Below are 71,839 nucleotides of genomic sequence, written 5' to 3'. Positions count from 1 at the left end.
ATGCACATTGTCGAGCAAATTAATGCTCGGCTTGACGAAGGTGAGAAACTTAGTTTATTAGATGTTCGATCTCACTTCACCCTCAGGAGGTGCCTTGTGTAGAAGGGCTCATTTTACCCAACAAAGAGGAGAGGGACAACCCCCTATTCATTTTGTCCAACTTGGATAAGGACTGGTTCCTATTTTCGATTAAAATGGTCAAAAAATGGGAGCGTGCAACTAGGGACGAAGTTCCCCTTTCTTGTCCAACACTTTCAACCAAACTGGTAAGTGTTCCGACCTTTGTATTCTATTTTATCACTTTGTGTCTTTTGTTAATTTGTTTTCTTCACTTTTAGATATGATTGAGGACAAGAACGTCCCCGAACTTGGTTATCATCGCCAACCTTCTTGCCAAATGTGCCCTCTATAATAGAGTTACTGATTGTTTTTTTGCTGAAGTTGACGAGGATGACGAGGTGGTAAAAAGAAGCTTTTCGGGTCATCTCCAACGACTCCGCGAAAAAGAAGAATTCTTCAATGACATGGCCTTTATTAAATCTCATGCTCTTACTAACGATTTTGACATCGAGTCGGATGTCCAAGAGGCGTGCTCGACCCCTTCCCCTTACTAATGTCGCTGCTACCGAGAAGACGTCTTCATGACCCTTTAAGCAGATAAGGAAGGTTCAACCCCATTTGTCCCTACGGAGGCTGCTTCTCCTAAAGAGAAGGAAGGGACTTTAACTCATCCTTCTTCTTCTACTGTTTTCCTATCTTCCATGAAGGGTCAGGCTCAAGGGGTTCTGACCTCTCTAGAACCCCTTGGTCAATAATCTTGAGGGTCGGTGACCTCCAAGTCACCAACCAACATTCCGCTTTCAACAACTCTTGGGTGGAAAAGGCGGTAATGGAGGCTACTTGCCTTTTGAGGGATCTTGCCATCACGAAACAGAGTTACTCTGATAACCCTTTGAGGTTTATCAATGATGTTTTTTGAGCTCTAGTAGTGGTAAGCTCTTCTTCCTTTCTCATTATTTGTCTATTTTTATTTCTTCGAGTACTTACTAATTTCTTCTTTATTTTCTTTTTGTAGCTTCAACATGGGCTCACCAAGCTCAAGCAATCCTAAGACAAAGTTGTCTCGATGAAGGCAAAGGCTGAGGCAGCAGGCCTGAAGTTGCTAAAGGAAAGAGATAGCCTTTGGGCTTAGTTGAAACAATAAAAAACTGACCTCAAGACTTCCAAGTCTGATACATTAAGCCAATAACTTCAGGCCGATAATGCTGTCAAGGAAGCCTATATTCTGAAGTAAAAAAGGGACTTGGCACAATCCAGGCTGGCGGGAATTGTTGTTAAGAAGGAAAAGAAGAAATAAAAATCTTTGGACGATCATATTGATGCCATCCACAAGGAGGTTGATGCTTCGGATGCTTGGTGGGAAAAAACTTTGAACAAAATCAAAGCTTGGCCTGTCAAAGTCGAGAAATCCCTTGTTGATAAGGCCTATCTCCCTCCCATCCAAGCTACAGCTCATGAAACCCCTTCTGTGGTGGTTTAAGACGTAGTCGATGCTGAGGGCGATCTTTCTATCGATCCTATTACTCTGAGGAATGACGAGGCGTCAATAGACGTGCCAATTCAGGATAACAATGTTTCCCGACCCATATAGCCTAAGTTTCTTTTGCTTTTTGGCTTTTCTGCTTATTGTACTTCATTGTAATTATTAGTCCTTTATGAAATGAATATTTTGATTTTCAAGTATTGTCTATATTTTCAATTGAGTTTTACCATTGAAACCAATTTATGTTACCAGTTGAACTTGGCTTCCTTTACAAGCCAAGATTTAGTTTTCTGAACCCTTATGGCCAGGCCTAGCTCCATTTGTGAGCCAGGACTTCCATAGTCTGACCCCCTTATGGTCGGACATGTCTTCCTTTGTGAGACAGGGCTTCTGTAGTCTGACCCCCTTATCATCGAATCTGGCTTCCTTTGCGTAATCTGGCCCTTTATGGTCAGTTTCTTTTGTGAGTCAAGGCTTCTGTAATCCGAACCCCTTATGGTCGGAACCCTTTGCAATTCAGGGCTTCCATAATTCCTTTATGGTTGGGCTTGGCTCCTTTTATGAGCCAGGGCTTACGTAATCCAACCCCTTTATGGTCGGGCCTGGCTCCCTTTATGGTAGTCTGACTTCCTTATGGCCAAGCTTGGTTGGAAAGCAAAGAAAATTATAATGATAATAGTAGGATCAATCTTTATTGATGATATTTTTTCAAATTAAATACATTCTAAGGTGAAGAGATCATCTCTCCAAACACTGTTTGTAAGTAGTATGTTCTTATTTTTTTCAAGCTTATGCACTATGCAAGGTTCTTCCTAGTTTGCTCCGAGTTTCCCACTGTTGATTTCTCGCATGTTCTGAAATACTTTTTTTAGTACCATATCTCCTGGTTTAAAAGTCATTCCTCCCTATACTTTCTGATCATATGCTCTGTTCAACTGTTGTTGATATCGCTACAACCGTTCAAAATCTCACTCTCTCGTTTCATCTAGCAAATCGAGGTTCTGAGATAATAACTCCTCATTGGTTATTATTTGGGCAATTTATATTTTTGTCGTTGGTATTTGTGTTTCGGTTGGGATAATTTCTTCCAATGATATGCTAATATAAATTATGCGAATCATGTTCATCTCTTAGGGGTTGTTTTATAAGCCCACAAAACACTGTAGAGCTCGTTTACTCATTTTCCTTTGTGTTTTGCCAATCATTTCTTTAGATTCTATACTATAGTTCGATTTGATTCCTTGGCTTGTTCATTTCTTTGGGGGTATCTCAATGATGACTATAAAGATCTAATATCATATTCTTCACAGTAGGTCTGTACCCGTTTCCTTTTAAATTGCATGTCATTATCCAAGATGAGTGCGTACGGGATACCAAACTAAGTGATGATATCTCCCATATAAATTTGATGACCTCTTATTCATTTACCTTAGCTAATGGTACCGCTTCAATCCACTTTGTAAAATACTTCATAGCTGCTAGAATAAACACATTTCCTCATGATCTTTGTGGCATAAGGCCTATCACATCTATTCCTCACATTGTAAATGGTCATGGCATCATCATTGGATGGAGCTCTTCTATTGGTTGCTAGATCATCCAAACGTGTTTTTAACATTGATTACACGTTCTTACGTATCTCTTATAGTCTTCTTGTATCCTCAACCAATAATACCCCTGTACGATTACTTTGTAAGCTAATGATCGTCCTCCAAAGTGATTCCTGCAAATTCCTTCATGTATTTCTACCATGACGAGCTCGACTTCTTCTATATCGAGGCATTTTAAGAACAGCCCTTCATAAGATATTATGTACAACTCCTCTCCAACCATAGTGTACCTCAGTGCTCTGTAAAGGAGGATTTTTTACTTGTTTTTTATCTTCTAGCAATTCCCTTCCTTCAAGTACTCAGTAATCTCTTCCATCCATGAATGTATTGTGTCCACCTGCATGCATTCTATCTTTCCATTATCAATGCTTGGCCTTTGTTGATATTCCACTTGCACTTTCCTTGCCTCCAATTCTCTAATCATAAAAGCTACGTATGCTAATGAATCGACATGTCGATTTTCATTTCTTGATATTCTCTTAATGCGTACATTGTTGAAACTTTCAAGTTTGACTCTTAATAGGTCGAGGTATTGAGCCATCCGTTCATCCTTTGCTTGGTACCCCCTACTGTATTGGTTAGCTACTAGCTACAAGTTGGTAAACAACGTTAACTTCCTTATGCTGAGCTCCTATGCCATTCTCAGCCCATTTACAATGGACTCATATTCAATTTCGGTGTTTGTAGTTCTAAATCCCAATTTCACCATTTTCTCCAATCTATCATTGCATTGAGTTACGAAGACTATGTATATCCCTACATCATTGTGATTGGATGACCCATCTACGAACAACCTCCACCCTTCTTCTGTCCTCCAGGAGTCTTCTTGATCGTTGATTACCTCTAGGTTGCCTTCATCTTCTTCCCAAGTTAAATCGTCTATAAGTAAGTCTACAAAAAAGTCAGCCAGAACTTGCCCATTTATTATCTTTTGTACTTTGAACAATAGATCGTATTCTCCAAGCATAACTGCCCACTTTCCTATTCTCCTCAATTTTTCCACTCTCTATAATATTTTCTTGAGTGGATAATCTATGATTACCCAGACATGGTGTGAGTAGAAATAGGGTTTCAACTTCTATACTGAATATACTAATGCGAGTCCAACTTTTTCGTTTGAATATACCTCACCTCTACCCCCCAAAGTTTTGCTTAGGAAATAGATTAGATATTCTAATTTCAAATAAATTTTGAAGAGTACCGAGCTTAGTGAGAGTGAAGTGACGGCTAGGTAGATTCCTAGTTCTTCCCTGTCTTTTAGTGTATTGAGAACTTGTGGCTCCCCAAGTACTTCTTCAAATTCTAGAAAACTTGCTCGCATTCCTCTATCCATTCAAACTTCTTCCCTTTTTTAGCAATCTAAACAACAATTTGCATTTGTTTGAGACTTAAGAGATGATTCTGTTTAATGCGACAAATCTTCCCGTCAAAATTTACACTTGCTTGACTATCTTTGGGCTTGATATATCTATTAAGGCTCTGATCTATTTTGGATTCACCTCTATCCCCCTTCTTGTGACCACGTATCTGAAGAATTTCCCTGATAAGACCTCGAAGGTACATTTTTTTGGATTTTACCTCATTCCATATTCTCAGAGCTTCGCGAATGTACTTCCGAGGTCACCTAGATGATTTCCCGTGCTTTTATTTTTGACAAACATATCATCAATATAAACTTCTATTATTTTTTCGATCATATCTCCAAACATTTTTGTGATTAATCTCTGGTAATCTCTAGTACGTGGCTCCGACATTCTTTAACCCAAAGGGCATAACTCAGTAGCAAAATAGACCCTGCTCTTTAACAAAAGAAGTTCTCCTGCTCCTTTACAAAAGAAGTTCCCTTACTCGTTCACAAAAGAAGTTTTCTCCTGATCTTCAATGGCTAGTGCTATATGATTGGATCTCGAGTATCCATCCATGAAGGACAGTCTCTCGTGTCCCAACGTCGCGTCTACTAGCCTATCGGCCCATGGCAATGGGAAGTTATCTTTCGAGCAGGATTTTTTGAGATTTGTAAACTCGATGCATACTTTGATTCTTCTGTCTTTCTTTGGAACTGCTACTATGTTTACGATCCATTTCGGATATTCCACCTCCTTGATGAATCTGGCCTTCGACAACTTATTGATCTCTTCGTTTACCCCCTCTTTAAGATGGGGGGATAATCTTCTCAATTTTTGTTTATATGGTTTGGACATTGGATCAACGTTTAATCTATGGTAGGCAACATTCAGATCTATCACAGGCATTTTCTCTAACGACCGTGCAAATATGTCTTTATTAGCTCTTAAGAATCGAACTAATTCTTCCCGTTCCTCCTCTATCAGGTCTACCTCTACTCTTCCCCAAGATTGACCTCTTCTACATCCTCTATCACCGTCACCTGCGAAAGGAGGTAGTTTTTCCTATAATTGCTATTGGTTGGTTTCAAGCATCGGGTACTCTTTCCTCTTCTTCTCACCATCTTCCCTCGTCTTCCTCCTTGCTTTTATTGCTGTGGTGAAGCATATCTAGGCCATCTTCTAATCTCTCCAAATTTTTATTGGACCTTACTCGAAAACCTTAGTACTTGGTGATAAGTTGATGGTATCACCTTCATTGAATGTATCCACCTTCTTCCGAGAATTGCATTATAAGCCAATTTGGAATCTATTACGATGAATTTCGTCATTACTACCTCTGGGCCAACCGAAAAAGGCAGGATAATTTCTACTAGAGAGGTTGGCATTTCATTGAATCCGAAGACGGTGGTCTATGGCGATTTAAGGCTTGATGATACTTCCATTTTCTCACCTTCCACGAGGAATAGGATGCTCGCTGCACCTTCCCCGTCAATTAGAATATTTGTCAAATCTATATTTTTTACTGAGAGTGTTACAACTAAAGCATCATAATGAGGTGTGGCCACTCCTCAAAGATCTTCCTATGTAAATATTGTGGCCTTGTTCCCAAGATCGACTTTAAAACCTTTGCAATATTCACTTCCATTGAGACCTAATATATTCTGACCTCTTGTCTAATTTTCTTTACTTTCGTCTCAGTATCATTCCATGTTTGTTTCTTCGCACTATGTTCTTCGTAGATTGTGTGCACTACCTTACGTCCCTCTTCTCCTTATTGTCGATCTTCTTAGAATGGAAGGGGATGTACCTATTCATCTTGTCATCTTCATCGCTCCCTTCCTTCAGTAATAGTTGTCGCGTATCTCTTAAGCTTCTCGTCCTCAATCATATCTTGGATGATGTTTTTAAGTCTGTAACAATCATCCATTGGGTTATCTCCTTGGCCTTATGATATCACAATAAGGCTTTCTTGGTTTTCCTTGATGGTGGGATAAAAGTTAGATTATCTCGAATGTATTTCAGTATTTCTGAAATTTTTGTGTTTAATGTGGTGTAATTTCGTCTCGTCTTTTGTGCTGATTTTCCTCTTTCATCTTGGCTCCCTTTCCTTCTGACCTTTGGTTCCATAGGTTTTTTAGTTTCTTTAACCAGCTTTACTAAATTCACCATTTTTACTATCGAGGTATGTCCCCTACTTTTCATCGTCTCTTCTACTATGATGTATTTTTCCATCTTCAGGTACAAGTCTTCTAGCCGTTAGGGCCAGCTTTGATCAATGATTCATGTAATTGAGTGCCTAGTGTAACTATTGTTGTATAAGTTGCGCAAATGGTTGCTTCGTCTGGGTTATCTACTATTAGTAGCTTGGTTCTAAACTTGAAATTAAAGCTCGGATTGTCTCACTTGTATCTCGTCGTAAGTAAAACAAGGCAGTTACCTCAACCTTCCTTTTCTGATTATGGATGAACTACATCACAAAGGTTTGTTCAAGCATGGAAAAGTTGTTGATCAACCTCGGAGATAAACCATAGAACCAAGCGACAGCCCCCTGTTGCCTAAGCATTGATGGAAAAAAATTTGCACAGTAGCGCATCATCTCCTTGATAAATAATCATCTAGTTTTGATAATCTATAATGTGATCCAAGGGGTTTTTTGTCCCATCAAATTCCTCAAACTTTGGAAGACGGGAGTTTTTCAGTGGTTCGGATGCTAAATTTGTCGAAGAAAATAGTGTTCCTCGAGTCTCCCTAATAATACCCCGTGTTAACCGATTTGCATCCTTCTCCCGATTATTTTCGTTATCCCTCCTTCAGAGTAACTCCTCGAATTCTTCCCTTGTGATTGAATTCCGAGCTTCTGAACTCCCCTCGAGTACGTATGCTTTGATCAAGTTCGTAGTTAGCTTGGGCTCTGTACGCTTGACTTTATCATTTTGAGGTTCACTTTGTTGTTCTTCCCTACTTTCTGGCTTCTCCCTCATTTCAAATCTTTCTGACAATATCTATCTCAACTACTCATTCTCCCTTCTAATAACTTGAATCTCATTTGTTTTTGTTGAAGCCCTTGTTGTATCTCCATTCTCATCTCAGTCAACATGCGCTAGACAACCAATATTGGGTCTTGTGATCCCAATGGTAGGGTTACTGGCTGAGGTTCTACTGGTGGGAGATTTATTGGTGGAAGGTTTGTTGGTAGGAGATTGACCGATTCCCCAGTCCCTTCTCGCCTTGGCCTTCCCATGCTAGTCGTTTATTTTTGTATCGTATCCCATAGACGACTCCAAATTGTTGATGCAATTTCTCATACCACCTCGAGATTTGCAACTCCTACATTGATTTTGATCTTCCTGAGCTTTGGGGTGTACCTACAACACAACCTCTCCGACGATCTAGTTAGAAATAAGTGTAAAAATGTGCAGAGTTTCCCCTATGTCCTAAAAAAAATATCTTTTGTGTTATTCCTCTCTTAGTTATAAAGGTTTTTCATGATCTTTTTGGATTTTTTAAAATATTATCTTTCCTAAAATTCGGTGTATTAGTTGGAAAGTATTTCCTCTTTTTTTAGGTCTAGATTCACGGAAATATATTTAGTAGCGACTTCCTTAAATCTAGGAAAATCCCTAGTTTTTCGCCCCATTGATCTTGTATATTTTGGGATTCGATTATATGTTCCACTTTTCTAATTCCATATTCCGACCCAGGACTCGTCTCTTTATATCTCTCGGACTCGTCAAATTATATTTCTCGGACTCAAATACTCGTGACATCTTTTTGTGTTCTTAGGACTCAATTCGTATTCATGCCTCATGTTGTGATCCTGAGTTATTACTAAAATGATAACCCACAACGCTTCACTTGTACTAAACCCAACCAATATTGGGATAAATGGTTAACATGGGCCAAGTAGTGGTATAACAACATAGATCATGAGGTTACAAAAATGACACCATTTGAAGCAATTTATGGAAAGCCACCACCTACTGTTATGACTTATGACAGAGGATCCTTAGTCATCAATTCAAGGTCCAATTGCAAAGTCATGGTGCCATGTAAAACCCCGAGCTTTTTATTCATATCTCAAAGAAAAATAAATAGTTGAATTTTACAAAAAAAATCCTAAAAGTGGGACTTAAGGTAAAATTTTAAGATTTTATTCTGGCCATTTTTAATGAAATTTGACCTTCCCATTAGATTCAAAATAGTTGGAAAACATACTTTAGCCTATAAGCATGCTCAAATGCGAGTCCGAACAGAAAAATTGCAAAATCCTCGATTATCGAGTCAGACCAGGCTAAAATAATGACTTTTTGCTAGAGCAAGAATTTTAAAAATTAAGTCACACCATTAGATTCATAACGAAAAATTATAAAAAATGGACTATTTACATGTCAATTTTGGAGATCGAGTTATCGTTAAAATCGAAAACGACGTCAATTTTAGGGTCCCATTAGGCTTAAAATGTAATTTTTTGTTAAAAATATAATTTATATAAATTAACCACACCATTAGATTCAAAATAAAAAATTATACAAAATAGAATATTTACTCGTTACTTTTGCAGCCCGGACGGTCAAGTTATCGTCGAACGAAATAATAGGCAAAATATTGAAATTGTCCCAAAATTTTATATAAATAAATTTTTAAATTTTTTTTGCTAATCATCTTCATTTTAAACAACCCAAAACCAGCCAATGGATTCCAAAAAAATATTTTTTTTCTTTAAAATTTCAAACTCAGATCCGTCGCGAAAGGACTGTCATTGACTTCCGCCGTAGAAAGAAAAAAGGTTCGCAGCCTCAACATCTACAAAACCCATCAAACTTCTTTTCGTTTTATCTTCTCTTTCACCTCATATCATAAAAAATTAGTTATATATATATGGGGGTTTCATAACTTCGACCTCAGATTTTACCTATTTTGGGGTCAAATCGTCCTTCGTCGTAAAAGGGAGAAATGACGACTGCATCAAGATCTTTGAAACTACCGAGTCAAATTCAAAAATCAACCATCTCGATGTCTGATCTACTTCGATTTCTGTACCTATCATTTTTACGCACACGCTTCGATCCTATCGCACAGAGATTGTAAGGAACTCTCAATTTCTATTAGTAATCGTAAATTATGAAAATTGTATTTAGGATTTTATTAAAAAGTTGTGATGTGTTTCCAAAAATATAGAATTCAATTGATTATTTCAAATTCACTCCAGAACTTGCATATTTGATTGTATTTTATAACAAATTATACGTGGGTAAAATATTTCATCGGATTATTTCTGTTAGTTGGGTCATGTGCACCGTTGGACCCCATTTTGATCTAAGTTTTGTATTTTTTCAATGTTATTAAAAAAATGAATTTCATAGTTGAAAAAATAATTTAATATTTAGTGAACTAATATTGAGTTGATGAATATTAGAAAGTGAATATTTTTTCGAAAGATTGAGAACTACGAAAATTAGAAAAAGGGGAAAAGGGGATGAAATGGTAAATTATCATAATCACACCCGAGGGGTGATGTCTACATTTTGCATCCAAAAATATGGGATGTCACACCCCATGCACGTGCCAAACTGGGCCCGTGATCAGTTGGGACAGTGGTGTGGTAGTAGTGCTACACATGACAGGTTCCATGAGCTGACACGTGACTGCGGATAGGAAATACAGCTAAGGAGTGATATTAGAATTTTACATTATGTGTTGTGTGTAAGTTGGTGAAGGGATATCCAGGGATAATGATTGATTGCATGTTTATTTAAATTATGTTGGCGCAGAGGCTCCAAGTTCTGTTATTTATTTTAGGTTGGGTGGCCACAGTTGCAAGGTAAAAAACTGGATATCCATTATCAACTTTGTATTGTTAATTTCTCTTTTGTTTTCAAATGAAAATAATATATATATATATATATATGTTGCTATTTTGTGAGTTGTTAAAGAGTTTGTAAATGTTTGAAGGGATAGTGCGTCATATCATCCGGAATAATGTACTATCCTGGGATGTACGGTAGGGACAACCAAACTCATAAGCGGTATGGGACGCGTATAAGAGTGGAGTCACAACTGAAATCCGGGTTCATTCCTCTCTATCTTTACCAGTGAACTTGTAATGTAAAGGGTGGTCGTATACGAATGGTTTATATATTTGAGAATCACATGCACGCCTGATAGACATAGATGAAGATGATTAGTTAGTGATCACTAACAATCTATAATAGTCAAACGTTCTGACACATCGAAAAAGAGACCAATTGCTTACGGTCACGTCAAACGGCCAGCCTAAGCCGGATAAATGGTCAACCAAGTGTGGTAAGTGCAGCGGCCAGCTACAAAATCAGAAACTAAAAGTCAGTAAGGAATTGTAACATCATATCCCGACTGGGAGCGATCCAGTTGTGAATGCCAACTCTCTAATTCCACTACTCTACCATTGTGTATTATGTATCTGTTGCTTTTTTTTATATATAAAATGAAATGCATGTTTAATGTTTTTATTTGGTCAATTAGATTTGTATAAAAAGAAAATGCTATAGTGAGTATTGTTGATTGATGTAATATGAGTTTTAAAATGTTTAGTTGCTCATCCCTGATTGTATGTACCCGTTTATCGTAGTTTCTTCTATAAAATTTTACATATTTTAAAATGATTCAGTATGTTTATTCGTTCATGTTAGGAGCGGTTATTAGCAGAAATTGTTTGCTTCCCTACTAGATAACCATTTTTACTTACCATTTTCTTATCCATTTTTTTAATTTCAGATCCGGAGCTTGGCGAGACAAGTATAGGAAACGAGTAAGGACTATCTGGTAGGTCAGATAGACGACTAGAGTTCGTTACCTGGTGAGTACTAGGGCTATACCCCCCTATTAGTGTTAGTTCATTTATGTAATATTATGCGTCTTATATTGAGCGTTAGGACTTTTGTTAGAGTGAGGAATGTTTGTATAATCCTGTATTTTATTTATCCTTCCGTACCTTGATCTGTCATACGTTATTAGATATATATATAAGCTTCCGCTATTATTATATTTGGTATGTATATACATGATATTATGAATATTGTTTATCAGGTGGAACATGTTGAACGCCTTGGAATGCTAATATAAACATAGGAGACCATGTCGAAATTTCAAAGTACCACCTAGTGCCTCGAGATCTGACATGGGATTTTGTGTTAACGTTTGGCAGGTCGCCTTATGCCATTTAGGATTTCTCGAGGAAAATCTACAAGGAGTACATGAGTGCATGAAGAGCCAAGCTAATAAAAAATGTATAAAATGGATCTTCTAAATTGAAAATACTGAGCTTCGTACCATGTCTAGTCCTAGCAAGGAGGGGGGGTTGAATAGGATAATTAAAATGTCTTTCAATTTATCCAATTTTAACTTAGATTGATTTTGTGACTATTTATTCTAAGTCATTCACCTATCATTGATTTTTGCACTTATGTCTCTAAAATGCATTTAATGAAAATACACTTGGAATTTAAACATTTATTTCATCATGTCATTCAATAGTCCATTCATATAAGAGTTACCTATTTGGCCTTCATGGCATCTTATAACATTCAAAGTATTCAAGTATAAGTTGCGGATTGATAAAACATGTACGAGACATAAGACTTATAATGATTCAGCAATGTGCCTACATCCATTCTCACGACAAGTCTCTAGTTTGCAACGCAATAGTTGTTCACTTAGAATCTAAATATTTATGACATATCATACATAGCGTAATATTCATTTATAACATGCATTCATCTAAGTGTAAATTAATAAAGGTATTTTCACAAACACGATACAAATATTTTATAGTAGTTCGGCAACGTGCCTGAATCCACTTCTAAAGTTCCTATCTAGGAACTGGGTGTTTACTATCAAAGAGGTTTATGGTTCACCTAGAACCTTTTACATATAATTTTTATACGTAGGTTAAATTCTAAAACTTTAAGATCGAGAGAAACACATCCTTTCGAAATTGTGAATTTTGTTTATAAAAAATTCACGAACTTTTCTTGTCAAGAGTCCTAGACTCTAACAAGAGCTTGATTTTTTATAAACTGAACCAAGTAACCTCATACATAGATTTAGAAATGAAAAACTAAAATAACAAAGACCTCAACTCTTAATATTTTCTAATGGAGATCTTGAGTTTTTTAAGTCCTTGAGCTCACAAGTGCATCTCGAAGGTTGGATCTTCTAATCAAACTTTCGAGTTCAGCTCCATGTGATTACTCCTTCCATTTTCTCTCTTTGCTCTTTGCTCCATGAATGTACCAATGTATATGCAAGGTGAGGTTTGATGGTTAGAATGGGATTAAATGAGAGGTCTAAAAAGATTGAAGGGATTCACCTAAGTTAGACTCTCATGAGAGTAGATAACACTCTCTAAATGTGGAAAGAGGAAAGCTAAACGTCTCTAGGGTTTGATCCAATCCACAAATGAACTCAAAAGATAAGTTTAAAGGCATTTGAGAAAAAAAAAACTTACCTACCGATGGCATTGAGTGACAAACCAGTGTCCCTAATGGAAAATTCTACTTGCTACCAAGGCCCCTGGTGAACAACCTAGTGGCGTCGGGTAAATGATCAAAATGCCCTTTTTGGGTCATTTTGATCATATCTTGCTCACGGAAGCTTCGAAGAGTAAACCGTTCAGAAATTTTGTAGATCTTACTAACTAGAAGATCCCCAAACTCTCACCAAGGTTTGATCTATGGTTTAAGTGGGTAAAATTATCAAAATACCCTTTTAGTCATTTTAGGTCAAATTGAGCTCTCGAAAAGTTTGATAATTAAACGATTCAGAGATTTAGTATATCATTCCTATATGAGATCCCCAAACACTTACCAAGAGTGGGTGATGGTCAAAGGATGGTCAAATTATCAAATTATCCTATATGACCATTCAGAACTCTTAAAAGCTCCGATAAATGAATGAGTCAAGGTATTTACCAATATGAGTCAACTTAATAATCATCTAGGTGTTGGAGAATGGTCTAGGTAATCTCATTACCTTTTATATTTTATACACACACATTATGAATGTTTTATCAATGTGCTTGAGATTGAAAGGCTTTATTGGGGTCTTCACATGTCTTCAATTGTAAATATGACCGACACACAATTTAAGTCTCGAGATTAACGAAATGTGGAACTACATAAATAAGTGATTGAATATTTTTTATGATTACAACCTTATCAAAAAACATTAGTAGCTCTTTATCATTCTACGAAACTTCCTTCACGATTTTCCAGACCTTATAAAATTTTCGAGTGTATTAGTCAGTCGCCCATAAACTTGCATTGACTAAAAGATCCTGAATTCATCCAGCCTTTCACATCTTTGTGGCTTAATGCACAATGGTATATAGAACCAATAGACATCCTAGATCAAATAATGAATTTTGAAATGAAGAAATCAGGTATTATTGATCCATTGGATAGGCAGCGCCATTTCAAGAGCGGGAGAATGGTATTTGACATAGCATTAAATACATCAAATTAACAACACATTCAAATTCCTTTTGTAAAATTCATAGTTTATATTTCATATATTGTTGAGAATAAGCTTTGAACTCAAGACCTCTTGAGTATTTCTTGTAAAAAATAGTTTTTTTTTTTTTAGTGAAATATAAAAGAGTTTTTTCCTTTTTCCTTTTTTGTATTAGTTGAAAGTCCAAGATTCCTTTTACTTTTTTGGTTATGAGATTTGTAAAGACAACTCTTCATTTTTTAGTCCCACATTGGGTAAATACAAGTGAAGTTCTCAACTTATATATGATTCCTCTCTCTTTATTGCTTGAGTGTGAGAGAGATAGAGATTGGGCCTCGCGCGCACATGGGGGCCCAAGGCACAGTGGGACTGCAGCCCATTGTGTTTGGGGCCAACCCGTTAGAAAACCTTAGTATGTGTGTGCGCATACAATGCGCGTGTAGGGAGAGTGCAAATCTCGAAATTTAAGCCTTACGTGGGTGCGCATGATAGGTCCGTTTTTGCTAAATTTGTATTCAATCTTGAGGCCCAAATGACGTGTCCTTATTACAATTGTGAATCGTTGGGCTTGTTGTGAACCGATGGCTTACTGTTTATAAAATAAGTTTGTTCCCTTTTGTTCAAAAATAGAAAACATATAGAAGAACACATCAAAATTTCTAATCTCTCTTCTTCTTTCATGTTCTCTCTGATACAAAATTTTGCTACTTATGCAAAGTTCGATCTAATTGAGTTCACCATAGATCTGCTATTTTCAAGTGCACAGTTAACAGATAGTGACAGTTGAATCTTGGAAACTGGATGCCTGAAATCGACTACACTAAGGATTCAATCCAAAGGGGAGGAAATTGGTTTTAAGGACAGCGGCTTCTCCGTGTCTTAGTCATCAATAAGTTCTACCAATTTCTTCGAGTTGTTTACATTATACTATTACTTATAATTCATTGTTTCAACAAGACCAGAATCAGAATTTCCAACAATCTTAAAACCAATTTTTTACCTATATCCTATTTCTGTTTCTAAACTTTAAAACATGGATTTCAAACCCAAACATGTGAATCCTAACTTGTTGAAACAAGAACCCTTTAATGGGAAATTTTATCAAAGATGGAGCCAAAAGATGCATTTCTTCCTTGAAGCCCTTAATGTACTGTTCGTACTCAAAATAGAAAAACCTACAGAAATATAACTTAATCTGTAGAATTGGATCAAAACAGATAAAATTTGTAGGAATTATATTTTATCCAGTCTTATAAACACTTTGTATGATATTCATTATGTGTATGGAACTTCTATAAAATTGTAGGGGGCATTAGAGAAGAAATATGTAATAAAAAATGTAGGTGTCAAAAAATATGTAGTTAAAACATTCCTAAAATTTTTAATTGTCGATGGGAAGTCGATTATAGATCAAGTGAATGAATTTCAAAATATTATTTATGAGTTGACGTATGAAGGCATTAAATTGCCAAAAAAGTTTGTAGTGTCATCTCTAATTGAGAAACTTCCCCAAAGTTGAAATGAATACAATACTAATTTAAAGTAGAAAAAGAAAGATAAATCTCTTGGAAACCTCATTATCCACATTAACATAGAAGAAACTAATAGACAAAGAGAAAAAAATGAAAAGGTTAAACAATTTATTACCAAAGCCAATCTCATAGAAGGAGATTCTCAACCATCTAGGTTCAAACCTAAGAAATTATTTAAAAAAGAGGGACCAAGGAAAAAAAATACTATTGGCTTCAAGAAGCCAAAAAGTAGTTGTTTCGTTGTGGTAAACCTAGTCATCATGCAATTGAGTCTAGATTCAAGAAAACTAAAGAAAAATTGAAAGAGAATCATGTGAATCTAACTCAAATTAATGACACTATTATTACAGTTATCTCTGAATTCAGCATTGTGGAAAATCCTAAGGAGTGGGCAGTTGACACTGGTGTTACGAGGCATGTATGTGGAAATAAGGAGATATTTATTTCTTACAATTTTGTGGAGACGATGTAAAATCCCAAATTTTTTCTTTGTATCTCGAGGAAAAATAAATAGTTGAATTTTGAAAAAATCCTGAAAGTGGGACTTAGGGTACAATTGTAGGATTTTATTCTAATATGTTTAATGAAATATGACCTTACCATTGGATTCAAAATGGTCAGAAAACATAATTTAGCTTATAAACACGTTCAAATGCGAGTCCGAATAAAAAAATTGTAAAATCCTTGATTTTCGAATCGGACTAGACTAAAATAATGACTTATTCAAAAAAAATTTAAAATTTGATCACACCATTGGATTCATAATAAAAAATTATAAAAAATGGACTATTTACTTGTCATTTTTGGAGCTCAAAAAATCAAATTATCGTAAGAAAAACGAAAATGACATCAATTTTAGGGTCTCATCGGACCAAAAAAGTAAATTTTTATTAGGGATAGAATTTGTAGAATTTGACAATACCTTTAGATCTGGAATGAAAAATTAGACAAAATAGAGTATTCATTCATCAATTTTGGAGTCCGGACGGTCAAGTTATTGTTGAACGAAACAATAGGTAAAATATCGATTTCGACCCGCACTTATATAATAATTTTTTTAAATCAAAACACTATTCATCATCATTTAAATCGTCTAAAAACTAGTTGCAACATTTTTTTTTAAAATTTATTTTTTTTCGACTTTCAAACTTAGATTCGTCGCGAACGATCCGTCTTCAACTTCCGATGCAAAAGGGAAAAATGTCCACAATGTCATTCTCTACAAACTCACCCAATATATTTTTGTTTCTTCTTCTCTTTTGTCCCATATCATCAAAAATCAGTCGTACATGATATGAGATTTTCGATTTTTAAACCTCGAATTTCATCAGTTTCGAGGTCAAATCGTCCTCCGTTGCAGAAGGGAGAAAAGACGATGATATCGAGATCTTTGAAATCACCAGGTCAAATTAAAAAATTAGCTGTCTCAAAGTTTGATCCATCTCGATTTTCGTGTAGATCGTCTCGATTTTCGTGGACACGCTTCAATTCTTTCGCATAGAGATTGTAAAGACTTTCAATTTCTATTAATAATCGTAGATTGTGAAAATTGCATTTAGGATTTTTATTAAAAATTTGTATTAGGTTTAAAAACTGTTGAATTCTTTTAGTTATTTTAAATTCACACCAGAATTTGTATATTTGATATGTTTAATTGTATTTTATAACAAATTATACATGGATAAGATATTTTACCGGGTTATTTCTGTTAGGTGGGTTCTGTGCACTACTTGGACCCTGTTTTGATATAAGTTTTGTAAAATTTCAATTTAAATGATAAAAAATAAATTTCAAAGTGTAAAAAAGAATTTGATATCGAAAAATGAATATTTGAGTTAATGAATCCAAAAAATGAATGATGTGTTTGAAAACGTAAAAAAAAAATGCAAGAATCGAAAAAAAAAGAAAAGGGAATGAAACAGTAAAATATAATAGTCACACCCGAAGGGTGATGTCTGCATTTTACATTGTAATGTTGTGTGTAGGTTGATGAAGGAATATCTAGGGATAATGATTGGTTGCATGTTTATTTAAATTCTGTTGGTGTAGAGGCTCCAAGTTTTGTTATTTATTTTTGACCGGGTGGTTATAGTTGTATGGTAGGAAATTGGATATCCATTCTCCACTCTTTAATGTTAATTTCTTATTTATTTTCAAAGAAAAAAAATGATATGTATATGTAGCTATTTTGTAAATTGTTAAAGAGCTTGTGAATACTTGAAGGGATAGTCTGTCATATCATCTAGAGTAATATACTATCCTGGGATGTACGGAGGGACAACCAAACTTATACGTAGTATGTAACGCGTATGAGAGTGGAGTCACAACTGGAATCCGGGTTTATTCATCTCTATCTTTACTAGTGAACTTATAATGTAAAGGTGGTTGTATACGAATGAATTATATATTTGAGAATCACATACACGCCTGATAGGCATAAACGAATATGATTAGTCAGTGATCACTGACAATCTATAATAGTCGAACGTTTTGACACATCGAAAGGAGACTCATAACTTACGATCATGTTAAACAGCTAGCCTGAGTCGGATAAATGGTCTTGCAAGTGTGGTAAACAATGACCAGCCACAAAATCAGAAATTAATACTTTGTATGAAACGTCATGTCCCGACTAGGAGCGATTCATTCGTGAATCCCAACTCTCTAATTCTACTACTCCACCATTGTGTATTATGTATCTGTTGTCTTATTTTGATATATAAAATGAAATGCATGTTTAATGTTTCGATTTGGTCAATTAGATTTATATAAAAAGAAAATGCTATAGTGGGTATTGTTCATTGATGTAATGTGAGTTTTAAAATGCTTAGTTGCTCATTCCTGGTTATATGTACCAGTTAATCGTAGTTTCTTTTATAAAACTTTGCATATTTTAAAATGATTTAGTATATTTATTTAGTAATGTTAGGAGAGGTTATTGACAGAAATTATTTGCTTCCCTACTAAATAACCATTGTTACTCATAATTTTCTTCTCCATTTTTTAGTTTTAGATTCGGAATTTGACGAGATAGGTGTAGAAAACCAGTGAAGACTATTTGGTAAGTCAGATAGACGACTAAAATCCGTTATCTGGTGAGTACTAGGGCTATACCCCCTAATGGTGTCGATTTGTCCAGGAATATTATAGATGTTGTATTGAGCGTTAGGACTTTTGTTAGAGTGAGAAATGTTTGTATGATCCTATATTTTGGTTATCTTTCCGTACTCTGATCTATCGTACGTTATTAAATGTATATAGGCTTCCGCTATTATTATATTTGATATGTATATACAGGATATTATAGATGTTGTTTATCAGATGGAACATGTTGAACACCTTGAAATGATAACATAAACAGAGGAGACCATGCCAAAATTTTGAGGCGGCACCTAGTGTTTCGAGATCTGACATAGGGTTTTGTGTTAGTGTTTGGTGTGGCGCCACAGACGAAGTGGTTATTTATGAGACTCAAGAACATCTCAGGTTGCTGGAAAAGGTAAAGTGATCTTTAAGCTGACTTTTGGGAAGACGCTAGTACTCATAGATATTCTTCATGTTCCTGCCATTAGAAGAAATCTTGTATCTGGGTCTCTTTTGAACAAAGCTGGAATTAAACTTGTATTTGAGTTGAATAAACTAGTATTGACTAAAAACGGGGTATTTTTAGGAAAATGATATTGTAATAGGGGTTTGTTTGTACTTAATATTATGAATGAAATTGCATCATTTTTGCATATCTTGTTGAGCCAATTTCTTTATAGTATGTTAGATTAGATTACACCAATTTAGGAAAATTAAAGAAATTGAAGAACTTAAGTATTTTACTTAGATTAAAATTAAGGAGTTAGATAAATGCGAGATTTGTGTAGAATCAAAATTTACATATAACTTACACTATAACATATCAAAAACATCTTCAGAATTTCTTAGTCTTATTCATACTAATCTTGGAGATTTTAGAAATCTTGAGTCTAGAGGAGGTAAAAGATATTACATTACTTTTATAGATGATTTTCTAAATTTCGAAGAATATATCTTTTTAGAAATAAAAATGAAGCAGAAGATATGTTTCTAAAATATAAAAATAAAGTAGAAAATCAATTAGATGGGAAGATTAAGAGACTAAGATCTGATAGAGGAAGAGAATATGATTCTAATCTCCTTAGTTAATTTTGTGAACAAAATGACATTATACATGAGATCACGCCTCCATACTCACCTAAGTCAAATGGAATAGTGGAAAGGAAGAACAGATCTTTAAAAGAAATGCTAAATGTGTTACTTATAAACTCTGGAATGTCTAGTAATATGTGGAGAGAGGCTATATTGACTGTATGTCACATTACTAATAAGATTCTCCATATGAAATTAGGAAAAATTCCTTATGCCTAACTTAAATTACCTTAAAGTGTAGGGGTGTTTATGTAAAGTAGGACTCCTAGAAATCAAAAAGAAGAAGATAGGACCTAAAACAGTTGATTGTGCATTTTTAGGATATTCTGAATATAGTACTTTATATAGATTCTTAACCTTAAGATCTAATAAAGATGGTATTGATAGCAATGTCATCATTGAAGTTAAAGATGCTGAATTTTTTGAGGATATTTTTCCTATGACGGTTAAAACTTCTTTAAGTTTTAATGACAAAGGAAAAAATGGTGATAGAAAGAAAAACGTCAATTCTTGAATCTTTTCCTAAAGAGATAAATCCTAGTGAGATAGTAGAAGAAATAGAACTTAAAAGGAGTAAAAGAATTAGAAAATAAACCAATCTAGGAGATGATTTATATATATGATGATCTGTTATCTTATCAAGAAGCGGTGACATCTCCTGATGCTATTTTTTGGAAAGAAGTCATTAAAAGTGAATTAGAGTTAATTATGTTAAACCATACTTGGGAATTAGTGGAGTTACCTAAAGGTACCAAACCTATTAGATGCAAATAGGTATTTAAAAAGAAATTAAGATCAGATGGATCAATAAATAAGTTTAAAGTAAGGTTGGTCGCCAAAGGATTTAGACAAAATGAAGGGATACATTACTTTGATATGTATTCTCCAGTTACTAAGATTGCTACTATTAGAGTTTTAGTAGCCTTACCTTCTATTTACAAACAAGTAGTTCACCAAATGGATGTCAAAATAGCATTTTTAAATGGTGATTTAGAAGAAAAAATTTATATGGAACAACCCGAAGGGTATGTAGTTCTTGGCCAAGAGAATAAAGTGTGTAGGTTAATAAAGTTCTTATATGGGCTATAAAACAAGCACCTAAACAATGGCAAGAAATTTGATTCTGTGCTAAAGTCTAGTGGATATATTTTTAATGATTGTCATAGGTGTGTGTATCGCAAATTTAGTAGCAAAACTGGTGTAATCATTTGCTTGTACGTAGATGATATGTTGATTTTGGGAATAAATCTAAAAATAGTTGAGGAAACTAAATCTTTCCTAAAATCCAAATTTGAGATGAAGGATTTAGGAAAAGTTGATGTCATGTTAGGGATTAAAATAGCTAAAAAAGATGAAGGATTTGTATTGTCTCAAAGCCACTATGTATAAAAAGTTTTAAAGAAGTTTAGACATTTTGAGAGTGTACATGTTTTAACTTCCTTAGATCCGAAGATGAAAGTAAAAAATAATAGAAGTGATAGTGTGTCATAAAAATAATATGTTAGGATCATAGGAAGTTTTATGTATTTAATGAATTGTTCTCGTCTAGATATAGATTTTGTTGTGGGGGTGTTAAGTAGGTTCACTAGTAATCCTAGTAGAAACCATTGGACATCATTAGTGAGGGTTATCAGATATTTAAGAAAAACCATGGATATAGGCTTACATTTTAGTAGAAGCCCAAATGTGTTAGAAGGGTACAGTGATGTGAATTGGATATCAGAATCTGATAAATCTAAGTATACTAGTGGTTATATTTTTATGCTAGGTGGAGGGGTTGTCTCTTGGAAATCATCCAAGCAGACTTGTATGGCTAAATCTACAATGGAATTAGAGTTCATTGCATTAAAGTTAGTTGAAATTAAGGCTGAATGGTTAAGAAACCTATTGATAGGTATTCCTTTATGGGAAAAACTAATGTCATCAGTAAATATACACTATGATAGTTAGGCTGCTATAGTCAAGGTTAAAAATCATATATATAATGGTAAGAGTAGACATATTCGTCTTAGACATAATGTCGTCAATCAATTATTAAGGGATACAGTGATTGCTATTGACTTTGTAAGGTCAAAAAGCAATTTAGCAGATCCGTTAATAAAACCATTAACTAGAGGGTTAGTGAGTAAATCATTGAGGGGAGTGAGACTAATGCCTATGTAAATAATTAGTCTGTGATGGAAACCCAATCTACATGACTGGAGATCCCAAGAAGTAAATTCAATGGGTAATAACAAGTCACTAAACTAATTGATGAAGTACTAGTGAAAAAGAGTTGACAAACTCTTGGTCCTTTTCTTATGATGTTAAGTAGTGTTTATCTATGACAAGTTAAGGATGAACAAAAATTCTTAATATAGTCCATAGCCTTATTTGGTGTTGTGTAATAGTCATAGAACACACTTGATGGACTTACCTATGTGAATGTGAAAGTGGGGCTGCTTCCTATGAATACTATGGGCAATTGTTGTAAAGCATTCATGAAAAATCAAGATTCAACACATAGCCAAAAAATGTCAAATCATAAGAACTCGATCAGTCCTAGAAAGAAAAATATGCATGACATGATAGTTAAATTCATACTAAAAGAGAAAGGGTTAAGTAACTTAGTTACACCAGGTCTATGTGAGTTCTGTCTATCTATACTAAGTATCGATTAAGTCCAAAAGACATCGATATTAGGTATCTGGTATTTCATTTTGTACGAGCAACAATTCATTCTCTTCTTACTATGAATTTGTGGGGTTTTTTTGTAAAATTCATAGTTTATATTTCATATATTGTTGAGAATAAGCTTTGAACTCAAGACTTCTTGAGTGTTTTGTGTAAAAAGTAGTTTTTTCCTTTTTTTAATGAAACATAAAAGAGTTTTTTCCTTTTTCCTTTTTTATATTAGTTGAAAGTCAAAGATTCTTTTTGCTTTTTTGATTATGAGAGTTGTAAAGACAACTCTTCATTTTTTAGTCCTACATCGGGTAAATACAAGGAAAGTTCTCAACTTATATATGATCCCTCTCTCTTTATTGCTTAAGTGTGAGAGAGATAAAGACTGGGTCTCACATGTACATGGGGGCCCAAGGCATTGTGGGACTGCAACCCATTGTGTTTAGGACCAACCCGTTGGAAAACCTTAGTGTGCGTATGTGCATATGATGTGCACACAGGGGGGCGCAAATTTCGGATTTTAAGCCTCACGTGGGCGCGTGATAGACCCATTTTTGTTAAATTTTTATTTAATCTCAATCGTTGATTTGTGTTTTTATCTCAACCGTTGATCTGTTTTTACCGTTTGAGCTTCGCAAGGCCCAAACGACGTGTTTTCATTACAATTGTGAATCTTTGGGCCTGTTGTGGACTGATGGCTTACTGTTTATAAAATAAGTTTGTTCCATTTTCTTCAAAAATAGAAAACGTATAGAAGAACACATCAAACTTTCTGATTTCTCTTCTTCTCTTCTGTTTTTTCCGATACAAAATTTTACTGCTTGTGCAAAGTTCAATCTAATCGAGTTCGCCATAGATTTGTTATTTCCTAGTGCACGGTTAGCAGACAGTAGTTGTTGAATCTTAGAAACCAGATACCTGAAACTGACTGCACTGAGGATTCAATCCTAAGGGGGCAAAATTGGTTTTAAGGACAACGGCTTCTCCATGCCTTATTCACCGATAAATTCTTCTAATTTCTTCGAGTTGTTTACATTATATTATTACTTATAATTCATTGTTTCAACAAATTAGAATCAGAATTTCCAACAATTCCATTAGATCTTCGCCAACTCACCGTTAGTTATTTTTTGAATTCAGTTGATTACTCATCTGAATTGTTTAGTTATTATGGTAGTTTCCTCCTAAATAAATTGTAATGGCTGCTCTAAGAGAAGGAAGACTTGATTGAATAATTAATATTCCTACAAGAAATTCTGGAGAATTTGGCGACCTTATCTATCTCATTTTCTTTTCTTTGACGCTCCTAAACCTGTGTGATCTTGGGGATCACATCACTCTCTCTAACAATGGGCTTGGTTCGGATCGAATTTTTTTTTGGACAATAATTTATCTGTTATCAATTTTATTAATTATTAGTAATAAATATTTAATGTATTTAAACTAGAAAGATTTACCCAGCAGACCTAATTGTTGCAATTTTAATAAAAATTACTCCCTAAGAGTTTGACAACTCGAAGGGAACCTTATTTTATGAGTCCGACTAACCTAGCTAAGTTAGTAAGGATTTCACCCTTACTAAGGGTCCGTGGGCTCACCTTGTGGCATCCAAAAATGTGATCTCATACTTTAGGGTTGTAGAGGATAAAATTCTATAAACTTTGAGAAAAAAATTTCAAAAAAAGATAATTTTTCATCCTTGAATTTTAGTTTTAAACTTTGGTAGCTATTTATTTTCAAAACCTTGGATCGAGCCCAAACAAAATTGTTTTTCGATTTTTTTGTTTTGTTTTTGAATCTGAGTTATTCAATGAAATGTAGAAGGTTGTGGTGTTGGATTGCTAATGTAGTAATGCATTTAAGCAAAATGCCCCTTAGGAAGGCTCAAAATCTATACTAAGTCAATAACGAAATTGTTTCTCTTACTTTATCAAGTTCCTTACACAACAAATCTTGTGGTGGGGATTCATGTCATAAAATTCAAATTGATGCAGTTAATTTGTTAGTAAACATACGTTGGAGTGAATCATAACCACATCAATTTGTGGAATCAAAAACATGATCTGATGACAAAGTACAAAATTCCAATGACTTAGAAAAAAAAAAGTGATTTTTCAACGTTGAATTTTAGTTTTAAATTTGGGAGTTTGGCAGTCATCCATTTACAACACCTTGGATCAAGCTCAAAAAATATTCTTTTTTTTTTCTTTAGAATTAGAGTTTTTTTTTCCATGAAATCTAGGACAATTCATGTGGGCCCAATGGCCTTTAATAAGATTTCCTACTAACTTGATTCATAAAGTAAAGTTTGTTCAATAACAAATGTGATAAATAAAATTGCAACAGATAGGCCTGGCCGGTAAATCTCTCTTTAAACAATTGAAGTTCCTTGCATTTGAAAGTTTTCAATGAACTTAGTAATTTAAACATATATTAGTTCTTGCGCAAACCCATGATTTTTGCCTTGTAGTTGCATTTGAGAATCAATACCTATTTTAGTAAAGAACAAATATTTAACAATGAGTAGGAATAGTCCACATCAATTCTCCTAACTTTTACCCAAAAAAAAAAAAGGCTATATAAATGTGTATAAAACTAAAATTAGGCCAATATAGTTTAAAGTTCTGTACCATTTCAGAATGTCTTACTCGACAAAAAAGCCAAATATCGGTCCTGAAAGATGGAATGTTTTTTTTTTTTTTTTTTTCTCGATCAATAAAATACCTAAAGACAAGGATTTCAATCCAATATTACCAATTACCTTGAATTCTAATATTCTTAACATGACATGTATCACATTTTAGGTCATCCATTACCAAGAACATAGTTTTGATGATTCTAAAATGATTTGGACATTGATCCAAGTAATCTAAAAGCATGGAGAAAAATAAAAAGTTTAATCAGATGGCTAGAACTCTTCAATTGATACAGCATGTGAACAAAGAGCCATTAAAGCATAAATTTACATGATCATATCATCATCAAATTATAAACATATAAATAATGTATTTACATTCTTATTCCACCCAATTAATGTCCAAATGCTTTAGTTTCAAGAGCCACTTCTGTGTATCTTGAGAAACACAAGGTTTATATTGTGTCTTCTCATCACCCTCTACATCATTGGATGCCATAGCATCAAATTTCTTTTCTCTGGCTGGGTTCGCCTGTCTGCTGGGATGCCTCACCTTAAGTGATAAGAGACGAGACACTTCGTGAAGGCCACCCCATTTTTCCAATGCCCGTGCAATGTCGTAACGCCCTGTAAAAATTTCAAGATAGGCAGAAAAAAGACAATAAGATCACACCATTTACCTTGTCAACAAAAATTTGCTTGTAAAACCAGACTGAAAATAAGTTCATTTTAATTTATGTATAGGGTGTGGTCATTTGACTCAAGAAAATATCACAAGATCTTGATTGTGTAAACACAAAATCCAACGACTGAGATTTTATGCATATCTCAAGAATACATACATGACATTAAGGATTCCAACCTCTTATAATTATCTGATTATGTGTCAAATCATATCACCATGCTTGCATCAAAACACACAAAAAATGAAAAGAAGAGAAATAGAGAAGAAATTTGATCTTTCGACCGTATCAAGACCTCCAATATCACTTCCAGGAGATCAACTTCCCATGCCAAATCCAAATTGTTCAGTCCTTTATAAGTTGATGATTACAATCTACATGTATACACTCAAACTTAACCTTAAACCAACCAATCCTGCTTGCTAAAACTCAAAATAGAAAACTAGAGTCAAGAATTAAACAATAACTAAGGCATATTTGGTACAAAAAAATTATTTATCGAATCATTATCTAACTTCTTGAAACATTGAGAACAAAAAGTGTCATTATGCAAAGCATGAGGGTTAGTCAATGCTAGGTTGTTTATGGGTGTAGCTTCCATATTTATAGATGCATTTTTTAATTTACTTTTAAAGGGAATCCAAGTTATCCTTTGAAAGAACATGAAATTATATATATAAATAGATAGGGGAATGCTAATGTCTAAGGCTTCATGGAGGACTTTAGCATTCTCCACCACATTCACTTTCAATACTAACAATACACATTTTGTCTTTTAGTGAAAAAGAAAAGGGTATGTTGGTTCTTTTACATAATAAATGATGGTTTACATAATAAATATTTGTCGGGTCCCGTTCAGCACCAAACATTTTGGCCAACATTTTAGCCGACCATTTTTGTCCTACATGGGTTAGAAGTTTTGGAATGGGCTGATTTTTGGTGAGGATGATCTCTACGGTGAGGAGATCATCCTCACCAAAAACCAGCCCATTCCATAACTTCTAGCCCCATGTTTACAAGTTGAAAAATCGTGGACCGTCCATTTTTTGTAAACCATTTTTGATGGGGTTAGAAGTTTTGGAATGGGCTGATTTTTGAAAAATGTTTTGCCAAAATGTTTGGTGCTGAACATTTCCCATATTTGTCTTTTAAATAATACATGCTAAGGGCATTTTATTCTTCGGATTTAAATTCCTTGTTTGCAATAATGTTTTGGGAATCAATAAAAGACAAGCATTTATTATGTAAAGGACCAACATACCCTCTTTTTTTTTTCACTAAATGACAAAATGGGCAGGGGTATTATTGAAAGTGAATATGGTGGAGAATACTACTGTCCCCATGAAGTCTTGGACGTTAGCATTCCCCAATATATAGGGTCCTATTCAGCAGCCAACGTGTTGTCCTATATGGGTTAGAAGTTTTGGATTGGGCTGATTTTTTGTGAGCATGATCTATATGGTGAGGGGATCATCATCACAAAAATCAGACCAATTTGAAACTTCTAACCCTGCCGAAAGTGGTTTACAAATTAAAAAATTGACGTTGCACAATTCTTCAACTTGTAAACCACTTTTGATGTGGTTAGAAGTTTCGGAATGGGCTGATTTTTTGTGAGGATGATCTCCTCACCATAGGGATCATCCTTACCAAAAATCAGCACAATCCGAAACTTCTAACCTATATAGGACAAAATGTTGGCTCCCTAAGTGTTGGCGGCTGGGTGCTACTTATATATATGATAATAATCTCATCAATTATAGGCGATTGATTTTCTTTTCCCATACCTGCACGCTCAAATGACTTCCTACTAGGCATGTAGGTGGGATCCATTCCCCAATTCCTCTGGAATCGAGTTATCTGGATGATTAAACAGATCATTGTTAGACTTCTTGTACAGAATGATTTTACTTTACTGAGAAATATGCAGAATCAGATACCAGTGAAGTGTGGAAACATATAATTGCTAGAATCTAGTATCTAGAAAAGAAAATGTACCACAGTCAACTATTCATACCTCTTCTTGCAAATTCTCAAAGTTATCCCAATAACCCTTTGGTTTACGGTGTTTATAAGCAAGGGAAAGGTTCATCAATGTTGCGATTTTTCTGAATCCACCCATGCGGGTAATTGCCTTCTCAATGTCCACCCTTCCTTGTGAACGTAGTTGCTTTCTCATAGGCATAAATCCTTCCTGCCCGTATTGGGAAATGAAAGTCAAAAGCTCAGCTTTGAGAACTTCAATGTCCCTCTGAAGGCCTGGAACTCTTGGTCTCTGTCTCAATGGATTTGGACCAATGCTATAAGAAACCTGATCGGGTGATTTTCCATCCTTGGAATCCATTTTAGTGCCCGATGAAGTAAAATTTGATTCTGAATATATTATGTTATCACATGTTTCAGATGAGTTCATTGCTTCCTGTTTTTCGATATAATCGCGAATTGCACATAAATTTGATGGTAGATCTTCGTATATAACCTGGAAAATTAAGATTTAGAAATTCATCTTTGAGATCCACCCATCCCATCATTTTGTTTCCAAGTCAAACAGATTTATTGAGCAGTATAAGTATAAGAATTAAGAATTTTTGTGTGGAAATTAATGAGAGCTTCTATTGGCACCCCAACCTTTACTTATTACACCCGAATTAAAAATAAAGTAAATAAGTGAATGATTGAGAATAAGTAAAAGTTGGGGTGCCAACAGAAATTGTTTGAACAGAGTGTTATAATGTTGAGTTTATAATTTGAGACAAACCTTTGTAATGTTTGAAGAGCGTGTTTTAATCTTTACTTGGGGTGTGATAAATAATTTAAGAAATTGGGGTGCCAATAGCAGCTCTAAAACTAATTTACAAATCTTACATAGCCCCAAAATGTAATCATAATTAGAAACTAGAGTAGAAATCATCATCTTCGTACCTCTTCGACAATGGCTTCTGAAAGAAAGGAATCTTTGTGCATTTTTGATTCAACCATGTACTTCAATAGTGTATGATGACTTCCAAGTTGCTCAAGAAGCCATTTTCCTTGGAACGAGTCAAAGTCCCCTTCAACCTGCTCAAAACTGATCTCTTGTTCAAGTTTTTCACATAAATCCAAAACAACTCGCGCATGAAGTACCATATACAATAAGCCCTTGCATCCTTCCTGCCAAAGAGTTGTAGAATGAGTAATTGGGGCAGAGCCTTCATGGATGAAAAAAGTGTGAAAAAACAAAACAGCAAAGATGAAAAAAATAGCACAAAATACAAGGATTCACGAAGTTCGGCAGTGTGCCCACGTCCATGGATCAGACCACTTTTCTCTCATGTTTTACAGCCCTAGAGATCTCTATTTATAGAATTGGGAGTTACTAAAACATGTAAATCTCCCCCAAATAACAAAGCCCCCAAAATAGAAAACCCTAAACAATATTACACGATTGCCCTTTTCATAACCCTAAACCGGCTGGGGTGCTGCCCCTGCACCCCTGCAACTCTGTATAGCGCAACAGAATACAAGATATCTCATACACAACAAAAACGTGTACAAGGAACCTCACCCCTATCCCCGCCTCAATTAAGCAAATAGCAGCACTTATCATTAACTATTACAGAAGAAAAACAAATAGCAGCACTTTCAATTTTCAATGGAATTTAGAATCATATTCAATAGCAGTTGAGTCATTTCAAAAAACATCCATAGCCTTCAGATAGCTGAGATACATTATCATTACCTATTGCAGAAGAAAAAAAAAATGGAGTGATCAAAACTGTGTTTTATATATTAGTATTAGAGTACACTAAACATAAGTATCCCTGCACTCATTTACTTAAAAAAAAAATTTAATTGACATAATATATGAGATTCTCTAAATGCACTTAATGGGCTACAGAATCAGGAAAGACGAGAACAAACCAACATATACTATATATCAGATCCAAAAAATAGAAAATTAGAAATACCTATTAGGGCCCCTCCTACACAGTGAATTGAAAGTTTGATAAACAAGTTATCTTTGTAATACAAAATTTATCAATTTTGAACAAAATGCTTTTTGATAATGGTTTGCAAAAGCTAAGTCAATGTCATCAAGATCAATAATGTCCCCACAAAAATGGTAGCTTCATTCCTAAGATAATGTAAAATCCTTCCATGTACCTGAAGAATTCGAACTTTGTTGTTTTCTCGCGATAAAATCTTGCTGATAGCTAAATTTGGAACAATCCTGCAGAAACCAACTTCATGAGAAAACAAAATCAGAAAGAAAGATATATGATTGGAAAAGCAAGAAAAAGGTCTATGTACTAGGAAGAAATCTGCAAATCAAAAGACATTGATTTGATTTATTTGGGTAGCAAAGCCTAATTCATTCTACTTGAGATTGTTAAGTTACATGGACGAAAGTAAAATAGAAAGTATTAATTAGAGAAGTAAAGAAGATGGGAAAAAGAAAGAAGATACATTGAAAAGAGGAGATACAAAAGAGAGACAAAAGGGAAATGTGATTCAATATTCATCAAGTGTATTCATAGTCACATCTTTCATTTTATTTCTGATTTCTATTATCTATTACAAATATGACCAAGTTTTCCCCTTAAAAGTACTTTATGTCTCCATGCCGCTCATAAGTGATGTCGTGGCTGTGATTTGTCAATAACTAAAATCATGAAATAAGGTTACAAGGTGGATAAGGTCTTGCCCAAGTGATTTCCTTAAGATAGCCCTCTTTCATTCGAAGTCAGTATTTATAGTCTAGAGGGACCTTAGCCGAATGCCAAGAGCTAATATTCTCAGGATCCTCTTACATTCCTTTCTGAAAGAGGCATGGTAGAACGTGATTTTGCACCCTAATATTCTCGGGATCCTCTTACATTCTTTTCCTTTTTAGTCTGCATATCAGCGGGTCATGTCATGGCTTCACGGCATAAAAAGTGCCAAGTGTCGAGGGATCAGGAGTCCATGTCCTCCTTGCCTTATCTGCCACCTTAACAACGATGTCCACTGAAAGAAACCACTAATGATGCGGCATATAATTTGGAGGCGTTCCTCTGGGGAACCATCACATCAGTTACCTTCAAGGTTGGGAGTCAATTTGTTCAAAGCAGTTCATGGTTGCTTAACGAAATTGATGCACATAAGCATTCAGATATTCTCCATTTCTCTATTGTAGCCTCCCAAGTTCAGACAACATTGTCTACTCGTGAACGTAAAATAACTTCTATACCATGGAATGCCTGAACTATTAAAAATTTTGAGAACTTGCAGGAGACATGTTTGCAGGTATCGCCCTTCCCATAGTACAAGATGAAAGTGATGCATAACTATGTGGGTAGGCATGTCGTTGAATATCGGTGGGGATGGAGTGTACATGCACTCACTACTTTGTGTGCCTTCTTCCAACAATCTTGTGACTATTTTCACGAACTCTGGTTGTGGGACTGAGGCTTTCTCTTGCAGTTGCTCATACGATGACGTGAGTGAGACGGTGTGCACTTTTGCATTGCTTCTAAAAGAGGGATTCCTGCTGCATAGATGGATGCTCTGTGCGGTTAAATGACTTCCTTGGAAGCCAACAGGGGCAATGTATTCAGATTCTGCAATTAGCTCAGGTGTTGTAATTCTGAGAGGATATATCTATTTGTATGGGCAAATTCTCGTAGTACTTCTTTGATAGATGTCAGGGCACCTTCAATTACCATAACTCCCAGCAACGCAATGATGGTTGTGTCCGCCACCATAGAGAAACACTTTCCTAACTTAGTAAGACTTTAACTCTTACTAAGGGTCCTTGAGCTCAAATGGATTACCACATTGGCAATCCAACACCATAGCCCTCTAGATTTCATCGAAAACTCAGACCCAAAGAAAACAATAAATAAAAATTCAAATGGGGTGGGGAGGGGGCAAGATTTTGAAAATGGACGGCTATCGAATTTCCACAGAACTTCCAAATTTAAAATTAAAATTAAACAGTGAGAAATAACATTTTTTTTTCAAAGTTGATAGAATTTTGTCCTCTACAACCCTGTGGCATCAAATCATGTTTTGGATGCCACTAGTTGAGCTCAACAGCCCTTAGTAAGAGTTGAAATCTTACTAGTAAGGCCAGTTGGACTATTCATGATATCAGCAGGTGAGTTCCTTTCCTTTCTTCTAGTTGAGGTCCGTGAACCACATTACTAGAAATAGGTCTATTGAGACTGAAGGGATAACTTAGTAGACTACTTTTCATTGGTCAAATCATAGTAACAAAAAAGGGTGATTTTTGAAAAAAAACGCGTTTACAACACGTCCTGCATGTTTGACGATTAATAAACGCGACTTTTTCATTTGTGAAAAAAATGCTGTTTTATTCCTGATTTTTTCATTTTTTTCACAGGAAAAAAAGATTAAACACTTTCTTGTTTTTTCGATGTGGGATTTGATACGTAATGGACTTTGGTGATTCATAAATGTAACAATATGGGATTTGATGATAATAACTTGATTTTATGAATTTTCATTAGATATATATTTTTCAAAACTTTTAATATTTTTTTTATCTTTTTTTTTTCTTGCTTTTTTCTTGTTTTTTTTTCTGTTTTCAACGTTTTTTCCGAAGTTTTCCCTTGCCGATTTAAATCCCTACTCCGACTTTGTGACTATTGGTCAAATTAAAGTGGTCAAGCTTGATTGCATGCGAAGCATTGGAATTATTAGGATTTGGTAAATATAAATGCAAGGTAATTGTCGACAAAAATCTTCTATAGCTTTGAGTAGTAGTAGCTTAAGCTAGAGTCCAAAGTTTCGATTGGCAAATCAATGTCTAATAAAAAACATGGAGAGATTCTATTGCCACACGAACTTTTACTAACAGCACACCAATTAGCATTTGATTGGATCACTATCATATGAGTTTGTGTTCTGTTAGTAAAAGTTGTTGTGGCAATAGAATCTCTCAAAGCACATGCAGAAAAAGGTAGCTTGCAGGAAAAAAGAAAGAAAGAGAATTTAATAAAAGATAAAAATAAAAATGTATAGGTTGTTTGTGACAAATCAAGATTAGATGAGGGAAAAGCATTTTATTAATTTAAATGGTAAAATTCAGTCCCTCTCTGAACAAATATATCTTATATGTAAGAACTCTACTGAATAAACAAAAAGTGAACAGAAAATGAAAAATACTTACTCGGGCAGAGTCTCATATGCAGTCAAAACACTCCATACTTCACGAACAGGTGCCTTTACAGTAATACTAGCAACAACACAACGGTGAACTCCACCATTTTCCTTCAGTCCATAGCCATCTTATCAGAAAATCTAAACTAGAAATGTCTTTCCTCGAGACTAATAAGAGGAGATTACTAGTAGAAATAGAGTGATAAGTTGAATTTCAAAGAAAAGGAATCAAGTAGAAGATTCAAAAAAAACTTCCCCTTATTGATGTTGAAATTGCATTTAATTTAGCAACTCCGTTATGCTAGAGGAAGTGAGAAACAATTCTTTAGAGTTTAAATGATTCATACTCAACTAGAACTGCAAAAAAAAAAAAAAAACAAATGCAGGAGATTTTCAAAGCAACCTTCGAACCCACACTAGAATAAAGTGGAGAAAAGCTTTCAAAGACCTCGGATGAATCAATGCACTATAAAAGGACTAGGCCGAGAAAAGCCCATCTTTTCTAGCAACTGACCCCCAACTATCCTCCTTCAAATTCAACAAAAATTGCAATAAGAAACTAACAAAAATAGACACCGGTTCAATCTACCAGTCATTAAAGCCCTTCCAAACCCAAAATCCAAAGACAACACAAAAACCCGAATGCCACAAAAGATAACACCAGCAAATCCCATCCCCCCCCCCCCCCCCCCCCGCCCCCCCGTTTTTTTTTTAACAGAGCATACAAACTAGGAAATTGATCCAAAGAGGACAGGGCTAATAGTAAGAAAATGCATGGATGAGAAGTAAGGTCACTTCTGATGCAAAAGCACTTTCTTAAGAAGAAAATCGATTACTTGGCAAAGAACTGACTCAAATTAAACCTCAAGATTTCTATGAACTATAAACCTACCACTAATGAAAATAAATCTGTATTGCTCAAAACAAAACTCGGATTAACAGGTACAACATTGAGTTCAGTCAAACTGAGAAAGAAAGATAATAAAAAAAACAAACATTTTATTTAGAAAATGATACACAAGGAAGGCATCAAATGTTAAATATTGCATGAATCCTTTCCTCATAGGTGGCTCTAGCCTCTATGTTCTTGCTGACCTACAACAGCATCCTTTTTAAGAGATAACCTTAACATGAATTAAAGTCGTTCACATCCTTTCGTGACAGGTAAGTTTCATATGAAGGTGTTCTATTTTTAAAATGCTACACAATTAGGACATATCTTGTTGTGTTTTATATCCCCAGCTAGAATGAAAGGTGACAAAAGTAGAATCAATTAATTACCAAGAGGCCATCGAATCTCCGAAAATGAACTTCATCTACCGTGCACGGCTTGTCAAGTCTGCAAACTTTTCCAAACACACCCCAATTATGGTTGAGTTCATTTGAAGATGGAAGCAAAGGACCAAAACTGGAATTGGCGTTAGGGGGGAATTTATCTTTCTCTGACAAAGCACCCGCCACGTGTATGTAAGGAGAAGTAAGGGAAGCCTTGGAAGTTGCAATTGAGGTACTTCCTATGACCAGTGTTTTTGGATTTGCTTCAGAAATTCTTTCAGCCCTAAGAGCTAAAGCTTGAAGGTTTACAGGAAGATCTGACCCAATAATCCTCTCCAAGAAAATGGCTGGAAAGTTGAATCTTGGTATTACGTTGACTTCATAGGATAAAGTTGTTGTTGAAGACCTGCAAACACAGAAAATAATAAGAGAGAAAATTGGAGAATGTACTACACTTGGATTTTATTACGCTATCGTAAGAAATATTTAAAAGAAAAGAAATTCATCTTTTGAGGACAAACTCAAAAAGAAATGCTTAAATTTTATGTAATTCTACTTTTTTCCAATAATTCTCTCATTATTCATAAAAATATAAATAAATAAAAATTTATTTGATGTCTATTACTATTATTATTTTGATGGGTATTGGGTTAGTGGTTAGCAAATGAAGTTGGGTTCAAGGGGGTTTGAACATGGGATGTGGGAACAACACCCCGCATGTCTTACCACTAAGCTAAGTTGGCACTTTGTTGATGGTTATCTCTTCAAGTTAAACAAGTTATGCATCCCCGATGGATCCTTAGAACAAAAATCATAAATAAAATACATATAGGAGACATAGGTGGATAGGTGGACATATTGGTTATGATAAGAACATTGCTCATGGGGTTTTAGGCTTAGGAGAAACTCTAAGGATTGAGAGATTTAAGTTTATTACTGGTCTCATTGGTCTGCTACCTAGCATTCCCTTTTTTCCTAGAGAGGAAGATCAAAGAATTTAGTCTTGTAGTTGGGATGGAAGATTTTTAGGTTAAGTCCTTCTATTATTCCATAAGTTGTGATCAATCTCCAGTGTTGAATTTTCCGACGATTTCTATCTAGGGATAAAAGTTCCATTGAAAACGATTTTCATCTTGATTATCATATTGGACAAAATTCTAACCATGTATAACGTTATTCCACGAGCAGTTATCTTAGCCAATCATTGCTTGCTTTGCCTTTAGAGTGGTGAGTTGGTCAATCATCTTCTTGTCAATTGTAAGTTCTCAAAAGAGATTTGGGCTCATTTCTTGACTTGTTTATGATATTTAAGTTGTTTTCCTTCATTGGTGGCTTCATTATCTCAATCTTGGGATCTTAGGTATTTATAGGTAGAAAGACGATGCTTTGGAGTTTGGTTCCCTTTGTTGTGTGTTGGGGCATCTGAAAGGAAGGGGAACTATAGGGTTTTTCAAAAGTAATGAGCACTTTTTGGGACTAAATGAATAAGAAGATTTTTAAAGGAAAGGAGGAATATGTTTGAGGCATTACCATTGATACAAAGGCATTCATTTTTCAATAGCCCAAACTATCTCTAAGTAGTGTAGAGGTTTATTATTTCAGTAGTTTGTTTTCAGAAGGGATATCATTATGAATGGGAAAGATGGTTTTTCATTTTGGTTTTTTCTTCCTTGGTAGGTCCCCTTGACCTTGTTGGTGTCATTATATTTCTCCTATGGTTTTAATAAATTCTACTAGTAAAAAGGACAAGAAAAATACTTAGCATGTATCCTTTCAAATTTATATAAGATATATACATAAATATATAAACTAGTTTCAAACCAAAATGAGTGAAACGCAAAAGAAAAAGACAAATAAAATAATATTTTCCTATTAAATCATATGTTCAATCAAATCAAGTACATAGACCCAACCTTGTGCCAGATTTTAAGGACCATTTTCCATCAAACTTTTTAAAGTCCCCATCAACCATGGAAAAGTGGAGCTCACGACCATTGGCCTAAATCATGAGCAAATGTTCAAAGTTGTTACAACATAAAGTGATACATAAGATGCATAAGTAGAAATAAACTAGAAAAGTACATTATAATAATTGAATAGAAATACAAGAAAGCAATCAAGGAAGCACTAAAACCTAAAATGTGGAGCCATAAATTTACCATTTGCTATCAAACATCATCATTCATTCACAGTGCATCATGGCTTTAAGTCGAGTTTAAGTTCATTCAGCCAAGTCAAATCAAATTCAACAGAGGCTGAAATAGAATTTAAGCATTGTATAAATTTCAACATATTTCCACAAAATATACGAGAATATATTTCATTTCTACAAGATGACATGAAATTGAGTTGACAATTTCTTATTGTGTACATTATAGTGGAAATTACTATTTATTCTTTGAAATATTTTTGATAAATAGTGAACTTGGACCAAAACAATAAAATTTTAGTTATACAAATGCAAGATTTAGATGGAAATATTTCGATGAATTGTACAATCCGATTGAAATATTCTTTGTTGAAAAACATTCTAAAGATATTAATTCTTTTAATAATAAATATATATAAAAAATCCCTATAGAAAGAACTTATAAATTACACCTTATAATATTCATTAATAAAAAATCACGCATTACATTCATTAGTAGAAATGAAATATGATTAGCTAGGTATCTCTATCATCTTATTTTGATCTATTCTAAGCATATTATAACCGTGCATAGACAATACATGTTCTAATTAAAGAAAGAATGATACAAACAAGAGAATAGGAAGAAAATAAAACTCAATGCAAAGAAATACTACTAAACCTTCTTTCGTCTAAGCTCTCATTAGAACATAAAGTCCTTAAAGGAAAACAAATCCTCAAATTCCTTAAAGGCTTTGCACTAAAAAAAAAAAAATGAACACTCAAGATGATCTCTTACATAAGTGAGTGTTACTTCCCTTTGAACACAGAACTGTTTATCGCCTTACAACTGGCCCAATAAATCACAAAAGGGAGTCAAGGTCCATAGAATCCTTTTTACTTGAGACGAAAGTCTAGGACTGTTAGCTCTAAAACAATAATTATAATAAACTAGGGAAGCACTAACTAATTTTGAAAAGAAAACAAAAAATGGACCATATTGAACATATGAAACTACAATGAATGAGAAAATTAGAAAAGCTTTCACCGCTAACCTTACATAAGGAATACAACTCCACATAAATGATATCAGGGGAAGTAACATGATCCATAGTCAAAATTCTATCTAAGGTAGCACCCAAATGAAAAATGCTACCTTTGAAGGGACTTTTGAACCCCAAATTGTTGATGCAAGAAATTCAAAAGATCATGGATACACAAGGGATTAATAGAAGGATGCAACTGAGAACATTACATCTTAACTACTGACTCAAACCTCTGATCCTCCTCTGAAAAAAATATAGGAACAAGAGACATTCAATTGAAGAGTGTAGCAATAACGTTAGTCTCGCAATCATTGAAGCCCATCTTCTTAAATGAAATAGATACTAGAAATCGTGTTTTGGTTCCATACCAACGATCCTCCCATAGTCAGACCCCATTCCCCCTTCCTACCCTTAAGGAAATCCTTTTATGAAACACCAAAAGTATTTTTAAAATCTTTTAGATATATCGGTATTTTATGTGTGCCGTAAGGACATATGTGTAATTTCATTTATTTTCTAGTTTTATATATATACCACGATTCATAGTGAGAGAGTCAAGTTCAACTCCTCCCACTTTCTCCATTCTTCTCTTCTCTAAACTCTAATCTGACCTTCTAAATGGTATCAGAGCTTTTTTATTGATCAAATTTTGGTTCTCTCCTCTTTTTCTGCATTTTTTTCTTCTTTTCTCTCTTTGTATAAACCAGATTTTTCTAGTTTGATTTTTATCTATTATCCTCGTGGTGGTTAAAATCCTCCAAACGGAGGATTTTGTCTTTGCGGTTGGAAAATATCCCTAATGTGATCATAGATCAACGGATTTTCATCTGTTATTAGTGGTTGCTTGCGGGGTGGTGTGGTGGTTAGGTTTCAAATTGTTTTTATGTCCTTCAAAATACCCTGCGACTTCATCTTGAAAGGTATTGGAGATCTACAATTTTATCTGGAAAGGATTTTGGAGCCTTGCAATTTTGTCTGAAGGAGTTTTAGAAACTTGCAATTTCACTTGGATAGATTTCTCTCTGTTTTTTGGAGATTTTTCATAGATCTTGGATATAAGGAATTCGTGTCGAGGTGATTTTCCGACAGTAGAAAATCGTTTACTAAAATATAAAGCAATTTTATTGATTCTTGGGCAATCGGTTATTTCATCATGGATCAAAAGACTATCTTTGGTATATCTACTAATTTGGTTGGAATTCAAATGATTTCTATTCTCTTAAATGGAAGTAACAACATATAGTGGTCGAAGGCCGTGGAAATATTTTTGAATGCTAAGGGTATGAAATCTCATCTAACTAAAAAGAAGTCTGATTCTCTTGATGAAAAAGCCATTGAGGTATGGGAAGAAGAAGATGCTCAGATTGTTACTTGGTTGTGGAACAATATGGAGTTGCAGATCAGTGTTAACTTTATATTTTTTGATACTACGAAGGAGATTTAGGAACGAGTGAGGCACATGTATTCGGGAACCAACAATATAACCCGAATTTATGAGATCACTCGTAATATTTCTAATTACACTAGGATGATAAGACTCCGGATCAGACCTTCGCTTCATTGATGCGTATCCTTTCAATGCAGAAGCAAAGAGAGGATATAGATGTTATTCGTCTTCTTTCATCCTTTCGATCAGAGTATGATGCAGTCAAGTCTTAGATTTTAGGAAGTCCTGATCTTCCTTTCTTGACAGATGTTTTCTCCAGGTAAAAGAGAACTACTCAATTAGATAGTGGCCAACTTACAAGTGATTGCTAGATTGTGATAGTCGTGGAGGTAAAGAGGGTAGTAAAGATTCAGAGGGAGGCGGTGGAGGTCGTGGAATCCTAAAGTATACCCATTGTGGTAAGGACGGGCACACTATTTATTGGAAATATTAGAGTAGTCAGTTCTAGTTTGACTAAAATTAGTTTATTTAGTTTTATTTCTTTGTAAGGGCATTTATGTCCATTCCCTTATTATTGATTATATATATATGCTAAGATCTCATTATGAGACTTGACTTTTTCTCTTCTAAATTTCTTCTTGGTATCAAAGCCAAAACACCACCCTCTTCAACAATTTTTTTTCTCTTTAATCACCGCAATCATCTAATAGTAGTCTCATCCGGAGTTTCTCCCCTTCGGGGGCAAATTTTTTTTTTCTGATCCATTTTTTTTTTTTTTTGGATCACATTTCTCTTTGCAATTAGCTTTAGTGTTGTTGGGTGAACTTCGATCATCCCTCTAGGTATTCGCTGCTTCTTACAGATCCATTCATGCCCCCCACAATCTCATTTACAAGCTCCTACCTGCTCTGCGATCAGCTCTACAGGCCCTAATCTTCTCTGCGACAGCAGTAGACAAGTGTTGGGTTCACTCCGATCAGCTACAGGCGTTAAACTGCCTTGCGACAGCAGCTGCAAGTTTTTGGGTGCCCTGCGATCAACCCTAGAGGCCCTAATCTTCTCTGCGATAGCAGCAGACAAAGGTTGGGTGAACTCCGATCAGTCTACAGGCATGAAACTGCCTTGCGACAGCAGTTGCAAGCTTTTGGGTGCCCTACGATCAGCCCTAGAGGCCCTGCGACAGCAACAACAATGGTTAGGTTGCTTGCGATCAACCTTACAGGCACTAAACTACCTTGGGACAGCAGCAACAAGCTATTGGGTGCCCTGCGATCAGCCTTAGAGGCCCTGCGACAGCAACAACAAGAGTTTGGGTGCCCTGCGATCAGCCCTAGAGGTCCTGCGACAGCAACAGCAAGAGTTGCTCAAACCTACAGGACTTGCGACAGCAGCAATTGGGTGAAATCAGCCCTACAGACCCTGCTACAGCAACTGTCAAGTATTCGTTGCCCTTGTGATCAGCCTACAGGTCCTACGATAGCAGCATAGGCTGTTTCTGTGATCTACGCCATCTACTTTGGTTTTCTCTATCCCAACAACAGTAATAGTGGCTATTTCGAGTGTTGTCGACAACAATCAATAGTATTATTTTGCCTTACGGGAGATCTCTCTTCAATCCAAAGTTTCTTCCTATTCATAGTGTGCCATGACGACTCACGAAACCAAGGACTTTACTTCAAACCTTGGGGCTAATTTCTCAGTCCAACGTATAACTAATGCCCCTCTAGATGGTCGTAACTTTCAGTCCTGGTCTCGGTTAGTGCGACTTTATTTGGGTAGTAGAGGAAAATCTGGTTGGCTATCAGGTATTGTTCCTAAGCCACCTCTCACTGATCCTAAATTTGAACAATGGAAAATTGATAATTGCACCATTCTTGGATGGTTATTTAACTCCATGGAGCAATGCATCTACACTATGTTTATGTATCATGAGACAGTTTCTTCTTTGTGGTCCGCTCTCACTCAAACATATGCACAAGCTCGTAATAACACGTGAATTTATAAACTTTACCGGGATATTGCTCAGGCTACACAAGGAAATCAGAGTGTTGCAGATTACTTTGGATTTCTTCAGTCCCGTTGGGAAGAACTCTCGCACTATGAGTCTATGGCTGAGTTGTCTACTGAGGTAGCCGGGTACGTAGTCAAGAGAATTGCTCGACATCAGACATATCAGTTCCTCATGGGTCTACGCCCTGAGTTTGAGGCATTGCGGATCCAAATCCTTAATACCATGCCTCTACCGTCCCTATTTGAGACATTTGCGACAATTGATAGCGATGAGCGTCGTCGCCGTGTAGTTCCTTCCCAGACTCAGTCCCCTGTCATTATCCCTGCTCCAGACACAGATCAGATGGCTCTTGCAGTCAACTCGGGTTTCTCTAACTCTCGTACTCAAGGATCCGAAAATCGAGGCCGTGGGATCCGTGGACGTGGTAAAGGTAGTGGTCTTACGTGTAACCACTGTGGGAAGATTGGCCATAAAAAAGCCCGTTGTTTTCAACTTTATCCCCACCTGTTGAGATCTTCTGGGGGACAGCCCCGTGCTGCTGTTGTGGAATCTACCTCTGTTGATTCTGTGTCCCTTGGAACTTTGGAATTTGCAACATCTATAGACGCAGATTACAGCTATTGTACGGGATCAGCTCCAGGCTCAGACTCCCTCCTCCTCAACAGTCACATCTGTTACCACACCTCCAGGTACCTCTTCTGCATTTCATGCCTCTCAGTCTGGCTCTGCTCCTCTGACTTGGGTAATTGATTTTGGTGCCTCTGATCACATGTCCGGTAAGTCTAATCATTTCTTTTATCCCACTTTTCCTACTACTCACAAGGAGGTTCACCTTGCTAATGGGTCTCTTACCCCTATTCACAGCAAGGGTACTATATCCTTAACCCCTGTTTTTTTTCTTGATTCTGTTCTTCATGTTCCTCACCTATCTCTTAATCTTATGTCTGTGAGTAGTATAACAAAATCTCTAAATTGCTTTGTAACATTTTTTCCTACTCATTGTGTCTTTCAGGACCTGACTTCGAGGAAGATTTTTGGCAAGGGGTATGAGAGGGATGGGCTGTACATGTTTGGAGCCTCCTCCTACTGCTGCTCCATCCTCCCACTCACTGGAACTCATATTTTTTCTTCCCAGACTTTAGCCTTTTAGCATGCTCGATTAGGACATGTTAATTTTCAGCACTTATGTTTATTATTTCCTGTTTTAAAAAATTCTTGTAGTGGAAACAAATTTCAGTGCTCTGTGTGTGAGGTTTCTAAGCACACACGTACTTCTTATATTCCTCGCATGCATAGAGTTAATGCTATTTTTGATTTAGTTCATTCTGATGTTTGGGGGCCTTCTCCTGTTACTGCTTTTAATGGTCATAGATATTATGTTACATTTATTGATGACTATTCTCGTTGTACTTGGGTTTATTTAATGCGTTCTCGTTCTGAGGTGTTCCCTATTTTTATTAATTTCCTTAAAATGATTCAAACTCAATACAACATTATTGTCAAATCTCTTAGAACAGATAATGGTGGGGAATATATTTCCGATGGGATCCGTTCCCATCTCCATGAGCGTGGTATGCTTCATCACTTAACTTACCCATACACTCCTGAGCAAAACGGGGTGGCAGAACGTAAAAATCACCACCTCATGAACATCGTCCGTGCCTTCTGCGAGGGATGCATGTTCCCAAGTCCTATTGGAATATGGCCGTTCTTACTGTTGCTTTCCTCCTGAATCGTGTTCCGAGCCGCACTCTAGAGGGACAGGTGCCTCTTCACGTTCTTCGACCTGATAGCACTCTCTTCCCTACTACACCTATAGTTTTTGAGTGTACTTGCTTTGTTCAGGATAGAACTCCTCATCGCACCAAACTAAATGACAAAGCTGTCCATTGTGTCTTCTTGGGTTACTCTTCTATGTCAAAGGGGTATCGGTGTTATGATCCCCTTTCTCATCGTATTATTCTTTCCCTGGATGTCACATTTTTTGAAAATGTTCCATATTTTCGTATTTCATCTTCTTCGCAGGACTCTTCTCCTTTGCAGGATTCTTCTCCAATAGTGCTACCATCTCCAGTTTTTGCTCCATCTTCATCTTCATCTTCGCCGCCACCATTGCAAGTTTACTCTCGTCGGCCCCCCCACTCAAACTTTACCAATATCCTCCTTGGACTGAGGTATATCCCCTTCTACGGTTACACCTATTCCTTCTATTTCTGACTCTCACTTACCTATTGCACTTCACAAAGGTAAGCGAGGGTGTGTTACTAATCACCCTATCGCCCAGTTTGTTTCTTATCAGGGTCTTTCTCCTTCCTATTGAGCCTACCTTGCCACCACAGACTCTATTCGGGTTCCTCGATCTGTATCTGAGGCTTTACGTGATCCTATGTGGACTAGAGCCATGACTACTGAGATGGATGCATTGCAGAAGAATCACACTTGGGATCTTGTTTCTCTTCTTTCTGGGGAGCGGATTGTTGGTTGTAAATGAGTTTGCACAGTCAAGTACCTTGCAGATGGTACTGTTGATCGCTACAAGGCTCGATTAGTCGCTAAGGGATTTACGTAGACTCCGGAAAAAGACTTTGGAGTCACATTTGCACCTGTAGCCAAACTGTCGACTGTCCGTTTACTTATCTCTTTAACGGCCTGTCATTCATGGTCTCTTCACCAGCTTGATGTGAAGAATGCTTTCCTTAATGGTGATCTGACAGAGGTTATTTATATGGTCCCCCCTTCGGGATTTCGTCTTCAGGGGGAGTATTCTGGGAAAGTATGTCGCCTTCTCAAATCTCTATATGGCCTAAAGTAGTCTCCGCGAGCTTGGTTCCAGCATTTCTCTGAGGTCATTCTATCTATGGGATTTTCTAGATGCCACTTTGACCATACTTGCTTTACTCGACGAGGAGTAGATGGTCGCAATACTATTGTCTTGGTTTATGTGGATGATATTATAGTAACTAGAAATGATACACAATGGATTGACAGAGTTAAGAGGCAATTGGGTAATGCTTTTGAGGTTAAAGACTTAGGTCCACTCAAGTACTTTTTGAGGATAGAGGTAGCCCGCTCACATCGTGGTATTTCGTTATCTCAACGTAAATATACATTGGATCTTCTTCAGGACACCGGTATGCTTGGTTGTCGTCCTGCCTCTTCCCCAATGGATCAGAACCATCGTCTTCATGCTGAATCTGGGGAACTGTTATCTGATCCTTCATCTTACCAGAGACTCATAGGCCGTCTAATTTATCTGACTAATACTAGACCGGATTTGACCTTTGCGGTTAGTGTAGTCAGTCAGTTTATGCATGCTCCGCGTACCTCTCATCTTGAAGCTGTGTATCGTATTCTTCGCTACTTGATGTCTCGTCCTGGTCTAGGCTTATTTTATTCGTCTACTACTCAGGCGCATTTGTCTTGTTTCACTGATGCTGATTATGCGGGTTCTCTTACAGATAGGAGATCTACATCTGATTTTTGTACTTTCTATGGTGGTAACCTTATTTCATGGAAAAGTAAGAAACAAAGTGTGGTTTCCCGTTCGTCTGCTGAAGTTGAGTATCGTGCTATGGCTCTTGGCACATGTGAGCTTCTTTGGCTTAGATCTTTGCTAATAGAGTTGGGATTTCCTATTGCTAGTTCCTCCTCGTTGTTCTGTGACAACAAGTCTGCTATCATGTTCGCATCTGACTAAGTCCTTCAACAAAGAACTAAGCACATCGAGGTTGATGTTCACTTTCTTAGGGAGAAAGTACGATCTGGTGCTCTTAAGACAGTCTTTGTTCCTTCTTCAGATTAACTGGCCGATATGCTTACAAAGTCTGTTGGACCTTCTGTCACTAACTCTCACCTTGCCAAGCTGGGTCTAGTTAATATATTTGCCCCAGCTTGAGGGGGAGTATTGGAAATATTAGAGTAGTCAGTTCTAGTTTGACTAAAATTAGTTTATTTAGTTTTATTTCTTTGTAAGGGCATTTATGTCCATTCCCTTATTATTGATTATATATATATGCCAAGATCTCATTATGAGACTTGACTTTTTCTCTTATAAATTTCTTCTCTATTGACTTTTGTTAGGATTTTCATGGGAGACTAATTTTTCCTCAATCATAATTATCTTTGGCTCAAGATGTTGTGCAACCTACTATTTCATCTTATCAGAGTATTGAAAAGGAATTCATTGTCCTTTCTCGCAAAGAGTATAACAAGCTAGTCTCCAGCTCATCAGCTACTGCTACTTTACCACAGATAGGTAAGGTATCCACTTGTTTATTATCATGTACAAGCCCCTGGATCATGACAGGTAATTCTCACCCGTTATCATCTCTTTCTCCATCTTCTTGTCAAAACGTTAAATTAGTTGATGAGTCATTTTCAAAAGTTGTTGGGTTAGGAACTTCACAACCCAATCATAGTCTTTCTTTGTCCTCAGTATTTTTTGTTCCTAAATTTTCATGTAGTCTTCCTTCTGTGAGTCAACTTCTAAAGAAATTGGATTGTTCAGTGATATTTTTCGCTTCTCACTATGTGTTTCAAGATCTAAAGGCGAAGAAGATGATTGGTGGAGGGTATGAAGTAGATGATCTGTATCTTCTTCACAGTGCTCCAATTCCAACAGCTCTTCATTCATCTTCTAGTACCTTTTACTAGCATTGTCGGTTTGGTCATCCTCCTCGTGCTTTACAGAGTCTAGTTCCTACATTAAATAAAGACTTCACACTTAATAGTGAAGTGTGTCTATTTAGCAAACACCATCGAGTGTCTTTTCCACTTAGTGTGAGTCGTAAAGAGTCTAGTACTTTTGTTTAGTGCGTTCTGATATATAGGGTCCTTCCCCAACTACTTATTTAGGTTTAAATATTTTGTTATTTTTTATGGATGACTATTCAAGGATGACTTGGTTATTTTTAATGAAGGATCGTTCTGAGTTGTTTAATAAATTTCAGCAGTTTCACATGAAAATTCGAACCCAATTTGATACTTCTTTATGTATTTTATGTTCTGATAATGCAAAAGAATTTTTTATTGGTTTTTATATTACTTAATTGCAGTCTCATGGTATCATTCATTAATCATCTTGTGTTCATACCCCTCAACAAAATGGGGTAGCTGAACGTAAAAACCAGCACCTTCTTGAGGTTGTTCGTGCATTAATATTTCAGATGAAGGTTCCCAAATATTATTGGAATGAAGTTGCACTTACTGCTTATCATTTCATCAACCATATGCCTACTTTTTTCCTTGATGGTATTTTTCCACATTAAATCTTATTTCCTAATCGTCCTATTTTTCATCTCCCTCGTGTTTTTGCATGTCTTTTTTGTTCACCATTTGGGTCCTGGTCGTGACAAGTTAGATCCCAAGAGTTTGAAATGCGTGTTTCTTAGGTACTCTCATACCCAAAAAGGTTATCGGTGTTATAATCCCACATTACGCAAACACTTTGCTTGTGCTGATATTACATATTCCGAGTCTACACCATATTTCTCTACTAGGTCATCTATTGATGCTACATTAGAGAGTATTCCTTTACCTGTTCTTGTTCCTATTTTTGAACCCAATCTTGCTCCACAACTTCAAGTTTATCACAAGAGGACTATTACTGCACAACCAACACCAACGTTTTTGCCGTCTGAATATCTATCTCCACTTCCTATACCGGTACCTCCTTCCATTCATGTAACAGATGTTGCTTCATCTTCTAGTGAATTATCCATCGCTATTCGCAAAGGTACCCGTTCTTGTGTTATTGGACATCCTATATCTAATATTGTTTCTTATGCTTTGTTGTCTTCTTCAATGTCTTGTTTTATCTCCACTGTCTCTTTTGTTTCTATTCCGAAGAATCCCCAATATGCCTTATCTCACCCAGGAGAGAGGATAGCTATGTTTGATGAGATGGATCCTCTACATCATAATGATAAGCATGTTGTTGGTTATAGGTGGATTTGTATTATTAAATTTCATCCTGATGGCACAATTGATAGATTGAAAGTTCAGTAGTTGTTAAGAGATTCACACAGACTTATGGAGTTGACAATGCTAAAACTTTCTCTCCAATTGCGAAAATTACTTCAATTCGAGTGTTGATTGTATTAGTTGCTCTATTTGATTGCCCCTCTATCAATTAGATGTTAAAGATGCCTTCATACTTGATGATTTACATAAGTGTATAGGAGCAACCACTTGGGTTCGCTATTGAGGGGGAGACTGGGAAAGTGTGTAAGTTTCAAAAAACACTTTATAATTTGAAGCAATCTCCATGAACATGATTCAGTAAGTTCAATGATGCAGTTTTTGAATTTGGGATGATGCGGTGTCAAACAGATCATTTAGTTTTCCATCAAAAAATTGAAAATGGGTATGTGTTGTTGATAATCGATGTTGATGACATTGTTTTTACTGATAGTAATGCTGATGGGATACAGGGATTGAAATTTTATCTTCAACAATAATTTAATACCAAGGACTTGGGAAAATTAAGGTATTTTCTTGGTATTGAAGTGGCTTGTTCAAGTCGTGGTATTAGTCTCTCTCAGGGGAAGTATGTGCTAGATTGAAGTCTTATCTTCAACAATAATTTTATACCAAGGACTTGAGAAAATTAAGGTATTTTCTTGGTATTGAAGTGGCTCGTTTAAGTCGTGGTATTAGTCTCTCTCAGAGGAAGTATGTGCTAGATTTGTAGAAGAGACAGGGCTACTTGGGTCCAAACTAGTGATCACCCCCATGGACCAGAAGTTGAAACTTATAGTTTAATAGGGAGATGTGCTTGATGATCCCAGCAGATACAGGAGGTAAATTGGAAAGTTGAATTACCTCATCATCACAAGACCAGACATCCTACATATTAACAGTGTGAGTCAGTTTAAGGAAGCACCTAAGATGTCACACTAGGTAGTTGTTCAACTTATTATGAGGTACCTAAAGGGGTCTCCAAGGCGTGGTTTGTTGTACAAGCCTACTGGTCATACTTGGATTGAGGGATATACAGATGCAGATTGGGCTAGTTCTCCCTCAGACAAGAGGTCTACCACGGGTTATTGTACCTTCATAGGAGGTAATCTTGTATCATGGAAAAGCAAGAAGCAAACAGTGGTGGCTAGATCAGAAGTTGAATATTTATTTGATTGAGAAATTTTCTCCAAGAGATTGTTTCACATTAGAGACACGTATGAGTCTTTTATGTGATAACCAGACAACCATGCATATAGCTTCCAATCCTGTGTTTCATGAGCGGATGAAGCTTATCGAGGTGGACTATCATTTTGTTCATAAGAAGCTTTTGAGTGGTGAAATTGTCACAACGTATGTCAAGTCTGAAAATCAACTTGCTGATCTATTTACTAAATCATTAGGAAGTGATAGGGTTACTTTTCTATGTAATAAGTTGGGATTATATGATATATATTCTCCAGCTTGAGGGGGAGTGTTAGATATATCGATATTTTATATGTGTGTCATAAGGGCATATGTATTATTTCATTTGTTTTCTAATTGAATATATATACCATGGTTCATAGTGAGAGAGTCAAGTTCGACTCCTCCCACTTTCTCCTTTCTTTTCTTCTCTAAACCCTAATCTAATCTTCTATAGAATCCATTCTACACTCCATAGAAAATGACCCCTTTCGTCCCTCCTATCCAAACTATCTATTTCAACTAGTAATTTCTTCTTTTTTTTCATTCACCCTACCAAGTACTGAACACCTCTCTGTTCCACACTTCAAGATTTTTCCTTGAAAAGCCTTCAATATGTATCTACCTAATATTCTCGATCTCCCTAGAGCCTTTCAAGATTCCTTTATTTCTTATGGAATCAAAACTTCCTACTCCCATGGGTTCATCGGATACTAATCATACTCAAAACATCACTAGTGTGAAATCCAATGGACACAATTTCTTATCATGTACTCACTCAATTAGACTATATTTGGGCAGTCATGGAAAAATGAATCACCTTCATAGGATGGTCTCCATTCCCCCCATCACTGAACCTCCTGACACCAAATGGCAGGTCAATAATTGTACAATGTTGGGGTGGTTCTTCAACTCCATGGAGGAACACAAATACAGCATTTTTACGTTTCATGAGACTCTTGGGCAACTGTGGGATGTTCTTTAATTTATGCTCACGCAAAGAATGATTCTTGCATTTATTAACTTTATCATGTGATTTTTCAGGCTGCGGACCGCCTATTTCTGAATATTATGACTACCTACAATGTAAATGGGAGGAACTAAACCACTATGAGGCACTTTCCAAGTATCCTACTGAAGGTACGAAGATCACCGCCACCAATTAGAGCATCAGCAGATCTATGCTTTTTTAGTGGGCCTTCATCTTGGTTATGAGAAGCTTCGTGCACATATTTTTGCCATGGACACTCTACCACCCCTTCGTTCAGTGCATAATATTGTTAATGGCAATGAACGTAGACGTACCATCATGACTCCTACTGTTTCTCCCTTTCAAGTTCATTTTGCCTAGGTTACTGACTCTTGGGGTAGTGGGAGTGAAAGTGAATTGCATGGTTGTGGCCATTTTGGTTATTCTGTAAGGGGTCATGCAGCTTGTTCATTACAACTATTGCTACAAACTTAGCCATGATAGGACCAAGTGTTTTTGTCTTCACATCTATCCCCCTCACTTTAGCACTTCTTCCTTCGTCCATGCTACTATGACTATTAAGGGCTATCCTACTAGCTCTGCCACTATTGCACCTACTATTGTGATGCCTGATGTTGCTTTTGATTCAAGTTCTTTGTGCGCCAATCTTGCTGATCTCAGAGAGAGACTCCAGATGTGTCCGTCGACTTCTTTTCCACCCTTCTTCCACACTTTACTGCTTAACAAGTATGTTTGGCTAATGATTAATCAACCCGTGTCACCAGTGTGGGCAGTATTCTTGTATCAACCAACCTTTCTTTACCTCATGCATTGCATGTCCTTAGAGTAAACATCAATTTGTTATCTGTGAGCTATCACAAAAAACCACTAAAGTGCTCAATAGCCTTTTTTTCCTTCCCATTTGTGCATCAAGACTTGACCATGAGGAAGACTTTTCGTACAGGAGATGAACAAGATGGTTTCTAACCTTTTAGCGATGATGAGCCTGCAGCATTTGCAACAAGCCTCTATGTTTTGCCATCATTGCGTCCTAAGGACTTTACCAAGGCAACTTTTGGCATATGACATGCCCGTTTGACCTATTCCCATTTGAACAACTATATCGATGAAGGGATGACTCAGCTGAAAGACTCGGGGCTTAACCTTGGACAAGAGGGTAGAACATTTCTATGGTTATATCTCATTTTCAACACTCTAATGGAGCTAGCATATAGAGATTCTCTCTACTGACATTAATTGATTTAACATCAGGAAGATATTGTGAATACTATCTAACTTCAGTGTAAGATAGGCACCAATTATTAGATGTACATGACCCACATTCAATAATAAGTTTGACATTACCCACCCATTTTCTTCCACAAAGAAAGAGTAGGCCTCAATAGCAAGATTCCTCTTCACTGGAGATGAAAGAAGCAAGAACAGAATCCATCAAAACATTACAAGACTAATGAATCTAGTCAGATTATACATGGTACTTCCTAAAATTTTCTCCTCTACTCTAGCAGCCTAGACTAATGGATTGATAAGTGCAGTCTCAAATACCAAGTTCCTTCAGGTATCACACACTAACAAGAAAAGACCAAATGGATATTCTCCCACCTCTCAAAATTTCTCCATTAATTGTCTACTTAAGAAGATATTTTCAATTATAGACATCCCAAGTATGATGCCAAATTGGTCCTTTGATATCCTTGTTTCTTTTCTTAACCTCCACTCCGTAACTCTATTTCCTCATAGTCCCATTATGTCATAATTTTGATTCCATGATAGCTGGTGAAACTTCATAAGATAAATTCATTCAACATATTTCATGTCCGTGAATGGATGACCAAACTATTTCGAATCTTGTAGACTTAATTTGAGAGAAATGATAAGTTAATAACTGATCCAAAGAAAAGAAAAGAAATGGGTATGTAGTAACCAATCCTTAGCCAATAAAAATAATAATACGTAATAACCAATCCAAAAAAGTGAACAATTCATTGGCTCTCAATGGAAAAGTTAATAAAATCTTATCAACGTGGTGCAAATGAAAGGACTATGGGAAGGCCAAAACGTAACATGGATCGACGTAGAAAGGAACATTTTGAAGGCCTGTGTGTTGACAGGGGATATGCTAGATAAAATGAAATGAAGACACGGCAATTGTGTTATTGTAGGCGACACAAAATAGTTGGACAAGTCTTTTATGATGACGAGGATGAAGATTTTTTCCATTCAAGTACAACTATTAAAACACAGAAGGAAAAAAAACAAACCATAATAGAAAAAATATATTTATTTTGTTTAGCACAAAATGTGTGGTCTCCATTTGAAGATATCAACAAAATATTTGCGTCGTTGTACCTTAGACAATGACTGGTTATGAGTCATGCAAAAAATGCTACTTAACATTTATCCAAATTCCATACAACTGAGCAAGCTAAATTAGATTTTATCATTTATTGTTTTGGTTCTTAAGCGCAGAATAGTCTCTTATATATGGGTTTTGTTAACAAGTGCCCCAAGGAAATTGAATTTTGTACGAAAATTCCCAAAAAAAATATTTTTTTACCAAAATACCCCTAGATGCTTATTCCCAAGGTGTATTTATTGCACTTTAACGCGTGCCCTTAGGACACATGTTAACACGACCCTTTTTATATTTATATATTTTTTTTCTTAAGAGTAGATCATTCTTTATATCATATATTAATTCTTTATCTTAAGGACTGGCTGATTATATCAACGTTCAGAAGATGTTCTCTTGCTTATGCAGATGGAGTAATCAATTCACTTGTGTACAAAAGGATTCCAATTTCAGACCACAAGCATGCACATGCACAAATAGTCAACAAATTTACAACCTACTCACATATATGAAATCTACCAAAGAAGTTTTCCAATAAAATTGGCAGCCATTCAATTTAATGTGTAGACTCTTAAGGTTTATGATACTAACTGAATTAGGTAACTCTTGGAGATCCAAGACGACACGAGCTTCGATATGCCAATACATTGCTTGCTGCAAGCCTCTCTGTTCTAACCATATACGCCCTGGATGGGGACAAGGAATTCTCCCACTGAAAATGAAGAAACCATGCAAACCAAATAAAATGTAAACATCTGAAATTTAATGTGTCCTAGTAGAAAAATCACAAAGTACTGGTTTAAATTGTTTTGGATTAAAGAAAATTAATGGACTTAGTATCAAAACAGAGATTTCTCGTAGGTGCAAAGAAATAAACTTGGGTGCATAGTTTTAAAATCTTGGTATCATTGGTGAACGAGCACAATATTCAATGTGTATCATTCTTGAAATTGACTCGTCTGAAGATCCAATGATTCATCCAGTATTTTGAAAATATCATCCGAGTCACTAAAACTCGACCGAGTCAACCTGGTTTTTGTATATTTTGATTAAAATAATTTATTTTCTTACAATTTAAATTTTTATTATATAAAAAAATAGGATCTTATACCAGAGCATCATCTAATCCACTACGTTTTATTAAAAAAAAAAAGGGCCGGGATCCAGCGACTCGTGAAGAATGACTCCTGAGAAAACACATGATTTCTATCGTGTAAATACAAAATCCAATGGCCGAGATTTAAACATATCCCCATCACACACATCTTGGAGATACTTATCTCGAGAATTAATCTCAACCATTGGATTTTGTCTTTAAAACGGTGAGATCATGTGTTTTTCCATGAGTCATTCTTCATGAGTTACTGGATCCTGACCCAAATAAATTATACATAATAAGTAGGTGGCATGTGCAAACGCAAATGTGTTTTTATAACTACTTGAAATAATTATTTTGAAATTTTAAATAGATAATCTAATGTTATATCATATTTTATCTCATCTGAGTTAACTCAGTATGGTGAGACGAAGTACCAAATTCTAAAACAATACCTGCGTGTCCATCCAGAATCACATTTTTTATTTTATTTTTTTTCTATCTTTAAGATCATAAAAAATAAAAATAAAATTCGTTCAATTGGGTAAGTGATTTTACCTGCAAACGAGATTGGGAATGAAATCAGCGAGCCTCTCGTAATCAGTGAGAGCATTCCAGACAGATTCGATATCGGCATAAACCAAAATAGTTGCCCTAATTCTCCTTTCCCGCCATGAAATCACATCTACTTCACAATGCACCTTTCTCTCTTCACCTTCTTCATAGTTTAATAATTCTTCTTTTTCTTGCTTACGTTTATCACTAGGGTTTCTCTTGTGTCGATCGATAGAGGAGAAGACTCTGCAGCAGCATTTCTCACGCAGAGTAGAATGCGATGATGGAAGAAACCCTAGATTTCTAGGATTAGTTCTTAAACTGAGCTGCAGATAAGAGGAATTGATTCTGAAGTTTGAAGCCTTGTAGATGATCATGGAGATTGGAGATTGGAGACTGGAGAGAGAATGAGAGGCTAAGTTCAGTTCAGTTAAACCGTTGGATATCATCTCTTCAGTTTGTTATTTTACTTTTCTGACAGTAGTCAGAAAATGCGTGGTTCAACTGTCCCCTTCGTGTGCAAGGGTTGTTTAGTCATTTCACTAAACAAAAAGAGAAGCTAAGGATGTTTACACTATTTAAAAAAGGCGCGCTATACATATCTATATATAATACAACCACTTTTTTTTATCCATACACCCAGTGCACTAGTCGTTGCATTCACCCACCAAATTTAACATAAAAAGAACACAGCTCCAACGAAAAACCGATTTTTTGAAGACGATGTGATTTGTTAGGATAATTTTAAGAAAATAATAAACAAGGGAAGGAAGAGGCAAGAGAGTGTAGAGAGGAGAAGCAAATTGCTCAAATAATCGATAGCTTCCCTGAATTGAAACAAGGCTATATATATATATATATATATATATATATATATATATATATATAGCCTGATATAAGCAAACAAATAACTGAAATAAAGCAATCAAATAACTAATGAAATAATGTCAAACAATAAGGAGATAATGCCAACAAAAGAGGTACTCACTAATGCTGTATGTCAGCTAACTATGGTTCCACTAAGACAACTGAAACAACATTTAACCACACGAGGAGACCAAGTCTTCTACTCAAACGCATGTGCCAATTCCACCAGTGCACCTGACTTTGGCAATTAGACACGTATCAGTCCCCACCGCTTGAAGAATCCTTGTTCTCAAGGATGAAGTTTGGGTAGGTTCTCGAAAAACGTCATTGGTTTTCTCAAATTGCATCTTCAAGTGGCGCCCCGGACCATTTGATCAAAATTTCAATTTTGGACCGATAGTTTCCCTTTTGTATGACGCGACGGTCCATAACTACTTCAAGCTGTGGTAAGATTGTTGAAGAGTCAGAAACGGGGGGTATTTACGGTGAGATGGAAAGAATTGGACCCAAATGCTTCCGGAGTAAGCTAACGTGGAAGACATCATGAATTCGCGATCCGACTGGCAGGTCTAATTTATATGCAACTGGTCCAATTTTCTTAGTAATAAGTAAGGGCCCGAAATAACGAGGAGAGAGCTTAAGAGAACTTCGAAATGCCACAGAATTATGTTGATACGGTTGTAGTTTCAAGTAAATGTGATCACCAATGACGAATGAAACCTCTCGGCGGTGGCGGTCAGCTTGGCATTTCATCATATTGCAAGCTTGGAAGAGATTATAGCGCAAATCTTTCAAAATAAAGTCTCGGTCACACAAGTTTTCATCCACAACACGTGAAGTATCTGGAACATAAGAAATAAGACTGGGCGGTGGTATCCCATACACAGTTTCAAAGGGCGTCACTTTAGTGGACGCACGAACGGATGTATTGTAATTGAATTCAGCCCAAGGAATCCATTCAACCCATTTCCGCGGCTGATCCCCAACAAAGCAACGAAGGTATTGTTCGAGGGTATGATTCACCACCTCTGTTTATCCGTTAGTTTTGCGGATGATAGCTAGAACTCATCTGAAGTTTGGTGCCCTACAGCCAAAACAGATTTTGCCAAAAAGAACTGACGAAAATCTTGTCGCGGTCACTCATGATCGAAGTTGGAATTCTGTAAAGACACACAATGTCAGTAACGAATACCTTAGCCACCGTAATAGCAATAAATGGGTATTTCATTGGAATGAAAATGGCATATTTGGACAGCCTATCCACCACCACTATTAGAACCATATGCCCTCTTGAAGATGGTATACCCTCCACAAAGTCCATGGACACCTCCTCCCATATTCGATCCGGAACCGGCAACAGTTGTAACAGACCAGCAAGTTTCATGCAATCATTTTTGTTACGTTGGTAGACATCACACATCTACAGAAATTGCTTCACTGAATTGTTTATACTAGACCATATGAAGGAGCGTTTGATTCATGCCAGTGTTTTGTGAAAGCTGAAATGGCCACCGATTAGGGAGGAATGACAATCGTCCAAGATAAATGCAATGAGAGCAGACGAAGGGCTCAAGAGGACCTTGTTGTGTTTGAACCAAACTCTATCTCTTAGAGAAAAATTTGTGAAATTTTGAAATGAGTTCGTGGCTATCAAGGTTGCATAAAAAAAGTCCTGCTGGACTTCTTCTTACAATGTCTTCCACCAATCTGTCGTTGGCAAAAATATAACCAAAAAATTAAATTCAACAACACGAGATAATGAATCTGCACCTTGATTGTTAGAGCCCTTTTGTACTCAATAACATAGTCGTAACCGAGAATTTTGGCCAGCCAACGAGTCTGAGCCTAGGTTGTTATCCACTGTTCCAACAAGTATTTCAAGCTCCGCTGGTCTGTGCGAATGATGAAACGCTTGCCCAACAAATATAGTTGTCATTTATGGATCAACTTGACAATAGTGAACATCTATTTTTCGTAGTTGGACAGTGTTAGGGCGGAGCCTTTAAGATCCTCACTAAAGTAAGTGATTGGCCTATTTTTCTAAGACAACGTAACATTAATTCTGATACCGTTTACGTCACACTCAATTACGAATTGTTGTGAAAAATCAGGAAAGCATAAGGATTGGTGGTGAGGTCAATGTTTGCTTCAACTGATTGAAAGCCTCGATTGATTCCAATGGAACCCGTCCTTGGTGAGTAGGTGTTCAGCGGCGCAGCGATGGTACTAAAGTGTCGGATGAACTTGTGATAACACCCTACCAAACCGAGAAATCCTCAGACACCTTTAATAGTAGTTGGTATTGGCCAATCCAAAACTGCCTAAATTTTGGAAGGATCGACGGTCACTCCTTCTTCTGAGATAATGTGTCCCAAGTAATCAACTTGAAATACACCAAATTTACATTTTGATTCTTTTGCAAACAGATTGTTAGCTGTCAAGATACTCAAAACTGTATGTAAATGTGAGAGGTGGTCGGCCCAGGTCTTGGAATAGTTTAGTATGTCATCGAAAAAACAAAAATAAATTGGTGTAAGTGAGGGTGAAAGAGATCGTTCATCAAGCTTTGGAAGGTAGTAGGAGCATTGGTGAGATCAAATGGCATTAAAATGAACTCGTAATGTCCTGAATGTGTTCAAAACGTTATTTTCGGAATATCCTCCTGTTTGATGTGAATTTGATGGTACCCAGCTCATAAGTTGAGCTTTGAAAAATATCTGGCACCATGGAGTTCATCTAGTAATTCATCGATGATTGGAATTGGATATTGATCCTTGATTGTGATTACGTTGATTGCTTGGTAATCCACACAAACTCGCCAAGTTCCGTTCGCTTTCTTGACCAATAAATCGGAGAGGAGAACGAACTATTACTTTGTCTGATCAATCTGGCCTACAAGAGTTCTGTTACCATATTTTCAATTTTAGTTTTTTGATAGTAGGGGTAACGATACGGCCTTATGTTCACTAGTTCCGCATTGGCTTGTAAGGAAATGTAATGATCGCTTGACCTTTTTGGTGGTAACCCTGTCAGAGTCGCAAATACTGAAGCAAACTTGGTGAGAAGTTGGCGCAAGTCTGCTAGATATTGAGTTGTGTCCCTCTTGTTAGTGGCAGATGGCATAATTTGAAAGAGATACCCACAACCTTGCAAACTATGGAACTCCTTGTCAGTGAGAGCTGATGCACTCGTGCAGCCTAGGCCTTGGAAGGTGTGGTGGACACCCTTAGATTTGAAGGGCATGGTTAGTTGCTTATAATCTGTTTCGATGGGACTGAGGGTTTCAAGCCATTGTACCCCCAATACTAATTGACAGGCTACAACTAGAAGTATATAGCAATCAGCAGTGACAACATGACCCTAAATTGTCAGATTTAACGCCTGGCACTGCCTGGCATACTCTATTTTTTGTGATTTGCGACTATTACTTTGAACTTCTTGTCTCAAGTAATAGGTAAATTGAGCTTAGAGGCGAGACTTTGATCGATGAAATTGTGAGTACTACTACCATCAATGAGAATCGCGACATCTTTGTTTTTGAGTCTATTGATAACACGAATGGTTTGTGAATGATCGATTCCAATGATAGCATGAAAGAAGATTTCTGGTAATGATTTAGGATGATATGGTTCCGGAGAAAAATCTTCTTCTTCTTCATTAGTCAAGTCTGAACTTAGGTCGTCTTCTATCATGGACAACTGGCGACGTTCACAACGATGTCTAGGTATGAATATTTTGTCACAATAATAGCACAATCCCTTCTCTTAGCGCTCTCGTGCTTCTTGGCTAGTGATTTAGCAGAAGGAAGTTGGTGTGGTAGGAGAGTTGAATTTTGGTTTTTGAAGCGATGGAGGGCCAAGCACGCTACATGATGAGTTGGGTTGATATCTCTGCACTGTTGAAGCTGGTTGGGTCCGCAAAGGTTGGAAGGGTTTGAGTCACAAGACATTTCGTTCCTTGACGAGTCGCGCTACACCTATAACATCAGCCACACACTTGGGTTGTTTAATTTTCACATCTAATCAGATTTCGTCACAGAGTCCTACAACTACCTATTAGAAATGGTTTCGGAAGGCCGTCAACTTGGTGGGACAATTTTTCGAAAGTCTCCTCATACGCAGTCACAGTTGTTTGTTTGAGGCAGTTTAAAGTTTCCAAGGGGTCTTCATAGTCAGTGGGTCCGAAGTGGCTTAGAATGGCCTTTGTAAACTCATCCCACATGAGTGGCTCTCGATATTTTGTTATCCATCAATGCTACTATAAGGCGATTTCCTCCAGGTGGAAGGATGCGAGTTGTACTTGTTGTTCAGGTGCAATATTCTTGAATTCGAAATATTGCTCCGTCATATACACCCATCCGATAGGATCCTTGCTATTTTGAAAAGAAAACTTAAAGTGATTATTGGTGCAGTCACTGGTACTATTGTTATAGACTATGTTGGTGTGATTTCGGCAGTTGGAAACATGATGAGCAGCGAGGCTGCTGTGCAACGCTTCCCCGATTTCAAACAGATGGAATTCTTGCTCGGTGTTGAGGCGAATCTGGCTGGTGTGGGTGTGGTTTTGCGGAAGAAGATGACGCTGCTGGCTCTGGTGAAAGCATAATGCTTGTAGCTCCTTCAGGACATGTTCGAATCAGGAGTCGTTGTTGGCAATGATTTGTTTGAAACGAGAGTCGTTGTTGGTAATGATTTCTTTGAAGCGGGAGCCGTTGTTGGCAATGATTTGTTCCAAACGTGTTTAGTTGTTGTTAATGATTTCGTCAAATCTGGTTTTGTGGTTGGTAAGTATGTCATGAATTTCACTGCGGAACTCCGTATTTGATTTCTCGTGAGTCTCCATGAAAACCTGGTTCTGATACCACTATTAGGATAATTTTAAGAAAACAAGAAATAAGGGAAGGAAGAGGCAATAGATTGTACAGAGGAAAAGCAAATTGCTCAAATAATCAATAGCTTCATTGAATTGAAACAAGGCTATATATATATATAGCTTGACACAAGCAAGCAAATAACTGAATCAAAGCAATTAAATAACTAATGAAATAATGCCAAACAATAAGGAGATAATGCCAACAAAAGAGGAACCCACTAATGTTGTATGTCAGCTTCCTATGGTTCCACTAACACAACTGAAACAACAATTAACCACACGAGGAGACCAAGTCTTCTACTCAAATGCATGTGCCAATTCCACCAGTGCACATGACTTTAGCAATTGATCAAGTATCATGATTCCCTTCCATTGATCTCTTTATCTTGAGTTGATCAAACTCTAATCACGACCTTTTGAAGATCTATTAAAGCTTCTAAAAGTTTCCTCAACTTCGTCATTTTTGGTTTGGAATCCTACATTGTATAAATTTGGTTCAAGGCCTCTTCAATCTTAAATGTAAGTTATAAAAGAAGTTTCATTCGATTTATTCTTAATTTTTTTTTTTCATATTGTTCATTATTCATTTAAATTAAAATTGAGAAATTTGTTAGTTTATTTTTTTTTTACCCTTGTTAGAGTATATCACATGTTCGATGAAATACCTATTAGAGGTATTTTATTAATTTATACATATATTGATGGACGTAAGTTTCTCATTCACTTTTACATCTTATATGTAAGTTATAAAATAAGTTTAATTCAATAAATTATTCATTTTTTAATATTTTCTATTAAAGTTAATTTATTGCTATACACTTGAAGAGTATGCACTTGTTTGATAAAATGCATATTAGAGATAATTTATGTATGATAAATTACCGATCCACTTTTACATTACTTTTGAGCAATGTCTTCACGTCAAAGATGGATAGCCTTGCACAAGAGACGTCGTGTTACTATTAGAAGCACATAACCCACAATTTCAAATAGTGAAAAATGAAGATGTTGGACCCGCACGTGTAGAAGATGTTAGGGATGAATTCCCTAGAGGTCCTATTGATCGATCAATTCTCTAGAGCTTTAAGACCTACATTGCTTTACGTATTTCCGTTGGAGAGTTATAAATATGTTATAATTCATTATTAATTTTATGTTTTATGATTTTTCATAGATGGATGTTTTGTAATTTTTATAGTATATATATATATATATATGTAGGAAAGAGAAATATTAAGGTGTGTTCAACATACAATAAAGGCAGCTAATTGAAAAATTAAAGGATGAGTCTAAATGGATTAGTAATGTAGTTGAAAACTTGGGTTTGAAAGATGGAGTTCAGTTTTCTTATAAGTATACCGATAAAATTTTGATTTCGATTTTTCTTAAGAGGTGACAACCGTAAACTAATACGTTCCACCTACCATTTGAAGAAATGACCACCACAATTGGTAATGTCCAACAAATTTTGGGATTACAAGTAGGGGGTGTTGTAGTGACGACACCTATACTTGCAAATGTTGATGGAAGTTCCGCTTCTAAGTGAAGTCCGGATAAAGTTGAGTTGTTAATATGTGTTAGTTCCGTATGAACCAAAAAGAAGTTCCGAGGACTGGCTTATTTTCGTTTGTCATTCCACCCCATGTCGCCCCTTGTCTTTCATTCGTGAACCCTTGTCATTACCACCTAATCCGAAGCGATGTGGTCATAGATCTATCTTGGTAGATTCAACGTGTGAGGGTCAATTGAGACTTCTATTAATCTGGTCACATATCAATAAGCCAATCAAGAAAGGTATATGATCTCCTTTGTATAGTTAAGGTCAAGCCAATTAAAGAGTTACAGTATAAGCCGAGTAAGAAAACTGTTAGCAGTTAACGGATATAGGCTATGGTAAGCACTCCTGGTAGGCGTCAATCCAATCTATGCGATAAGTGCTGAGGTTAAGCAAGAATAAGGGATTATAGTGGGAAGATGCTCCATATCAATTGAGCACAAACAATACATTCTGCTTTCTCATCTATCTATCATGAATGCAACTAGTTTTCCATTATATTTTAGTATCATATCATTGTAGATAAAAAAATGAACCACAAAATTTCTTCTTCGAATAACTACTTCGACGTGTTCTTTTCCATTCACTAAGAGGTTTTGTTCGATTGTAGATATGGCCATTGATTTGGTTGTCAATTCGTTAGGGGTTGCTAGATCAACGGTTGTTGAAAAGATTGGTTGGACTACTTTCGTATGCATGAAATGTGTAATGCCTTAGATTTTCAACACATATCTCGAGGTAATTGGTCATCATATTATGCGTATCTTGATGATTTTTTTAAACAATGATTAGTCATATAGCAACAATTTTTATAGGATTTGATTTTAGAAAATCTGATGGCACTATTAGGTTCGTATCAAAAAATAACCCAAAATGGACTATAAGTTCATAAAAAATAGAACCCGAGATATAGAATTTTTAAACAAAATAAAATAAATATGAAAATGATTGTTACGTCCCTTTATCACTATAAATACTAAAGTTAGAAAAAATTTACAGATTTTTAATCTCTTTTCCAAACTAAAATCCTAATCCCAGTTTCCTTAGAACTAGAAGCTTTGATTTGGAAACATAGAACGAGATTTGATATTTGACAAAGAAGAGAAAAAGTTTATATACCTCAAGGACTTCTCGATGAACTAAGAAAATCATATTTTTATCGTAGATAAAGTTTTGGGATTGGGTGAAAAGGATCGTTTGGAGCCGATTTCGAAACTTAACATTGTAGGAGATGCAATCGAGGTAGGAACTCCTACCTTCTACCCTTTATTTGCTAAGTTCTTGTAGAAAATCATTTTATATTAAATGATCCTATTAGATTTTTAATCTAAGGTAAAATTCTTCAAATCATACATGCTTAAATTGATTAAATGAGATATTTGAGAGTTATTAAGATTCTAAAAATTTTAGAACACCTCAGAAAACTTTAAATGATTTTTGGGGTAAAATCAAATAAGATAAACATGAATTTTGGGTTGCAAGTTCAAGACCAACAGTGGCACTGCTGAAAATAGGTTTCTACGACCGCTATAACATATTGTCGGTAGCACTACTAGAAATGACCTTTTTCCATAAAAAAATTCTCTCTCTCGATCGCATTGCTACCCATGACAGTGGCACTGCTACCCATGATGGTGGCACTGCTGATGGAACTATCATTGTCTTTCCCACCGAAATTAATACTTATAAAAAATACCTTGACTTGATGAGCAAGTAAAGGATCGAACCCAAGAGAAAGGGGTAGAATCATGCAATAGTTACGAAATTAAATCAAACCAAAATATATAAAACTATTTTTGGGTTTTAACGTCATCAAAATAAAATTAAATGTTGTTGGAAAATAAACTACTATAAGAGAAGAACTAGAAAGAGAGATACCATTAGAGATTAGAGTCACCTAGGGCAATTAATTAAACAATAATCTAAGTCCCATCCTTCTGTTAACTCAACTCCAAGGGCTTGGTGTGAGCTCCTTGAGTTGGAAGATTTAGTTATAAAGCTTCGAACAACAATGGAGTTTAGGGCTCCTCTACTTACAATTGTGTAAAATCCATACTACCAATTATCTAGTTTAAGCATATTTTATCTTGAACTTATCTAAGTATAAAATTTCTAAATTAAGTATAAAAAATGTAAGGGTTCAACTAAGATCTTGATCCAATGGAGCTAGACAATGCCGTCAAGTGAATCCAATAATCATAAAAGCATTAATGAAGGATAAAAAAATAAATTACAGAATAATAAACTTGCTTCTAAGATCCTCCTCTCTCTAATAAAGGGAGTTCTACCCCATGGTCATTGAAAGAAAACAAGAGGGAGTAATAAAACTAACACTTGTATTCTTAATAAATCAATGATTACAATATAATCTTCTCTCTTACAAAAATTACAAACTTTAATAGTAAGAGGCTACCAAAAACACTTTTTTATATTAGAAAATGGGTTATTTATAACAATCCAAGATTCTAGAATGATCCATTTTGAGCCGCCATAGCGTTTACAAATAAGAATACGCGAGGGACCAAATCCCAAGATTTTAGGATGACCCATGTTAGGTTCACTGCGTTGCATCAAAATCTCACCGCGGCACAATGGACTTGGCTCCTTGAGTCATCAGATTTGGCTGGACTTCTGATCTTAATGCAAAGTTTATTCTCTACTTTTAGTATCCAACTTTGGTTATTTGATCTTTGACCTACATAGTGAGTATGTGCATAATCAGAATTTTTCGACAAATGCATTAAATTTATGCAATTAAGCATAATTAACATGATAGAACATGCAACATGATATTTTAAGGTCTATAAAAAAATAGGAACAAAAATCGAGATAAATATTTGAAAAAAATATAGATAAATCAATATTTTGAGACACTATAACAACCCCAAACTTACCTTTTTCTAGTCCCTTAGGAAATAAATTATCACTTTCTCGGACATCTCGATTGTATTTAATAAATGCAACAAACCCTTAAACCGTTAGATTACTCCTAGTGGATGAGTTTGACTTGTAAGGGTTTGTAGAGAATGTACCCACAAAATTCAAAACACCTTTAAAATAAAAATGATCAAAATCAAAACTTATATTTAAAAGCACGGGTCAATTAAGGTTTGTTGATCATTTGGATGTAACACTGGCATAGAGTCTCAACTCTTTTTTTTTTTTTGCTAACCGAGTGTCGGGGCCAGCTTGCGCGCACCACAACTAATCTCGGGGAGGACTACCACAGCAAGCCACTGCCATGGTCCCCCAGTTTCTCAACTCTTATTTTTCTTCGAACAAAACTTAGACTTAAATTGACCTTTAAGGCATGGTAATTCTAACTTTGAAACTTTAGAAATATGATTTCCTAGAATGAGTTCTAACCTTCAACTTAACTAGGAATAGTTGGGTTAACTTAGGGTTTAAGTTTGGGCTAGTGAGAAATGTGGATATTCATTTTAATACCTTTAAGGGACATTATCTGTGATATTCTAATGTACTCACGTTTTTACACTAACGACTTTCACTCTACTCAAACTCTAAACTTTTAAACTCTTTGATTATTTTGAATATATTTTTTTTTTAATTATATTTTTTTCCTGTACTTTGCTTTTTATTTTTTTTTCTCATCCTTTTTTACTTTTTTTAATACGTCTTTTTTATTGTTTTTCTTATAATTAGCCAATCAAATGATCAAAAAAGTCAAAGTTCATCAAATTTGATTTTTCTTGATACTGTAGGTGGAAAGAATGTAAAAGCTCACTTAATTCAACCTATACTTTTGGTAATTTTTTCAAAAGTAACTCAAAGTTTAAGGTAATTTTGTTCTAAAATTTACCTAAGAAAATCACTAATGGGGCCTCTAAATCAAAGCTTCTAACTAAAGACTGATTTAAGATTTTTAACAAAGTGTTTAAAGATACAAGCTAAGATCTTAAAAATAATACAATAAAATTGCTAAAACATTTTTCTTGAATTTTTTTCAAATTTTAATAATTTTTTTAATAAAAAAGAAAATAAAAGAAAATATGTGAAAATCCAACCCTATACATCCAAACTTTAATATAATATTGTCCTCAATATTTCAACAAGCAAAATGTATGTGCAACAAAGAAATTGAAATTAACAAAAGGAATCAAGTAGGTTGGATAGCACATGAAAAAGATCATGCATTCTTGTTGATATTGTAGACACCCCATTTTTGCACTCGCCTGATTAATCAACTTGTCAACCCGATCGTAATGATTCTCAATGATGGATGTGTATTCCATTGCTTTATTTTGTTACCATATGTGTTTCAGAAATCCGGAAGAGGTATCTCGAGTTGACAAAACCTTAGAAACCAAGCTACGCTAGGAAAATACGACCCCACAAACATAGAAATCATCATCTTGCAGATCAAAAAGAAGCTTCACGATAAAAATCATTAAAAATTGACCAAATTACCAAAATACCCCTAACATCAAAATAACCCTAGAGCCTACGTTACGATTACGAAAACCCTTTCAAACACATAAAACAACAAATCAAAACCAAATAAATCATTTCACCAATTTTAACAGAATTCGACAAAATTACGAAAATACCCCTCATAAAGTTCACAACCATTTCACACAAAAAATTTCATAAATGACACAAATTAATATTTCCATTGAATTCCTTACGAAAAATCGATTCTAAAACATCCTAGAACATTAAAAATCGACTTAAAACGTGAAACGTCATCTCCGGGGGCAAAACGATAATTTCACAATTTTCATAATTAAAAATTTTGAAATTAATAAATAAAATAATAAATTATTAAAGTGAAATATTAATAAAATTAAATTAAAATTTTGAATTAAAAAAATCTATCAATCGGACTCTCAAGTAAAATTGTTGAGGGTTCGTGAGATATTTCTTTAAGGACCCCTCCATTTAGGGGTCCAAAGAATTAAATATATAATAAATGAGGGTTCTCCAAAAAATTAAAGTCAATCAAGCAAGACTAAGGTCAAGGTATTAAAGTCAATCAAGTGAGACTTAAGTCAAAATTAAAGTCAATTAAGCAAGACTGAAGTCAAGATATTAAAAGTCAATCAATTAAGACTAAAGTCAAAATATTAAAAGTCAATCAAATAAGACCAAAAGTCAATATTATAATAGAATTCTAATTAAATAATAACTCTATCTAATAGAGTTCTAACTAAAAAATAATTCTACCTAAAACAATTCTAATTAAAACACAATTCTACCTAAAACAATTCTAACTAAAACACAACTCTAACTAAAAGAACTCTAATTAAACACTAACTCTATCAAAATCAACCCCTAAAAAAAATCTATAAATAGAGGTGCTCACACCCTATTTTCGTATCAAATCAAAAACCCTAAGAGAAGTACGTCTAAAAGCCCCCTAGCCTCCCATAAACCTTAGTTTTGGAGCCCTAACTCCTTACCTAACATCCCTCCTTCGATTTTAGTCTAAAGAACACCTAAAAGTCCTCCAAAAATGCTTTAAAATTCATAACAAACTTGAAGAATTCAGATCCAAAAATAAGGAGATACCTTGCCTCGGAGATCCGAAATCAAATCCGGAGATAGAACGAAGCAAGAGAGTACGGTACAAGGAGCTATTTTTATCAGATCTGAGGGAACAAAGTCCTTGTTATCGGAAAGGTATAAATTTTTTTTATTTATTTTTATCTAGGTTTTTAGCAATGTAATTTATTTGAAAAATTAGTAGAGACCGACTTTGGCCGGGCGGGGTTGGTGCCTAACACCTTCCAACCTCGTAACATGATCCCCGAATTCAGCTTTTCTGTTCTAGATTAGTTCTTATCTATTTAGAGTCATTGATCGATTCCTAGACCATAATAACTAGGTGGCGACTCCCAAACCTCAAGGGTCAAAAGCGGATCCGCACACCCCGCGGATCGAGGGCGCTTTCAGTGGCGACTCCACTGGGGACCATTGAGGATCAAACTTGAAAAACCCCAAGTATGGGAGCATTGCCAAGATGACCTAGTTTTTTTTATTATTTAGTTCGATTTATTTTATTTTATTTTTTTTTGTTTATTTATTTTTATGACTTGATTGTAGATGATTTTGGGTATTGCATTTTCTTTCCAATTAAGGATCACTTTTTGATGACCCCTAAATAATGAAAGATTGAAATTGACATATGAAAATGATGGAATGATGAAGGTTGGGACAGTAATGTTAAAACATTTTTATAAGACATTCTATTAAGAATTAAGTCTGGGAACCTCTTAATAAAACGTAGATCTCATCGAATAGATTAATTTAGAATCTGAGTTCACTCAATTTCTTTATTGGAAGCCTTAGATATCATCGATGCAAGTTCAATCTGTAAATCTGGAATTGTTGCTGAATGAAGGTTGGGATAGCGATGTTAAAACGTTTTTACAAAATATTCTAGTGAGAATTAAGTCTGGGAACTTATTAATAAAACGTAGATCTCATCGAGTAGATTAATTTAGAACCTGAGTTCACTGAATTTCGTTATCGGAAGCCTTAGATATCATCGATGCAAGTTCAATCTATAAATCTGGAATTGTTTCTGAATGAAGGTTGGGACAGCAATGTTAAAACGTTTTTACAGAACATTCTAGTGAGAACTAAGTCTGGGCACCTTTAATAAAATTTATATCTCATCGAGTAGATTAATTTAGAGCTTGAGTTCACTCGATTTCGTTATCGGGAGCCTTAGATATCATCGATGTAAGTTCAGATTGTATTTTCCTAATTCACAGAAAATCCGAATTTATCTAATGTTAGCACAATTAATGTTCCTGAGAGTGAGCTCATCTCAACCATTGTCATTCTATCATCAATGTAACATCTATTGGAATCTCGATTTATTTTGGATCACCCAAAAGTAATCCTTGATTGGACCATAGACAACAAATTTGTAGGCCTTTTTAATGTTGGATCAGATTAATTATTATTTGTGCTATATGCCCATATAATGTGTCATGATCTCTACAGATATATTTGTGATATGTTTGCTTTCATCTTAATTTCGATGTGATGGATTTTGTATTATTTTCTTGATCAATATTCATTTGATATCCATATGTGATGACATAATCTGGCCCATGTGTTTGAAAAAGGCCCCGGGCACACCCCACCCTGTTTTGCATACACAACATGCACGTTTACTGTTTTGCACACTTACACATCCTATATAGCCAACGTGGCACTAGTGCGTGGCCCGGTCTCTTCAGAGATGCGACGTCATTCATGAAAATCACAACTCCAGTCACATACCTTAGGATATATCAAACTGGGGCATCAATACCGTCTGATCAGGTGATTCTGAGAGGTATATTGATGCACCCAGGCTGGAGCGACCTGAGCCTTTTACCTATTATGAGCCACACAGTCACATGTCCCGATTGCCAACGTAGTACTAGTACGTGGTCAGTCCCCTCATGGGATGCCAGACCATTTATGAAAGCTACAACTCTTGACTCGTACCCATAGGTATGTAAAAGATAATCTAAGTATATCAATTGCACTTCTTGATCGAAACCAGTGCCTAAGTGAGATCTTGTCCCGCTGTACCCTACTGTACGAGGGGGATAGACTACGTCTATTCTAGACGAGAGGTATTTAAGTGGGCCCTTGCTCAATATCGTGCGCCACCTCTCAACTGGAAATCAAACTGGCTGTTTTTGACTTCAGATAAGTGGTTGAGGTTTTAGATTATCACCTGTAGACACCCCATTTTTGCATCTGCCTGATTAATCAACTCGTCGACCCGATCGCAAAGGTTCCCAATGATGGATGTCTATTCCAATGCTTTATTTTGTTACCAGATATGTTTCAGCAATCCGGATGAGGTATCTCGAACTGACAAAACTTAGAAACCACGTTACGCTAGGAAAATACGACCCCAGAAACATAGAAATCATCATCTTGCAAATCAAAAAGAAGCTTCACGATAAAAATCACTAAAATTACCAAATTACCCCTAACATCAAAACAACCCTAGAGCCTGCATTATGCTTAGGAAAACCCACTCAAACACATTAAACAACAAATCGAAACCAAGTAAACCACTTCGCCAATTTTCACAAAATTTGACAAAATTACGAAAATACCCCTCATAAAGTTCACAATCATTTCATATAAAAAACTTCATAAATGACAAAAACCAACATTCCCATTAAATTCCTTACGAAAAATTGATTCCAAAACATCCTGAAACATTGAAAAATGACTTAAAACGTAAAAAATCCTCTCCGAGGGCAAAATGGTAATTTCACAATTTTCATAATTAAAAAATTCGAAATTAATAAATAAAACATTAAATAATTAAAGTGAAATATTAATGAAATTAATTTAAAAAGTTGAACCTAAAAAATCGATTAATTGGACTCTCAGGCAAAATTGTTGAGGGTTCGTGGGATATTTCTTTAAGGACCCCTCCATTTGGGGGTTCAAAGAATTAAAGATATAATAGAAGGGGGTTCTCCAAAAATTAAAAGTAAATCAAGCAAGACTGAAGTCAAGGTATTAAAGTCAATCAAGTGAGACTGAAGTCAAAATTAAAGTCAATCAAGCAAGACTGAAGTCAAGGTACTAATCGAGTCAATCTCATAAGACTAAGGTCAAAACCCTAAATCAAAACCCTAATCTAAACTAATCAAGTAAATCTCATAAGACTAAGGTCAAAACCCTAAATCCAAACCCTAATCTAAAACTAATCAAGTCAATCTCATAAGACTAAAGTCAAAACCCTAAAACCCTAAAGATTAAGTCAAAACCCTAATTGAAACCCTAAAAGAAACCCTAATCAAACCTTAATGCTTCTAAAAACTTTATAAATAAGAGCCTCCACACCCTATTTTCGGAAAAAAGAAGAAACCCTAGAAAAAAGTAGGTGAAGAAGCCTCCACAACCTTCCCAAAACCCTAATTTTGGAGCCTCAATTCCTTCCCTAACACCCGTACTCCGATTTTAGCCTAAAAAACACCTAGAAACCTTTCAAAAACACCCCAAAAATCCACCATAAATTCAAAGCATCCAGATCCAAGAAGGAGACACCTTGCCTCGGAGATCAGAAATCAGATCCGGGAACAAAACGAAGCAAGGAGTACGGTACAAGGAACTGTTTTTCAGATCTGAGGGAATAGTACTTTTGCAGATCGAAGGTAAGGTTTTTTTATTATTTTTTTAATCTAGGTTTTATCATTAGCGATGTAGTTATATTGGGAATAAGTAGAGACCGGCATTGGCCGGGCGGGGTTGGTGCCTAACACCTTCCAACCCCGTAACATGATCTCCGGATTCAGATTTCTATAGTAGATTAGTTTCTTTTTATCCATTTTAGAGTCAATTTGGTTCCTAGACCACAATAACTAGGTGGCGACTCCCAAACCTCAAGGGTCAAAAGCGGATCTGCGCACCCCGCGGATCGAGGGCGCTTTCACACCTATACGGTATATCAAACCAAGTCACCACGTATCGAAAGGTATATAGGTGTGCTTGGGCAAAGGTGGCCAGATAAAAATGCATTGCAGATAGTAAGCTTAGAGTCTAGAAACATTTCCTGTAGGTCATGACTCGAACTTATCGTGGGTATTCCCGGGTTGTTTATTGAATGAAACCTTTGGATTGATGAATGTATGTGAATGATGTGAATGATGAGATCAGAGTGTATGATTGTCCCCAAGAATCAAAAATGTTATTTTTGGAAATTAAAATGGGTGCACCAACCCAATAAAAAATCCTTTTTAAACTTGACCCAGTCCATTTCGATCCAACGATCATTATGGGCCGAGCCATTTGAATCTAAATGAAATTCAAACTTTTTTTCTGATTCGGATTTTAAACCCATTTTAAAAGAAGAAAAATGTTTTCCAAAAGAGAAATGCTTTTCAAAAGTAAAATATTTTCCGGAAGAATAAGATTTTCCAAAAAGAAATGCTTTCCCAAATATTTTTCTAAAAGAAAATATTTTCTAAAAAAAAAAGGAAGAAAAATATTTTTTAGAAAAAAATGGTTTACAAAAAATCTATTTTTGCATGAAAAATTATTGAAATATGTTTGTGGAAGTTGTTATTCAATGAAAACATTATTTGTCAATATTTTTCAAGAGTGCAATAAAATTATTTTTCTAAATAATCATTACATTAATGAATTGTTTAATGGATTGGTGCACAAAATTCAATAAAATCTCAGGGTTCATTTAAAATGTTATCAAGGGGGTGACACTGAAATTGGTTAAATTCACCTTCAAAGAGGTTTAAGGGTTATCATTGTGTCTAAGCTCAATCGTCCATCGTCTAGCTAGGGTTGTAAATCCGGTCAGTTAGAGTAAACGTCAATATCAAATCAACAGTCAAAAATGACCTCAAAATTTATCAACATCGTCCAGTTGTTCTTTGAAGATCATAGTGTTTCAATCGAGGGCACTTTCAGATATCAACATAATGTCTTCTGAAATGAGACAATACATTACTCACCATTATCGCAATATCGATTGTATATGTCGTATTAATCGTGATCAAAAGGCACTTATGTTAGGGCAATGCGTGTCGATTTATAGTATGTATTGTTATGTGCTTATGTCTTTTGTTTTACTCAATGAAACTTATTATTGTGAGAGTTGAGGATTATGAATCATTGTTTGAATGTTATTAGTTTACACATTATGTTCGTTTATTGGTATTATATACATTTTCGTTGCACTATAATTGTGAAACATGATTTGTATTTTATTATTATACATTATCATGGGATGGGATAATTAATGCCTTGACATCTAAAAGATGAATCCTTTGGATTCGTGTTAGATTTGAGAGCGTGACAAAATCCAAATTGAGTAAAGTTCCAGAAGAAGCTTCAAATGAAAAGAAAAATTTTTGTGCAAAGGGATACCTACTTTATTTATTGGGTTGCACGCTATTTACTAACAAGACTAATACTAACGTACTAGTCATGTATCTGTAATTATTTATTGATTTAGAAAAAAGAACCGGATATGCTTAGGGAGTTAGGGTTTTAGCATTTCTCTACCATCAACTAGGGTATGCCTCTAAATCTAGAGTGAAACAGATTATAGGGTACCTAACCCTCTTAGAGGTATATTTTTGTAATTCTACATTACAGCTGTCCTTATAATTTTATTCAATTTTTAACTATAGATTTCTAAGCATGGAAATACAAGCATTTTACGACTGGTAGACCCACTCCACACCTAGAATATAAGGATGGATCCTGTTGACACCCCAATTTGAAAGGATCCCACTCGAAAAGGGCTCAAAAAGATGTATTTTTATCAAAAAAAATTGTCAACGGGCCAAGGGCCCAAAACCCTCAAAAACGGTTTTATTCCAAATAATGGCCTAGAGCCTCTTTGCTTGGCCCATGGGCTAAAAATGGACCACCTCCTACCATAAACCTACACTACTACCACCTTACCTCTCAACCCAATCCAATCCTATACACACCCTTACCTAATCAAGCCATTACCCAACCTCTAAGTTCATCGGACCTAAAACCCAACCCAAAACCATAAACCGAAGTCTCAACCCAAGTCCAAGGATCAATCCCATTCACCATAAGATATCAATGTCATCAACATGGGACAGATGTCACTACCACAATCCACCTCCCTAATTAATTTATCAACCCCATTACCTTTCTCTAAAAAATTAACCTACCCACACCTCAACCCATACCCATGTCATAACCTACCCCTATCATTTTATCTAAATCCCTCATCACAAGTCGCCCACATACCAT

General features: G+C 35.7%; 1 protein-coding gene across 1 annotated transcript; it reads right to left on the bottom strand.

Annotated features, from left to right (window-relative positions):
- Positions 1-25,295: 25,295 nt before the first annotated feature.
- Positions 25,296-53,342, bottom strand: LOC147409929 (polyketide cyclase/dehydrase/lipid transporter). Its single transcript, XM_086432110.1, has 10 exons — positions 52,810-53,342; positions 51,747-51,867; positions 36,010-36,095; positions 34,103-34,502; positions 32,832-32,932; positions 29,822-29,888; positions 28,601-28,828; positions 27,696-28,157; positions 27,466-27,538; positions 25,296-25,622 (listed from the first exon to the last, which is right to left on the bottom strand). The coding sequence occupies exons 1-10, from the start codon at positions 53,253-53,255 to the stop codon at positions 25,378-25,380; spliced, it is 2,229 nt and encodes a 742-aa protein (XP_086288236.1). The 5' UTR covers positions 53,256-53,342; the 3' UTR covers positions 25,296-25,377.
- Between the last annotated feature and the right edge of the window lie 18,497 nt (positions 53,343-71,839).

Source organism: Akebia trifoliata, chromosome 2 (genome assembly GCF_017979445.1).
Source record: "Akebia trifoliata isolate Shusen 1 chromosome 2, ASM1797944v1, whole genome shotgun sequence".
Taxonomy (NCBI): domain Eukaryota; kingdom Viridiplantae; phylum Streptophyta; class Magnoliopsida; order Ranunculales; family Lardizabalaceae; genus Akebia; species Akebia trifoliata.
This window is presented reverse-complemented; position numbering and strand designations above follow the sequence as displayed.

Coding starts and splice junctions, on each gene's coding strand:
- LOC147409929 (XM_086432110.1), bottom strand. CDS start 53,255: ATGATATCCAACGGTTTAACTGAACTGAACTTAGCCTCTCATTCTCTC. Junction 28,829..29,821: donor ACAAAGTTCGAATTCTTCAG/GTACATGGAAGG, acceptor ACTCTTTGGCAG/GAAGGATGCAAGGGCTTATT. Junction 25,623..27,465: donor GAAGTCATTTGAGCGTGCAG/GTATGGGAAAAG, acceptor AAATTTTTACAG/GGCGTTACGACATTGCACGG.